At 35.4% G+C, this 72,089-nt stretch overlaps 3 protein-coding genes and 1 long non-coding RNA gene across 5 annotated transcripts; 2 read left to right on the top strand and 2 right to left on the bottom strand.

Moving 5' to 3' along the window:
- Positions 1-12,504: 12,504 nt before the first annotated feature.
- On the bottom strand, positions 12,505-13,038 carry LOC128128376 (uncharacterized). Its single transcript, XR_008226218.1, has 3 exons — positions 12,861-13,038; positions 12,703-12,767; positions 12,505-12,583 (listed from the first exon to the last, which is right to left on the bottom strand). It is a non-coding gene; the product is annotated as an uncharacterized LOC128128376 (long non-coding RNA).
- A 3,030-nt stretch (positions 13,039-16,068) lies between these two features.
- LOC111903043 (endoribonuclease Dicer homolog 2-like) lies at positions 16,069-23,390 on the top strand. The gene is made up of 22 exons (XM_023898839.3): positions 16,069-16,444; positions 16,832-17,009; positions 17,097-17,210; positions 17,290-17,424; positions 17,539-17,623; positions 17,720-17,784; positions 17,873-18,013; positions 18,089-18,217; positions 18,291-18,420; positions 18,523-18,616; positions 18,841-19,036; positions 19,134-19,294; positions 19,385-19,603; positions 19,707-19,936; positions 20,014-20,279; positions 20,377-20,813; positions 20,889-20,989; positions 21,240-21,439; positions 21,516-21,725; positions 21,800-22,210; positions 22,302-22,580; positions 22,659-23,390. The coding sequence occupies exons 1-22, from the start codon at positions 16,380-16,382 to the stop codon at positions 23,013-23,015; spliced, it is 4,203 nt and encodes a 1,400-aa protein (XP_023754607.2). The 5' UTR covers positions 16,069-16,379; the 3' UTR covers positions 23,016-23,390.
- Positions 23,391-41,687: 18,297 nt separating this feature from the next.
- LOC111903044 (uncharacterized) lies at positions 41,688-43,189 on the top strand. The gene is made up of 5 exons (XM_023898840.3): positions 41,688-41,877; positions 41,970-42,196; positions 42,294-42,374; positions 42,463-42,813; positions 42,922-43,189. Exons 1-5 carry the CDS (start codon positions 41,742-41,744, stop codon positions 43,021-43,023), a joined length of 897 nt encoding a protein of 298 aa, XP_023754608.1. The 5' UTR covers positions 41,688-41,741; the 3' UTR covers positions 43,024-43,189.
- A 22,140-nt stretch (positions 43,190-65,329) lies between these two features.
- LOC111903045 (aspartic proteinase 36) lies at positions 65,330-68,466 on the bottom strand. 2 transcript variants are annotated; one of them, XM_023898843.3, is made up of 11 exons: positions 68,171-68,466; positions 67,798-68,105; positions 67,569-67,698; positions 67,231-67,478; positions 66,903-67,127; positions 66,274-66,436; positions 66,107-66,180; positions 65,951-66,041; positions 65,803-65,878; positions 65,647-65,718; positions 65,330-65,554 (listed from the first exon to the last, which is right to left on the bottom strand). In XM_023898843.3, exons 2-11 carry the CDS (start codon positions 68,007-68,009, stop codon positions 65,406-65,408), a joined length of 1,440 nt encoding a protein of 479 aa, XP_023754611.1. In that variant the 5' UTR covers positions 68,010-68,105; positions 68,171-68,466; the 3' UTR covers positions 65,330-65,405. The 2 variants fall into 2 exon arrangements, with proteins under 2 accessions (XP_023754611.1, XP_023754610.1); XM_023898842.3 differs by having other exon boundaries at positions 67,798-68,466.
- Positions 68,467-72,089: the final 3,623 nt, after the last annotated feature.

The following is a 72,089-nucleotide window of genomic DNA, read 5'->3' as shown; positions in this document are numbered from 1 at the left end:
AACTATCACATAATTGACAGTTCTAGTCCCCTTTATTTAATTAATGTCTTTTAGCCACAAAATTAATTCTTATTAATTCTTGACTAATATTAATTAAACAATATGATTTCTCCGTTAATATATTATTCACATAATATATTAATAAATCATAATTAATCCTCTCTCTCCATAATTCATCCTATCAAGTTGCTTTGGTGAAGGCAACCCAAAATGACCATGCACCATCGGGTCAAGTACATACCAAAATAGTTATGGACTTAGACACTAATCCAACAAATCCAACATGCCCGAAGACTCAGGGAACTTCTTGCTAAGCGCAGGAGAGACAAATGATCGGGTAGCACCCGAATCAAACGATACCTGAACTGGGATACCGTTCACATGGAACGATCCTAAACAGAGCACATACATAACATATCAAAATCACAGCAGCATAACATAAAAGCATAAATAAGGAGTCATACCCGTCACCACATCGGGTGCAGCGCGTGCCTCCTCGGTAGTCAACTGGAAAGCCCGACTCCTCACCATTGGAGCCTCAGCCTTGGCCTGTCGGCCATCAGTAAGCCGCAGGGTCGCTAGAGTTGGCACCTTCACTGGCACTGCTGCTGCTGTCAACTAGGGGCGGTTGGCCTTCTTGTGGCCCCTCTGGTTACAGTGGAAACACAACAACTCATATGTCTGAATAACCAGTGCAGGGGCGGTACAATCCCTACTGAAGTGCCCCGTCTTACCGCACTTGTAGCAACCCGACGATCACAATCTACATGCCCCCTCATGTGGCCTGCCGCATTTCCTACAGCGGCCTGGTCCTGACTGGCCTTTCAGCCTACCATCTGATTCCTTGGGCTTCTTTCCCCGAAGCCCCAGTCGTCTGCCCCTCCTCTACCTTCCTCTTCCGGACATGCTCTAGATCGATCTCCCTATCCCTTGCCCTGGCAATCATGGACTCCAGGGTAGAGCAAGCTGAAAAACTAACATGCTCCCGAATGTCGGCTCACAGCATGTCATGATAGCGGGTCCTTCTCATATCCTCATCTCCCGCATACTGGGGCACCAACAACGCCCTCTCCCGGAACTTGGCGGTGATCTCCACCACAGTCTCCGTAGTATGTCTCATGTCCAAAAACTCTTTGGCCAGCTGCTGAAGCTCTATAGCTGGCGCAACTCCTCCATGAATCTGGTCACGAAGTCGGACCAGGTCATAGCCTCAACAACCGAGGCTCCCAATGAGTCACCAACAGACTCCCACCAGTCTCTAGCTCTGTCTCTCAAACACCCTGTTGCATATCTCACCTTCAACCCCTCTGGGCAGAAGCTAGTCAACTGTGCAGACTCAATGTCTGCAATCCATCGTCTGGCAGCAATGGGGTCCTTCGCCCCATGGAAATCCGGCGCACCACTTCTCCTGAAGTCCTTAAAGTACAGTGTGAGGGATCCTGACTGGCTGGTCGCCATGTCACTCCTGAACGCCCTAAGGCGATCCTCCATCAGCTCAACAATCCCTTCCTTGATCGACCCAAAAATGACCGGGGTCGCATCAAGGATGCCTCTAGTGATCTCAGACGCGATGAACTCGCGTAGCCTCTCATCCACTGGTTCGGAGCCTGAACCCGAACCCGATCCCTCTCCTGATCTGCCAATTGCTGGCCTCGAGCATAGTACCACCATTCTGCAATACATAATGCCAACCGTCAGTGATACTAGTATATCTAGAAGGATCACACCCATCACAAGTTCCTTGGTCTTGCCTCAGCCTTCCTTAATTCGAGTACGGATCCTCCGCTTTCAGTAGTACGGGCCCATACTACCTTCCACATCTATTCGTACTTTCCTCAAGGACTGCCTTGACTCCACCAAGTCCCTTTTACCACTGCTGATCTCTGCTACTCTCATCCTAGGCTTACCCTAGGGAACCTCTGACTCCACCCAAACCGGTCCTCAGCTGCTAAAGGCTTCCTTCTGATGCCAATTAGCCATCACCTGAATACCATCACATGTAACGAGGCTTAGATTGTAACGCCTGTGTTTCCGGGCTTGCCATTTTTAGCAATGTAATAGTCTAGGTTAACCTTTGTAACCCATTTTGAAATAATAAGGATGTATTATTTGAGTATTATGTGTTTTGTGCTTAATTGCTTAATTATGTGGTCTGATTAATTAAGAATAAAAATAAGCGTCAAAATTGAAGTGTAAAATAAACTTAATATCGTTGGTTAATGTTGTAGTAGTTGAAACGAGGTTTTCGAATATATATAGAACGCCCAAATCTGACTTCGTATGAGGAAGTTATGATTTATCAAAGTTTCGACTTAGCGGTGTGCAGCCTGAAATACTCGAATTGAGATCGAGCGGTTTTTAGCCGAAGCAATCTAAATGAGAATCGAAGATCTCATTGTTGATATCGAAGCGATAAAAAGTTAGGCGAGAACGGACGTCAAATGAAGAAGTTATGAATTTATAACGAAGTTTTTCTGTCACGGCCTATTAAAAATAAATAATAAAAATAAATTCAAAATTAGCCGACGGAGTCTAAACGAAAGTTGTAGAGCATAGTCTCACCTTTCCATGGATATTAAGAACGTCGAAAACGGAGTTCGTATGAAGAAGATATGAATTTCCGAAGTTTATTAATTAATTTGTATTTATTTTTAAATCAAAATTCGGAAGCCTTATCCGAAGGCGAGTCATCGATCTGATCCGAGGTACGCGCCGCGTACTCGAGTATGCCCCGCGTACTCCGAAGGTGTCGACATCGCAGCAAGTGGCTTCGGATACGTAAGCGATGACGTTTCTCGGACCAGTACGCCCCGCGTACGTGCGAGGCTCAACCCCTATAAAAGGCTTGCGAGGGCAGCCGAGAGTTTTGTTCATTTCTTCTCTTCTCTCTCCCGTTTTGCATCGTTTTGCATGCCAGAAATACCCCGAAGCCCCGGTATCATACTCTAGCCCCGAGGCAAGTCCCGAGATCCCGAAGATCCCGAGAAGTGCGGTTCCCGAGCCTAAGCTCTGCCCGCGAGAAGTTCGATTTTTGTGGAGATCTTCCAGATCTGCTATGGATTACTACTTCTGCAAGTCGTAATGCTGTCCGATCATCTTCTGATCAAGTGAGTGTATACTACCTTTCATAAACACGATAATAATACAAGTGCGGTTTGAGTGTATTAAGTAAATTGTGGTTTATATGTGTGAGGGTGCAGTTACTTTCTTCTAACAAGTAACTATGAAGTATTTTATGCGATATACTTGTTATGTGTATATTTTGTGATTGTATGCGTGAATGGATATTCACTTTATTCCATCTCATAGATCTGAATTGCTTTCTATGAAATACGTGCTATGTGGTATGCCTCATCTGTATGTGGAATATATATATTGAATGAAAATGATATACAGGTTATTAACTATGTATGAAAATATATATTCTTATCTACTAATATGTCGGGTAGAACATGGGTAGATAGTTGGTGTGTAATAAACAGATGAGAGGCCTCGATGTTGTTGTTGTTGTTGATCTAGTTATTCAACGGAGTATGGATAACGACCACGGACTCTTTCTAGACAGTCCAGTGGAACGCTAGCAGGTTCATAACCTGTAGGTGTTGTGAACGATGTGTTCACCGGTGTACTCTATCCCCCTCATGGTTGCCTTTAGGATATCTATTGTTGAGGAAACCCCTTTGCAGTGATGTCCGTCCCGATGAAAATCCTAGATTAGGTCCCTTGAGATAGTTGTTGTTTTAGGGACGTAAAGTGAGGATAACGGGAATGGGTAATCGGGATAGTGATTGGTTGGTGAAATTAAATATAACTTATTTATTGTGGGTTGAAAACCCTATATGCTCACCAGGCTCCCAAGCCTGACCCACTCAGTTTTATTTGTATTACAGGAAGTGGCACAAGGGCGTAAGATGGATGGATCATCTTATTGTTTTGTTTACAAGTCTGTATATGTATATATTTGTTGAATGACTTGTAATGTTATCGTTTATGCTTTATGGTCTGTATCGGAACATGACATCCCGAGTTTTGATTATAATGAAAATGCATCTCTTGATGAAATGCTTTGATAAATATTATTTTATCATGTTTTGTTTTGGGAACAAATTCCGCAACTCTTTCAAATCAAAAGGATTTACTCTTAAATTATTTAAAAGCATAAATGAAAATTGGTCTTTTCTGGCCGAGATTTTGGGGATGTCACATAGATGATCCTTCAAGTAAGAGACTCGTCCCTACAACGGTTAGACTCAAACGAGAGCTGCGCAATAGGGCCAAATCCAGCACTATGAGATTATTCAATCCTAATCACATGTGACGCAACGTACTCACACAATAGCTAACTCTCATCATTTAGAGCCCTACAAGCACGAAGCAAGCAACATTCGGACACAGGAAACTACTCAAGCAACTCTATTCTCCTAATGAGAAACTGTACCAGCATACAATGCTGAGCTCATACTACCAAGCATAACCTAAATAGGCTATCCTATTACTATCTACTCAATACTAGCATGAAATTCTCATAAGCTGGAGCACATAAAGCAGACACATAAAGCATCATTCCTAGATCCTTAGTCCTATTCTAGCATGTTGTTCTACTGAAACTGATAAACATAATATAAACTTGTATGGGTACTTTGGGGAATACTTACTTGAGCTCGGCCGGTCGCGCACATCACACACTTTGTTCTTTCCCAAAACTCTTTTATCTTAGATTTTAAGAAACCATTTTTCTTGTAAAAATCTTTTAATCCCTCGATTTGAGTCCAGACACCCCCAAGGGTGTGTCCGAATCCCTCAAATCGGGGTTATGATACCAACTTGTAACGACCCAATTTTCAAGTACAAAAATTTCATTTTTATTTAGCTGACTCATAGAACATTCATAAGAAATACTGTGAAATCACATCATTTCATAAAACAATGTATCATGTCTGAAAACCCAAGTCACAAAAGTAGTAACATGTCAGAGTACAATCCCAAAATATCCATAGTGTGGAAAACAGCGAGTGTGTGTATGATGTGCCGCTACCGCGCCAGCTCCTTCCCCTTCGTTGAACAGGTACCTGAAACCAAAACTGTAAACTGTAAGCACGAAGCTTAGTGAGTTCACCTCGTACGAGTAGCTGCTGATAATCTGTGCGGGAAACCTCTGTCTGCTGCTGCTTCAAAAATCCTCTGACTATAATCCCCACAAAACACTCAGTCAGAAACTAATATATACTCTTGGGGTAAAATGACTGTTTTACCCCCAACCAAGTCCAAGTCAAAGTCAACTGCTAGTTGACCCGACTCGCCGAGTTGGGCCGTCAACTCGTCGAGTCCCTAACCCTTTACCCGTCCTTATCCACGACCCGACTCGTCGAGTTTGGCAACGACTCGACGAGTTCCTCTTCGATATGAACATCGAATGAACCTTCATCCGACTCGCCGAGTTGTACGAACAACTCGTCGAGTTCACCTTCATCTGATGAACAAGTTCTGACCTTGACTCGCCGAGTTGTATGAACAAATCGTCGAGTTCATCTTCATCCATAAGGAGATTGCCTTGGACTCGCCGAGTCTGTTCTAGCACTCGTCAAGTCCCATGAACTCTAGGTCTAAGGCTACGTCCAACACGTTGGATCACTCCTTCGGACCTTCTACAACCCTTCTAACACCCAAATGAGTTCTTTTGACCCTCAACAGATAAGGGACTCTATGCCTTGGACTCGTCGAGTCCCAAGAACGGACTCGCCGAGTCGATAACGTCCATGCCCTAAATTCTCGATTTCTGATGTACAACCTTTGACCAAAAGATAGATCCAAGCCCCTAAGCTCGATCTAGCACGTAAAGTTTCAAACTTTACGTGCATGAATGGGACTTTTGAGCCTATAGGGCTCTAAAATGGCTCTTATGTTGCATGGGGCCTTCCTTGGGTGCAAAAGCAACCCAAATCTGCCTTGTGATTCCTTCCAAGACTTAGATCCGACGTCTTAACCCCCAACCATGTTTGCAATCATGGTTGGCTACCTCATATGGCTTAAAAAGCCCTAAATCTTCCCCAAAAAGGGATCTAACAAACAAGCAAGCAAGGTACAGACTTTATACCTTTCAAAGACTACAAATGATGAATCAGACTCGAATCCTTCAGTCTCCTCTTGATCCTTCTATGCTCTTCCTTCTTCCTTGAGGTCAAAACCCACAAAAATCACTCAAAAGCCTTAGATCTTTCACCAATACACTTAGGGGTTACTATGGAGGGTTTCTGGGAGCATTAGGGACGAGTGGTGGCTTAATGAGATAATTAACTAGGGTGCAAACCCTCATATTAGGGTTTTTGTCCAGTCAGAGCCTACTCGTCGAGTCTGGGACCCAACTCGACGAGTCCATCACTTAAATCCCGCGCCCCGTCCCACTTCTACTCGGCAAGTCGGTCATTCAACTCGCCGAGTCCAAGGCCAAAAATGCAAATACTTAAAAAAATACATAGCAAGAACCAGGTGCTACACAAAAAGGGAAAATACCTAAAATGCAAATGTTACATTTTATGTTTTTTTGTATGTGGCTTATAGAGACTATCCACATTAAAGACATTTATGTGTAAATCACCATTTACTAAGACATCTAATGAAAGCTATTGTAAACTCGTAATTTTAATCCCCATTTGTGATTAGAAGTAACTATTTGTTCTATTTGCTTTGTCTAACTGCAATGCTATTGTTTTTGTGTGCAATGTCCATGAACCTTGCACGTTTTGGACCAGTGCAAATAGCCAATGTCATTCTCTTGACAATGGAGGTTGAAAGTCTTTGAAAGATGCCTTTGGGGGAAAATCCATGAAGTGTCACTGATGATAAATGCCTTTTTTATGTCAAGGTTTTGTGTTTATATGCTTATTGGCCAACAAATCCCAATTGGCCCTTTCTATATAGTGTAAAAAGGTTTTGAATTTGGATAATGCACAAGTTATGGTATGTGAAATGGTTAATGGGGCAGTGTGTGCTACTATTTTTGTGGGTTTTCTTATCTTTGTAATTGAGATTATGGAAAGTAGGTTAGATTGATATATTATGTGTAGATTGTGTTGAAGAGTAATTTGAGAAATTTAACAAAATTATATACTTATAATGTGAAATGATTGAACCAAATTTCTTTTAAAGTTGAAACATACCCATATAAATTATTTGATGTTTAGCATTATATTCCTAACTAGTAATATTTTGAACAAAGTTTCTTTTATTTGTATGCCATTTTGTTTTTTTTTTTTATAATTATTTAGTAATTTTATTCATATATTTTGATATTTTATCAATCGAAAACACAAAACATAATAGAATAGTAAAATGGTCATATTAAACATTTAGCACGCTCAGTCAGAGACGTAATCAAACAATATGATTTCAGCCAAACGCAAATTCAATCAGATCTTCAAACCTAATAAGGTCTCTAACTCAATCAGATATAACTCGGTCAACTACTATTAAACAACCCCTAGGTTATTTATAAACATCACACATATGGTGTTCCTCTTATACATCATTGTGGTTATTCCTCTTATGTTCTTTACCCTAACTACCACCCAATTTTCACAACATATTTGGTAACAAACATTGGCTAACACACACATAAACACATCGAGAGTAGAAAGTGGACCTTGAATTATAGTTTAAATAGAAGACGAGTGATTATATATTTCACATTTTTATATCATGACATAATATAAATGAATGTCTAGACTAATACATTATTATATTTTATTTTCAAATGTGCATCGTTTTATTATTATAGAAAAATCATAATTTTTTTGACCAAATTAACAAAAAAGTTCTTACTCCAAAAAAATACAAGATAATAGATAAAATATGTGAAAACGATCAAAAATGTTTTTTTTTCTAATTTTTACCTGGTATCTTGTCTTTTTTCTATTAAAAAAAGTTTAGAATTTTCCCTTAATTAGGTCAAAATATTAGATTTTTTTAATAGGTCAAAATATTAGATTTTTTAAAAAAATAACCTAAAAAAATAATATCTTTTGAATAATAAGCAAATTCATCCGGAACAAAATATAAGTAAAACTATGCCCTATTTGATTATAACTAGAGTAGGGTCCATGCTCCGCATGGGTCGAAATGATTTTTATTTTTTTTACTAAATGTGTGTGCATAAGGTAGTAAGAAGATGATTGTTTATATTACGAAAGTTGGTACATAGTCAATAGTCAGTTACATAACAAAAGCATAAGCTTCTTGTTGATCGTAGGGAGTTGTGGTTGGTTTTGCTGGATGCTGACAGAAGAAGTTGCGTTATTGTTTGGAGTCTATATTATCAAACCAATTGTTACTTGGATTAGATAACATAACAGATCCACCTGGAAAAGAATTTTCAGCGTTAAGTAATCAAATCAACAGTTAAGTGTTGGGGTACAAAGTTTTCCATGAATGACTTTGTAATGTTTGACTTTTGTAAAACCCACTTGCATGTGGTGCATTAGCCTTTTGACACATGAGAGATAGAGAGTAAGAGAGAGACATGTAAACACCTCTATATAAGGTGGGTTTGTCCACTTGTAGAGGTGTGCTTGAGAGATGTAAAAGTGAGTGTGTAAGTGTGTGTTATTTATGTAGTCTAGATCTAGATCCTTTTTGTAACACCATATACAATCAATACATCTCTTAAACACCCAAATCACCATGTTCAATTGTGCAAGCTTTAATTTTGCATGCCAAACCATGTTCTTATGTCACTATAATTGGTATCAGAGCGGGTCTTCAAGATCAAAGTGATTTTTGAAGAACGATTCTCGGTTTGGCAACATTTGTCGCAATTTGAACAATTTTTGGTGAGTCTCTCTCTATGATCTCTTGTCATATTTGATTCGTGCGTTGCGTTCTTGATTCATGATCGTTTGACTCGTTGGATCAAGTGTTTCTTAAAAAAAACCCATTTGTTGTGATCCAATAATTTTTTTTTGATCAAAGCCATATCAAATCTCATATTTGTTGTTCGATTTGATTTTCAAATTGCTAGTGTTCCTTTGAATTGAGTGCTATGCCCAAAATTATTTCGATATGTTCATACTTGAGCCCAAATATGTTGATTTGACTCTAATTCATTCAGTAACCCATAACTTTGAGCCCAAAATTTATGATCGATTAATGTTCATTTAAATTGATTGAACCCAACCATTTAATTTGCTTACTGTTCATGACCACGCTTTGAGCCCATGTTTGGATATCATATTTGGTTCGCATCTGATTCATCTCTCATCCATAAGATTCGTGAATATCGACACTGATTTGGGACTCATGTCAGTTTTATTTTCCAAATCATCGGTTGATAGATTGAACATCGTAATTGGTTTCTTGATCTTGAGCCTTGATCATTGTCATCATACTGTTTGGTTCTTTATCACGATTCAATTTACGAATCGGAAGTATTACTTGTTAAAGTGAATCGATTTTCTTATGCTTGTTCATCTGATCGATTTCTTGATCTTCTGTGCTCTCGAATCTTTTTTTTTGGAAATTAATCATCGATTTGAAGATGTTATGAAATTTATTCGATGAATTGATGATTCTTGGTTTGGAGATTTTGATTGAACTCGGAAATTGTTGATTTGGATTGAAATTGATAAACTAATGAAGAACATTCAAGAACAGATGAAGAACGGTTGAAATTTTGGTTGAAAATGGCTATTTGATCTGAAATTTGACATTGAGAAGATAACTTTGGTGTTTATCGATTTTTCATTGTCGATGGGTTAATAAAAAGTCAAAATTTGATATTTCAATTATGAAGGATTTGATTTGGGGATGAACGGCCTTGAGTTGTGAATGAAGAGATAACGAACAGATGATGAAAAAATTAATTTTGATTTCGAAGGGTTGGTGATGTGAAATCGATGATAATGCGAAGTCAAGAAAGAGAGGAATCGATGTTGGCTAATGGAATTTGATGTCGATGCGATGAAAAGCGAAGGGATGCTAACGGATTGTGGTTATTGGAGTCGATATCTCACAGTCGATGGTTGAATGTTTGATAACGAAGGATTGTAAGCTAATTTCGCAAGCTTGGAGTCTGGATTTGTTATTGGGAAGTCGTATGTTGGTTTAGATATCGACTGGTATCTTGATTTTAATATTGCGAAGGGTCTCAACATTTTGGAGTCGACACTGGTATCAGATGATTGAGTTTGGATTTTCGCATATGAGTGAATATCAAAATCGTTTCGCATCCATGTTTCAGTATGTGAAAGTTGTTCATTTGCATCTGTTGAAGTCGATGTGCGAAAGATTATTATGCGAAGCGTTTGTAAGGAACGTGCGAAGCGATCGACTTGTATAACGCGAATTGGGGAAGAAAACAGAAGTTTCGAAAAGAGTCCCTGCAGTTTCGTAATATTGGCAGTTTATACCCAACTTCGCAAATGGGTAATAAAAGCTGAGAAATTGCAGAATTTTCAGTTCTGGTCCCTGCAGTTTGTGCGAATTTACACATTTTACCCAGTTTCACAAATGGGGGAGAATTTTGCATATTTGGCTGTTTTTGGCGCAACGGGTCACTGCAGAATTTTGAAATTGACAATTTCTACCCATTTTTTAGAAATTTTGTCAAAGGCAATCCGTGAACGAAGCTAAAAATTGATTATTTTTTGGATTTTCCGGATTGAAGCACAAAGTTTATGCCACATGTTAAGGGGGAGTTTTGATATGAAAAATTCCAAATAGAGCACGTTCTTTTTCCTTGGAGTTTTATAATAAAATTTCGATTATAAAAAGGGGGAGAAGTTTTATATGGAAATTCGAACTTGAATTTTTCATATTACGCGGATTTGAAGACTGAAGTGATCTTGATGTTTTGAAGCCACGAGATGATGCAATTGGAAGTTCAGAAGTGATGTATTTGAAATGGGATTGGAATTATTGAAGATTTTTGGGGTGTGTTTTTATGCGCAACTTTAAGGTGATTATTTGGAGTTTGGAATACTCTTGATCATTCGTTGTTGCTCGGATTGTATGGTCTCACATCCTAGAGCCTAAATTGAAGAATCATGGAAGAATTGAAGATTGAAGTTCGTTTCAACATGTGTTACCTTTGAGGCTCGAACCGTGTAGTGCTTGACTTTGGAAGATTTGAAGTGGGTCATTCATTCCTAACTTTGAGGGAGAGAATGTTGGGGTACAAAGTTTTCCATGAATGACTTTGTTATGTTTGACTTTTGTAAAACCCACTTGCATGTGGTGCATTAGCCTTTTGACACATGAGAGATAGAGAGTGAGAGAGAGACATGTAAAGACCTCTATATAAGGTGGATTTGTCCACTTGTAGAGGTGTGCTTGAGAGATGTAAAAGTGAGTGTGTAAGTGTGTGTTATTTATGTAGTCTAGATCTAGATCCTTTTTGTAACACCATATACAATCAATACATTTCTTAAACACCCAAATCACCATGTTCAATTGTGCAAGCTTTAATTCGGCATGCCAAACCATGCTCTTATGTCACTACATTAAGATTGACTTATTGTGAAGTTGAGGAAAGATGTAAGTACCTAAAATAGATGTTGGGAAGGTGTCAGTCTCTCTTTGCCCCTTACGTCTGTCTACATGAATACAAACAACAACTCAAGTATTTACAAATAATAATAATAATAATAATAATAATAATAATAATAATAATAATAATGATAATAATAATAATAATAATACCATGTAATTAAGGATAGACAACATACAATAATAACAAATGAAATCACTTACCCTAACTTTTTTCAATAAGATAAAAATGTAATGAGTGTAACTTAAGTTGTTACCATAAACCAAATGTTTTTTTTAATGATGCTACCATCCCCACTGATCTCATATTAGACTTGATGCTTTTTTTTTAATGTTGAACGACAGGTCACTTGCTTTTGAGGCATATGATTCATTGGGAGTTTGGACCACATCAACAAACACACATTAATTAGTATTCATTTTAACTGTTGCATGCCCGCAAGATATTTTTTATCTACTGTACAATCTCATTTTCAATATTGACATGAATAGATGAACTAAATTTGACTTTTTCTTTATGGTGAAGTTCATGCAGATGCATAAAAAATACATGAAGCTTACCATATAAGCAGGAGATGACATCCCATTTTATTGTTCTAATTACAGAAGTTCGTTTTGAGACATCAAAGGGGAAGAAGCCAAGCCACAATCTTTAAGTTTTAGTGAAATCCTTTTCTAAATTCTCAAATACTGTATAATAAGTTACACATAGCATTTTAGGAAACCAAATTAAGCATAAAACCAGCCAGAGGAAGATAAGAACCTATGAGAGGTGAAGTGATACATGTAATTGAATGAAGGGTTGAAATAGAAATTGGTCGTTCCATTGCATGACCACCTGGTGGTATAAATGAAAACATATTAAAGTAAGTCTTCCATTTGTCATGAAAGCTGGTATTATGTCTATTTTTTCACACACCGAGGATAGTTGATAACTAAATAACCATGGAATGAAAAACAAAAATTACCCAAAACGGTACAAATTATTAACATCCCTGGTTTCCATCTGTTTTAGCAGCCGAAGAGGAAGACATACATCGATGACCTTTCATAAAAAAAATCAACATTGTAAGCTTCCACATTAATTCATTAATTTACATACAGATATAACAATTCAAGTGAATACTTCTCACAAAAAATGAAGTACTAGAACTGAAATCTTACATTTTGCTCTGGAAATATAGTGATCTATGTATAAACTTCATCCATTTCTTGTTCAGCTGTCTAAACTACAAATATATTAAAACAACGAATTCAAATTAGATATCAATTTTAAGAAATTTTAGAGATTGAAGAACATAGTACCAAAATTGAAATCTTACATTTTGTTCTGGAAATAGAGTGACTAGTATATAAACCTCATCTATTTTTTGTAGCTGCCTAACATACAAAGATATTAAAATAACCAATTCAATTTATATATCAACTCAAAGAAATTTTTAGAGATTGAAGAACATAGTAACATTTTTTATCAAAAAAATAATAATAACATTTTTTTTCTTTAACTTCGACCTCCGGAGCAGCTCCATCTTTCCACAGCTGAAAACCCTACAATCGTTGAACAATAGAAGCACAATCTGGTAGCAATTGAGAATCAGAAGATAGTGATAGGACCACCGCTGGTGATATAATTATTCAACATAAATTATACCACAATTTGTAGCTGAAAGGATCAACAAACCTCATAAGTTGCAGGCCTTTTGAAGAGCTGGTATTTGGGTGTTTACAAATTTGGAGTATATGGATTAAACAAAAAAGAAACAAACACATAATCTTTGGGAAACGAAAACCAAAATAGATATGAGGAAGATAGAGCAAAAGAACTTAAGACGGAAGATAAGCGAAACCAAATGAAACGAACAGAGGGTGAAATTGGGGGAATTAAACCCTAATCGAAATACTTCCTGTCATGACGGTAGCGAGAATTTGAGCGAACGTCTGTAAGAAAAGATAGCGGGTGTGCACCTGTCATTCAATAACAGTTCCGTCCGGTTGAACCACCCCTACCATCGGCCTCGCTACCTCCCCTCCCTATCAATTTGAGTCTGTGATGTCCCGATTTTTTCCAATAATGAATCCAATTTCGGAGGAAATAGAGTAAAGGGAAGTCGGTGGACCAAACATCGGGCTAATCGGTGGTGGTGAGGTGGAGTAATTTAATTGGGGAATAAAACGTGTGGAGGACACCATTTTGAATAAGAAGAAGACAACGCATCAACTGCTTTAATGACCCTGTTGACAACCAAAAAGGGGTTAGGGACCAAACTGCAAATATTAAAACTTATGTGGCCAAAATCTGAAAACCCATAGTATACTGTAGGTAAGCCTCCCCAAATTAAGTATATATATATATATATATATATATATATATATATATATATATATATAATTAAATAGACCACAATTGTAAAAACAGATATAAATGAATGACGATTTCTGCCAAAAAAACCACATACTTCACTGGTAGGATAATTTTAATATATATATATATATATATATATATATATATATATATATATATATATATATATATATATATATATATATATATATATAATCTAATTCCAACACTTATTGCAGTTTTTTTTACTATGTTACACCGATTATATTTGAGTTTATAAATTTCATATATCCTTAATCTTTCTAATTCTATATATTGCACAACAACAAAACCGTAAATAATCAATGTCATATGAGTTTGTTTTTAGGGTCATTCTAAACATATTTTGGACCCCGAGAGAAAAAAAGACATTTAAAATACATAAATTTTATCAACTATTTTATAATAGCTCAAATAATTGAAAGAAGTTCCTTATATTAGTTTCTAAAAATAACATTTTCGACTACAAAAATCCATATATTTATTGAAAAATATTTTTTCTAACTTTTTGAGATGCATAATTATTAATGATATCTTCAAGATCAATCTTGTATAATATATTTATAATAAAGTCCATAAAGTTTTTGGTAACTTTTAATAGATGGGTCGCCGTAGACGATTGCCTATATCATCCACCATCTGGGGTGGTTTGTTTGTTTTCTTTATATTTTATTGGAAATTCCACCAATCACATTAATGAACTTCCATAAGTGAGATTTTTTCTGTGCATGTGAACTTTCAACATTCGAAACTACCACAAATTTTCAATACATACATCTCCACTCAAATACCTGACACATGACGAAACTTCCATAGGTGATATTTTTTCTTAATTACTAACAACTCAAACTTCTAAATTTTGTCTTAAATAAAACAATGATCAAGTAAGAGAAAATGAACCTGCTACCAAAAATGGTCATTTAAAGTGTGGAAAATAACTATTTCGTAAAAAGGTACTCCAAAGTGGTAAGTTTCCACACCAAAAGATGGCCACTATGAAAAATGGATCCATTTGTTCACTGAGAAATGGTCATCGTGAAATAACGTTTAGATATGGAAAATGACAATTTCCCGCACTAAAAAAATGCTACTGAGAAAATATAAAAACAATTAAAAATACAAAATTAAAATCATCACCTATAGGATATGAATTTTCAATCCGGAATTTAATTCAAAACCATTTTTGTTTTAAATTATTAATAGAATAAATAAATTATTTGTTTTTATACCGATGAATTATCATAGGACCACATAATTCCACAGACATACTGGTAAATGGTCAATGATGATGTTTCGACCATTTCGCAGACTAACTAGCAATGCAAAATTTATGGCTATGTGAGAAAAAAATTAAATATGTTTGATTAAATTTATCATCTTTTTCATTTCATTTAAACATGTAGATATTAACTATAATCATGTTTGCAGAAATCGGGATTAATCGGCGATTAATCGCTTGACATTCTCCAATCGTCGAGGATTAAGACATTAATCGGAAATTTAGGATTGATCGGCTTTAATGGGATTAATAGGTCAACAAAAGTCAAAAAAGGTAAAAAAGTCTAAAAAAAGGTCAAAAAATTTTTAAAAAATTTAAAAAACCAACTTTCTTTTTTTACTCCAAAATTTTTAAATTTTCAAAATTTCAAATATTATACCAAAATGTTCATATTTTGGTATTTTCAAATTTCCAAATTTCAATTTTTTTTATTTTCTAATTTGAAGTACTTGTTTTTCTTAAGATATATTAATATTTAATTAATGTTAAAATTTTATTAATAATCTATGGTCCCCGATTAATCCCCGCCAAGACCGATTAATCCCCTAATATCAGTCGACCGTCGAGCTATCGTCAAACGATTTTTACAACATTGACTATAATAAAATTTTGAAAATAAAAGTACGATATGATCGAATACGGTAGGAATGTCCTCTAGGAAAAGGGTCAAAATAAAATATTTTTGATTAAATTTATCATCTTTTTCATTTAAATCTAGATTTCAATTTCAACTATAATAAATTTTTGAAAATAAAAGTTACGATATGATCAAATACCGTAGGAATGTCCTCCAGGAAGAGGGTCAGCGCTTTACGCTGACGCAAGCAAAAAAGTCCAAAACTTTCATTCAAAAATACAAACTTCACTGTATCATCAACAACACCAGACCTCACACTCCATACTCTAAATTCGAATAACTTCCACAGAAAGAATCGCTGTGACAAATGCGCTTAAGAACAACAGTAACCACTTCAAGACACGAGTTTTAAAGACGCATCATTTTCTTTTAAATGCCATTCCAAGTTTGCGAAACCCACTCATCTTCCCCCTCTCTTTCTCTCTCTCACAACCGTCTAAAACCCTGATTCTATTCTACTTCAATTCGTGCGTTCTTTACGTTATCTCCCACGCCTTTCATCATTCCCCCCTGTTTTTTGTTGAAGATTCACAGTGAGAAAGAGGATGGCCGCCAATGACGATGGAAGCGGTGGTGAAACATCTGCCGATCAATTCCCGTTTGCTAGAAGGTAAACCGTTTAGTATTTGATCATCCCTTTGATTTATGCGTCATTCAAGTTTGGGGCTAACCATATACTTACATCAATCTGCAACAAGATACAAACTTGAAAAAGTAAAGTTGTTTTGCAGGAATCGATGAGTTAATATTTTGTAGGACCTACAATGATCATCGATAATTTTATTTTTTTGGGTTTATTGACATAGATGTGGTTGCAAAACACAAAACTTAGGTTAATCAAAACGGAGAATGCAGGTTAGAGAGAACATCGGAGGGAAATTGTATTAATGAAAGTTCTTGTCGATCTTTTACGAATTTAACTTTTATACGATGCTTTACTCAAAGTTTTGATAAGTTCTAAGCGTTCTTGATGCGAAATTTTGTGTATTTTGATCAGTTATCAAATAGAAGCACTGGAGCAAGCGATAAAGCAGAACACAATAGTGTTCTTGGAAACTGGATCAGGCAAAACATTGATTGCCATCATGCTTCTACGCCACTATGCCTATCTGTTGAGAAAACCATCACGTTTTTTTGCAGTTTTTTTGGTTCCCACTGTTGTCTTAGTACAACAGGTATGTGTATATATCTCTTGATATGTCTATTAATTTCTTCACTGAAGCACAATCATGAGAATTTGTATATCCTTCTTTGATGTTTAGCAAGCTGAGAATGTGAGAAAACATGTCGATCTGAAAGTGGAAGAATACTGGGGCCAAAAAGGCGTTGATTTTTGGAAGGCTGCTGACTGGAAGAAACAACAAGATGAAAACCAGGTATAAAAAAGTAATCCTTTTTTTTTTAATCTATGTATATAATCATACGTTGTTTCACCCTTCATTAATCATGCTGCAGATAATGGTAATGACACCTCAAATTTTGCTTAATGCCTTGAGCCATAGCTTTTTAAGCTTGGATGACATTAAGCTCTTGATATTTGATGAATGTCATCATGCCAAGAAAAAACATGCAATGGCTCTCATTATGAAGGTGTGTTATATGTTTTACACCCTTTTGTTTTCTTTGTTTTTTTTATTGTTAATATTATCATTACTAATACTCTATTAAATGTTCTTGAAAATTTGAAAAAATCTATCTTTGTAGGAGTTTTATCACAGGCGTTTATGTGATGGTGGTTCTGAGCTTCCTAGGGTACTAGGGATGACAGCTTCACCTGTGGAAGCTAAAGGTATTAATTTTTTTTTTTTTTTTTTTTTTTTTACTTTATTAATTTTCCAATTAGACTTTATTAGTGATCCTGATTAGCTTGTTTGTTGTATTCTAGTGTCAAACTCTGGCAAGGATTACTGGGAGCAGATTAACAACCTTGAGACTGTGATGAATTCAAAGGTTTCTAAACAGAATTTCACATTTTCTTTAATCATTTAAACTTGTTATTTGATTATAATAGCTTACATAGATTTCTTTCTTAATGAAGATATATACATGTGCAAGTGAATCTGTTTTATCTGGCTACATTCCCTTTTCAACTGTTAAGCTTAAGTTCTATGAGGACAGAGAACTTCCTTATCATGTTCTCGAGGCTTTAAAAAGCAATCTGTCAATCTTAAGAAAAAAGGTAATCTTGACTTGTTTTGACTTTTGAATATTTATCAAAATTGTATTATTAAGAAATACCAATATTACTTCACAGCATGAAGATAAAGTCAGTACTACAACTCTTTCAACATCTTCAATGCAAAATGCCATGAACAGATTGTCCAAGTTGCATTCAACTTTTGTACATTGCTTAACCGAATTGGGCATTTTCTTGGCTTTAAAGGTGTGTTTTTAAACTCTTAATCCTTTCCTCCAAACATAGAAACAGAAAATGACCTTTTAACCCCTTGTAACAGGCAGCCGAAGCATATTCATGCGAAAAAACCGATCTCTTTTCATGGGGGCAGCTAGATGTACGTGGTGAGAGCATTGCCAGAGATTTTTGTAAAGATGCTACCAAAGTTTTTTGCTCTTACATACCTAAGGGTAATGAAGACATCTATTTAATCTTTCTTTATACTAATTAAATATTGCCAATACTTTTCACAATCTTATTATTCAAACTATTTTATTTTTGGCAATTTCTAGAATGGTCCATCACTCAGGTGAATGAAGCAACTGTAAGCATTGGCTTGCTCTCAACAAAAGTTGTCTGTTTAATCGAATCTCTTGCTGAATACAGGTTTATACTTCTGTTCATTGTACTTTGTTTGTTATTATGAGTAAATATTTCTAAATATACTGCTATTATGTGTCAATAAAATCTAACTAGGAAGCTTATATGTGTGAAGAACAAAATACATTGTCTATATTTCTAAAAAAGTAAACTATGTTGCTATTTTATCATTTTATGCAATTTGCTATATCCTGAACAATCTGTAATTATTTTTTATAAATTTCTTGCAGGCATGTGAAGGATATGAGATGTATAATATTTGTTGAAAGGGTGATAACAGCAAGGGTGCTCAAAAGCTTACTTTGTGAATTGCACCCTAAACTTTTTGATTGGACAACAAAATATATAGCTGGAAATCATTCAGCAATGCAATCACAAAGCCGAGGATTACAAAATAAAATAGTGGAAGAGTTCCATAAAGGAATGGTATGTCTATTTTCTTCTTCTTCTTCTTCTTCTTTTTTAAAGAATAGTCAAATTGCATTTCTTAAAACATAATTTGGGCACTTTGTGATGTGTACAGGTAAACATCATTGTTGCAACATCAATTCTTGAAGAAGGCTTGGATGTGCAGAAATGCAATCTTGTAATAAGATTTGATTCTGCATCAACTGTTTGCAGTTTTATTCAGTCTAGAGGTCGTGCTCGAATGCAGGATTCTGATTTTCTTTTACTGGTTAAAAGGTGGAAACTTTATCGACTTTTCTTATATGTGATTTACGTGGAGATATGTTATTTAATATTTGAGTAATATCTTGTTTTGATGGTTTTTAGTGGGGATGAAAAGACGTTGAATAAGGTGAATAATTACCTTCTGAGTGGAAAGAGGATGCGGGATGAGTCTTTAAGCCATGCTTCTGAACCATGTGGGCCCCTTGAAAAAGACTTGTATGATGCTGTGGTGTATCATGTTGAATCTACAGGGGCGACATTGAGCTTGAGTTCCAGTATTTCCATGGTGTACTTTTATTGTTCAAGGCTACCTTCTGATGGGTTTGCTCTTTTACTCTTTTAGATGCTTTTATTTTTTTTTTCAATAAGATGACCAAAATTGGAATTGTTATATATTTATATTTTACTATTCTATCACTTTTAGGTACTTTAAGCCTTACCCAAGATTCGTGATTGATAAAGAAACAGGAACTTGTGATATTTATTTTCCTAAAAGCTCCCCACTTCCACACGTGCAAGTTGTGGGCCCCACGAAGATGCTGAAGCAACTTGCGTGTCTTGAAGCATGTAAGAAACTGCATAGTATGGGTGCATTAACGGACAATCTTGTCCCTGATACATTGGAAAAAGAAGCCGATGATGAACAAGAAGCTGGTAAAATAGTGTAAATTATTTCATTCACAATCTCTATTTACTTGATTCGTTTTTTAATTTAATATCTTTTTTAACAGGATTTGAGTATGTCGAAGAACAAGTTCAGTACATACCACCAGAGCTTGTTGGATTTGGAAATAATTCAACTAACGTATATTATTTTTACACAATCAAGTTAGAAAAACACTATGAATATGAGATTCCACTACAAGATATTGTTCTTGCAGTAAGCACAGAGTTAGAGTTTGACAATGAAGGGTTGACCTTTGATCTTGAATCCGATAGAGGAAACATTTCTGTTTCTTTGACTTATATTGGAACGTGTGAGCTTACTTCTGAACAGGTAATACAAAGTTCTTTAAGATCTTATCATAAAGTAGCTATTATGGGTATTAAATAATGAACATTCCACTTCAATATGTTTTATCTTTTTTTTTCAGATAATTCTGACAAAGCAATTTCAATTGATTGTGTTGAGAGTACTTATTGATCGCAACATCACAAAGTTGCAAAAGCCTGTTGATTTTTTAAAAATAAAAAATGATGATGACGTGGCATATGATTATTTGCTACTCCCATCAGCTGGCCCAGATAAAGCCCGAATGGTTGTGGAGTGGAAGGCTGTTCAGGCTGCTATGTTTGCATATGAAAGAGAAGTGAATGAACGCATGTGTTGTTTAAAGGGAAATGAACATCAAAAAGTGCATACAAAAAACGGTTTAGTTTGCAGTTGTTTTATGGAAAAATCTTTAGTGTGTACCCCTCATAATGGACGTGTGTATTGCACCACTGGAAGATTACCTGGATTAAATGGTAATTCCCCTTTGGAAATAACAGAAGGGGGAGTTGTTTCCTATAAAAGTTACTACAAAAAACGGTATGAATTCGTTTTTATTGATTTATTATTTTGGGGAAGGGTAAAACCGTAAAAGCAGTTTGTTTGAAATTGCAGACATGGCATTGACTTGAGACATGAAGAAGAAACGCTTTTTGCTGCTAGACAACTTTTTACGGTTAGAAATGCTCTTCAGAAAAGCAGACACAAGGACAAAGGTTCTGTTACTTTTTTGTTGTTATGATTAATGTTTGAGTATATTACATGTTTGGTCCCTGAGTAGCACTAATTTATTATCAGTTAAGGTCACTGAAAGTTTTCTTTTACATTTTTGGTTCTTGTTTGAGGGTTTGCAACAAATGTGGTCCCTGTTGCAAGTAAAATAACGATGTTTTTGCTTAAAATTGCCAAAGCACCAAAATTATTTCCTCTAAGAATTGTTAAGAGATTATTATTGTTGTTTTTCAGAAACCAGTAGTAGTGCAGGAGTTGAGCTGCCATCCGAACTGTGTTTCATCATCATGTCTCCCGTTTCTATAAGCACATTTTATTCCTTTTCATTTGTTCCATCAATAATGCATCGAATTGAATCATGGAATATTGCTCTGAATTTGAAAAAGATGCATCTATGTCATAGCATGCCAAATGGAAATGTTCCTGCTATGAAGGTATATTACTTTTCACTTATTTCACTACCCTTCTTTTATTTTTTTCTCTTTTCACCGTTTTGTTGGCTCTTTATAGGTTTTGGAAGCTATCACAACAAAGAAATGTGTAGAAAAGTTTCATCTGGAATCCTTTGAGACTCTAGGTGATTCTTTTCTCAAGTATGCTGCTACTCAACAGTTATTCAAAACACTTCAAGATCAACACGAGGGAATTTTGAGTCCAAAAAGGGAGAAAATTATATCCAACGACTCGTTATGCAGATTAGGATGTAACTGTAATCTTCCGGTAATGTCCTTTTTATACATCTTATTCAACTCATCTAAGAAAAGGGTATTTTGGTAATTAGTTATTGTATTCAGGGGTTTATCCGTAATGAGCCATTCGAGCCAAAAACATGGATTGTCCCCGGAGATCGTTCGAGCAGCTTTAAATTGGAAGAAGAGGTTCTATTGGATGAAAGAAAAATGTATATCAGGGGCAAAAGGGTAATAAAAAAGAAAGTAGTGGCGGATGTTGTGGAAGCATTAATTGGTGTTTTTCTAAGCGAAGGAGGTGAGCTGGCAGCGTTATCTTTTATGAGATGGATCGGTATATCGGTTGACTTTGTCAACACGCCATATACACGAGCTTTGACTTTGCATCCAGAAAAATATGTAAACATTCAGTACTTTGAGTCGTTGCTAAATTACTCATTTAGAGACGTATCTTTACTTGTTGAAGCAATAACTCATGGGTCCTACATGCTACCCGAAATTCCAAAATGTTACCAGGTTTGCTTCCCAAAATAACATCCCACTTTCATTTCTTATTATTTAGGCTTTTAGCACTCTACTTACAAATTTTTTTAAACAATTTTTGCAGAGATTAGAATTTCTTGGGGATGCAGTGTTGGATTATATGATCACAGTGCATTTGTATAATAAATATCCAGGAATGTCTCCTGGAATGTTGACTGATTTGAGGTCAGCTTCTGTGAATAATGATTGTTATGCACAATCTGCTGTAAAATGTGATCTACACAAACATATTCTTCATGGATCTCATGATCTTCACCGAGCTATTGTCACTACTGTTCATGAATTTGACCAGTTGTCCTTGAAAACTACTTTCGGGTGGGAGTCCGAGACCAGTTTTCCTAAGGTCAGCGAGTGTTCTTTTTGTAACTTTATTCTACTTGCATGTAGTTTACTTTTTGTTTGGGGGTATTATTGTAAATAGGTACTTGGAGATGTGATAGAGTCTCTAGCTGGGGCGATTCTTGTGGATTCTGGATACGATAAAGATAGAGTTTTTCAGAGTATTCGGCCTCTTCTTGAACCCTTGGTAACACCCGAGACACTGAAACTGCATCCAGTGAAAGAGTTGCATGATATTTGTCAGAAGAATCACTGTGAAATTAAAAAATCAGCCAAGCGTACTGAAACTGATGATGGTAGATTCTCTTTCACTATAGAGGTGGTAAAAGACGATATTGTCCTTAAAGATTCTTGCATGGCTGCTGACAAGAAAATGGCTGAAAGACTCGCTTCAAAGTCTGTTTTGAAGTTGCTTAAAGAGTATTTGTCGGCTGCATGACAACAGTTTCTTTGTTTAATCTGTTTCCCACTAGTTCTTGATTTTAGATTGGCATGGGTTTGAATCTGAAAGGTTGGTTTTTTGTTTTTCAGAGAGCAATATACCATTGAACTTGTTGGAGTTTTCACAAAGTACCAATATGACCGGATATAGTGAGTTTTGTTGGTTTCAAATGTCTTTTCTAGCCAAATATGGGTGTCCAAAATATGAGTTTCCGGCCAACTTTCAAATTTTTCGGTCATCTTTCCCAACCAACTAGGTCTGTTCTTGGTGTTTGTGTGTGCAAATATGGGTGGCCGAAATCCTCAAGAAGATATGAACATTAACCTATAAACTCGTTTTCAGATTCAGTAAGAAAAGACCCTTTTGTATAAATTAATTTCTAGAATTGTCAAGAAATATGCACATATACCATCTTGTTCAATCAAATTCAGATTTCAACAAGAACATACATTTATTTTTCATCTTGCAGCAAGAAAAGACCTCTGATGCATAAATTCATTTTCAGAGTTGCAAAATCGTCAAGAAGATACAAACTCACACCATCTTGTTGCTAAAATCTGAATTTGATTAAACACCTTTTATGAGCAGTAAATAATTTCTTTTTCTTTGGGTCAGTGTTTGCACCAAATCTTGGAAAGTGACCATGGGCCTAGAAGCATAAGCTAAATCTGTAAACCACTCCATTTAAAAACTCATAGCCATATCGTTCTTGTGAAGGAACACTTCAAAAAAAAAAAAACATGTTCAACATCTTCACTCTCGTGGGAACAGAACCTGTAGTTCACATAATTAAATTGTACACATCGCAAGATTAAATTAAGAGCAAAAGGAATTTCTGTATGCAATAATCTCCAAGCAAAACTGTTCACTTTAATCAGAGCTCACCTAACCCATTCTATTAGCAGATGACTTGAACCCACTTTAGCATCATCGATTATTGTCCTTAAGGATTTGATTTAATATTTGTTTGTGGGATCACCCATCCAATCCTAGGTATCATCTTAGTTTGTGAAGCCCCTTTGTCTCTCCAATAGATTTTTCAACTCAACCCATTGTCTTTGTTTGGTCCTTCTCCTTAGACCTTGCTTCAAAGTCTGCTTTGACGATAGACTTGTGATACTAATGTCATAAATCCTTTGTGAACTTAGATAAGGCGGTTCTTCCAAAACCGAGTACCATTCCCATTCCCATTCTCATTCCCACTCCTAACTTTTTTTTTTCTTTTAAATCTGTTCCCAGTTCCATCAAATCATACTCAATCTTTGTAATGTTAAACCAAATTGACTTCTTCGCCATTTTCCTATTATCAAACCCTTTTTAACTATGTATATAAATATTCCAAGCAACCCAATTAATCTTTCTTTTATTCTCCACTTCCATTAAAGAAACTTTCATGCTTTTCTTAAGTCTTAATTATTTTTTAGTGCTTTAAAGTTAGAAAATGGTATGATGACGACATACTAATTGATCAACCTTCGAGTGGTAGATTGATGAGAATGGATACTAGTCTAAGGGTTAAGTTTCTATTGCAATATTCGATCGAGAGCAAAGTTATAAAGAGAGAGGTAGGTGAAGCCTCAAGAGTGAGGTTTCGAAAACGAAGTGGTAGATAAGGTTTAAAGTGTGACTTCAATCAATACATCTGGAGCATAGTCTCGGTCAATAGATCCGGAGCATAGTCTCAGTTAGTTGATTCAGATTGTAGCAAAAAAGAAAGTCTCGTAGAAGCAACGGTACGCATTGATGCTCAATATCGATGTTTGTCAGTGCTCGTGTTAATTTGGTCTAGTAACCTAGGGACTAAGTTTGCAATCATAGGTGTAATTATGTCAGTGACGTCATTGATGGGTTTTTTTCGATTACTTCTATGTACTTTGGAAATTTCCCATAACTAATTTATGGGCACATGCAACCTATAAAATTCTATGGCTTTTCTCATAATAGCAACATACTTTGAAACTTCTAAATAACCTAGCTAAAATCTAAAATCACAAAGGTTTAAACCACATACCTTACTGCTATTATCATAGATAACAATGTACTTTCAAGAACCCTTTTGGAATGCTAGCCCCAATAGTGTGGAAGCCTCTAATGAATCACACCCATACCCTAGGATCTAAATAGAGAGATGGATAGTAGAATTTCGAAATTCCTTATGATTGTGCAGGGTTCTTAGGTCTTATGAAGGTCCCTATTTATTGTTGTAGGAAACCTAATTTGAATTCAAAATAATAATATTATTTTGTAATTTAATTCACTTTCCTTATCAATCAAGTAGGCTTCTAAAAACCCTAGAGAGGGCCTCCAAAATTGTCCCCTACAAGGAAGGTTCTAGAATGCTTCCGTGTTCAACTTTTGAAAAATTGAATTCTAACCCTTAAACCTATTAATTAATTCTAATTAATCAAGAACAATTAACTAAATTAAATTCTTAATTATTTATTTTCGTTTCTAATCAATATATTAATCATATAATATATTAATAAATTATATATATATATATATATATATATATATATATATATATATATATATATCAGAATCAATCATATCATTTCCTGGTTATGAAGACAACCCAAAAAGAACTTTACTATTATTCACTCAATATACCAATTTGTTAAGACCTTAGGCACCTTAATCCAACAGTCCCCCACTTGGATAAGTTATCAAATATAATTGCAAGTATAACTCTATGAATAACTAGTAAAGAGTGCATTCCAAGCCACTGCCAAACTCTAATTAAATCAGACGTTAGCCCTAAGATAACTAATCATATATTCCTCCATTCTTCCTGATATCGTATAAACATGAGACATGGAATAGAATCAATCTCATGGTCTGTTTCTCGATTTCCCGATTTGTGATGACGTCATTAGACTACTAATTGAACACATCAATTTAGTCCCAGCTGTGCCCAACACTATATTGTTAACATCAAATCACCGAGGGGCCCAAAGATATCACTTTCCTTAAATAAGAAAAAGGAACGAATAAACTTCGACTATATATATAATTCTACATTTTACTTGTCATGTCATACATGGAAATACATTCATGACATCCAGTTACTGATGCGTTGATGCAAACCAATGTACAATAGATTCATAAATTATGACTTATATATCTATGTTTTAAGAATAAAATATATTATCGTCTTAGAATTAATCGTGATTAAAATCCATGAAGTAATCTCTAAGCGTGAGTTTAACCAATACTCAAAATCTCTATTTTCTAAGTACTCATGAATATTGCAGTAATCCCCATGCAATTTCTAATCCATATGAACAATCTACAAATGATTCATGACAACCTTAAATCAATACCAACTCCCCAGAAGTGTATTACTGACTGTGATATTTCGAATAAATTAATATTCAGGAAGTAAAACATGCAAAGTGAAACAAATAATAAATTAATTGACAAATGGTATCACACACTTTGAATACAAATAAATCCCCATTAATTAATCACCATTCAATTACAATTTATTATTGTTACATTGTTTAAAAAAATATCAACTAACTACCAAAATCTAGAACTAACATCATATCTTAGCCCAATTCTCTTAGCATGCTCGAAGTACTTAATCTTGCTCAACCCCTTTATGAGAGGATCATCAAGATTATCATTTGATGATACTCGATTCATCATAATTTTTCCTTATTTTACTGGATGTCGAATGTAATGATATTTTCGTCGATGTGCCTTGATCTACCATGATCTTTTGGTTCTTTGGTCAAAGCAACTACACCTTCGTTGTTGCAGAAAATGTCTATTGATTCTTGGATTGGAGGAATAACTCCAAGATCTCCAATAAAGTTTGTCAACCATTCTGATTCCTTCATTTCCTCGCTTGCTGCAATGTTGTCATACCCCCGAACCGGGACGACGGAAACGTCCGGGGGCGGATGACGTCATTGTATAGTATCATCACAAGTGAATATCAATGAAACATAGCATTTCAAGCGACATACATTGAAAATACACACTTACATAGTTTACATATTGCACTTGTTCATCGGTTACACAAAAGTGACAAAAAAAAATTCATCAGGTTGCACCACTTGATCTTATAGCAGAGCTGATTACCTGTTACTGGTTCCCTGAGAATACAAGTCATTTTGAAAAGCGTCAACTAAAAAGTTGGTGAGTTCATTAGTGTTTTTGTATAAAATGGTTTTATACTTGTTTAGATTAGTTCTCGTAGTCCTTTCAGAAAATCCGATATTTTCTATGAAAATGGTTTGTAAGTCTCGTTCCAAAACCGTGAATATATGCATGCATGTCCTTTGTTTTCTTTTGTTTGTAAGTGTAAAGAGTGTGTTCCCAGAAAATCCAATATTTTCTGATGTATGAAAAACTATAGTTTTAAACCCTAAGACCAAAAATGTATGAGAGTTGTTGTACTGAACAATAGTATGTAGTTATATCTTTTAGAAAAACTAATGGAGTGTAAGCTTCCCGTAAACCGAAATAGTATGTTAATCCCTATGTGAGTTCTTATAACCATGTTAATATGACCGATATGCCTAAACACGACGTTCTTCAGGTGTCGGAGCTGGGGGGACCCTTGTCACCCTAGACTTGCTGGTCTAACTGTAACGAACAACTGAGGTGTGGGGTTGTCAATTCCATATAGATTTATACACAATGGTCTCGCTCTCCTTCCAGAAGACTCTGGTTATAATGCAAGACTTACAATGTACACTAGGTAGGTACGGTGAAGAAAACGTCTCACAAGAGCATTAACTAATTTACACGAACTTTGACTCCACTTATTGAATAATGAAAACGACACTACTAGTGTAAATTTATGACTGAAGCTTTATGACACACATTTTACAGCTTTATGACTTACAGTTTATTACTCATGCTTTAAAAGTCCTATGATAGGCAGGTTATGACTCGCAAAATTTTCTGTCAGAAATTCTGTTTTGTATACCATTTTGGTTAAATTATTTATAATATTTTTCTATAAATAATCATTAATGATCATGTCTAATTGTAATATATGTTGTGAAAATAGCACAATATCTTGGGTTTTAAGTCGTCAAAATAGTGACAAGGTAGTTACGACTATTTTACTAGTAAAATTTATTTTTAGTAAATTAATCAAGTTATGAAATTTGTTTAACACACCATGTGACATCCCTATTTCACAATCAGAAAATACCAATTTTATTTATGCTTTATAAAAATCAGAGTACCTCTTAATAAAAATGTTGTGAAATTTATTCCCAATAAAACATGATAAATACGTTATCAAAGCATTTCCGTAGAAAAATATTTTTATTCATTTTAAAACATTTGGGATGTCATCGTCAATACAGAAACATTAGCATAAACAAAACTTACATTCATTATCACTAGTGATTTATATCTCCTTAATCTCTCAGTGTAATGCGACTCCATATCAACACCTGTGATATAAATAAACTGAGTGGGTTAGGTTGGGAAACTTGTGAGTACATAGGGTTTTCAACCCACAATAATATAATTATTATGTTTAATCTTCAAACAATTAATCAACCCAATTACCCATCCCCATTATCTTATTTACTCCTAAGAATCAACTATTTTTCGTTCATTTATTCCTAAGGAATTGACACGAAGTCCATCGTTACCAATATTTATAGATTACAACTGGTGAACACGTAGTCCAAAACATATGGTGAACACTTAGTTCAAAAATAACTAGTGAACACACTTAGTTCAAAAATACCTAGTGAACACACTCAGTTCAAAATACCTAATGAGCACCTAGTTCAAAAACACCTACAAGTTACGAGCCTGCTAGCGTTCCACTGGACTATCTAGTATAGTCTGTGGTTGTCATTTATACTCCACTAGACGACTGGATCACTGCCAACATTGATGTTTTTTTCATCGTGTTATCACACAACAACTATTTCATTTACCAATGTTTTACCCAACACATTTTGTAGATATAAAACATATATACAGTTTAAATCATTTAAAACATGTATAAAAATCTTTCACCCAGCATAGACAGCAAGTATTCAGACAAGATGAAAGAGACTATGAACTCACTTGAAAAGGTGGCGACTCGGTACTCGGACGACACTTTGTTTACTTTAAACAACTCCTTTGACATAACCTAGTATCATTACCACAAGAGTTTAATCTAATGCTCGACGAGACTAATTAACAGTCTAACTATTATTACTATTATATAAGTGTTAACACAATACTTTTTACCCACTATGTACAGACAGGGGCCAGACTTGGAACACCGGAGAGCATGATCATTTTGGCATATATCACTTCTGAAATCCAGCAAACCAAGCGGCCCTACAAACCAGATTCCCCGTACCGTGAGTGGTTAAAATATATTATAACGACACTTATATAACTCATAATAATAGCCCAAATATTTATTATAAGGTCCTAATAACATTACTATATTTAAATAAAAACTATATTTAAAATAACGTAGGCGTATCTTACCTATGAGGGGGTTTGGATAGAAGCCGTGCTCTGCAGGGGTAGAACTTCCGAGCCGGAAGCTCTTCTTCTCGGAGCCGTCGAGCGCTCCGGGGCTTTCTTCTAGCGCTAGGGGAGTTTTGGGAGGTTTAGAGAGAATAAAGAATGAGAAATGTGTGAAGAAAATGAGGGTGTGAGATGTTCTATTTATAGGGTGAAATATGGCTGAACTTGGTGCCACATGTCACCGTCTGGTGGCAAGATTTGGGGAGAAAGCAATGGCCAAGATTGTGCCACGCCACCCATTTTCGCACAACACACTTCCGACTTCTAAAATTCGTAACTTTCGCATACGAGCTCCGTTTTTAACGTTCTTTATATCCAAGAGTAGGTAAAAATAAGATCTAAAACTTTCATTTTGACTCCGTCGGCTAATTCTCGACCGATCTTAAATTTAACAGTATGAGGAGATTATATTGTTAAATGTCCGCGTAAAATTCATAACTTCTACATACGAACTCCGTTTTCGTCTGTCTTTTTATCTTTGAATTCTTATTAATGAGATCTTCAACTCTCATTTAGGTCATGTAGTCCAAAAACCTATCGGACTAAAATTCGAGTTTCGGGTCGTGCCCTGCTACGCCAAATCTTAGAAAATTCATAACTTCCTCATACGAAGTTAGATTTGGGCGTTATTTTTTTGTATGTTCTCGGCTTAACGTACACTAAAACATTTTTTAGATCACTAAGGCTAAAAAGTCATCTATCGTAATTTCACTATTTACGTCTCCCGGTGCCGTGCCGGTTTTGCCATAAAACTCCGACGAGCCATAACTTCTTCGTTATAACTCGGATTTCAGTGTTCTTTATATGTACGGAACCCTTGTAACATATACTACAACTTGGTTAATATTAATCCTTCTAAATAATCTTTCATTAAAAACTCATTTTTGACGCTCATTGTCTCTAAATTGACTAGCCCGGATCAGCGGGCGTTACACACCACATCCAGTTTGAAATTTTTGTAACTCAAAACATTTTATTTTTTTGTGACTCAAATAAGTCACAATTATTACAAGAATACATATAATAGCCTTGAAATTTATTATATTAAAAAATTTGTATAAGTATAATAGTTAAAAATACATGCGTCCAAGGGTTAAACCTGATTGAGCATATCACTCATATTTTCGCCATTTTTGAGGGTACAACATGACCACAAAAACTTTTATAACACAAGGATATTATCAACCTTTAGTTTAATATTTTTAGCATATGTTAAGGTCCTTTTTACAAGATCTTGTTCGATTTTCATCCCATAACTAAGATGTAAGCAATTACCCAAAGGCTAAACACATAACACAAAGGTACATGGAATTATACAATGGTTAAATACATAAACACAAAGGTACATGTAATTATCCAATGGTTAAACGAAACTTGATTTGTATTCTCCCCTCGAAAACATGAAAATACGAAAGCATGGGGTATGAATCTCACATTGATTTCGTGTGGTAGGAAGAAGAAGAAGGAAGTTTTCGAGCCTCGCTTGGTCTTGGAGAGATTCTCGAAAAGTTAATGTTCTAAGGGTCATACACACGAAAAATGAGTGTGTAAATGGAATGATCTTAATGTTGGAATAGTGTCTAAGGCTACAACTATATTAGGCAAGTATTTGACCCGATTGTGCATGGTCCTTTTGGGTTGCCTTCACCATAGCAACTTGACAGGATGATTTATTATGAGAGAATAATTATTGTTAATATATTATGAGAATAATATAAGGAATAATAATATTGTTATTTGATTAATATATAAGTCATAAATTAATTAGAATTAATTTGGTGACTTAAAGAGATTAATTAAATAAGATGGTATAAACTGTCAATTGTTTGATAGTTACACTTTGGGCTGTAAATCCTTCTTGGATAGGGTTGGACGATTTCTAGGGCTTGGGATAAGCCATAAATCGTCCAAGGGCTTATCATGGGAAGGATTTGGATTGCTTTGAGTAAAGATTATCTAACTAGGGTTTAAGGGTGAAACCCTAGGAGCCTTACAAGTATAAATAGACCCTTAGGGCAAGGGAAATCGGCACCTCTGCTAAAGAAAAGAAACCCTGGCCGATTTCTTCCCTCTCCTCTCTCTCAAATCATCCTCTTGCTATTTGGTGTTTGTAAGCCATTAGAGGAGTGACATTTGTGACTCTAAAGCTCCAAGAACAAGAAGATCAAACAAGTGTTTCAAGGTAAGCTTCTAACTCTGATTTTGTATTGTTCCTATGCTCTATTAGCTATTAGAAGTCTTGGATCCAATGCATGTTTAATTAGAGAAACCTAGATCCAAGCATTAGGGTTTCTATATGCACATAGGAATGTTCATATGGCCAAAACCCATCAGTGGTATCAGAGCCTAGATTGGTTTCTATTAAATTGATGCTTGATTATTTGTTTCTTGTTTGCAAAATTCGAATTTTGTGGTTCTGTGTCATGAACTCGACGAGTCCCATGGTGGACTCGGCGAGTCCAGTTGGGAACTCGGCGAGTCCAAGCGTTAGGAAGGGCCAATATCGGGATTTCTTGATATTTATCTTATGGAAACTTGCCTTTATCATATTAGATCAACCCTAATCCGATTTTTTGATATATATGAATATGATCTTGATCTAATTAAAGATATTTATCAATTAATAAAATATTTAATTTCCTTATGTGATAATTAATTAATTATTTAATTAAATTGGTAAATTATTTTGCAAGAAATCATTAAATAAATCAAATATGGATAATTATGGAATTAATTGTTAATTAAGATTATTTGTTATTTGATCCTCCTTGCTTTAAATGTTTAAAACTTGCCCTCAAGTTTTGAAATTTATGTTTTGTGATTAAAAGTTTAATTTAGACAATTTAAATTTCGAACTCTAGAATTTTACAAGTTTAAAAATTCAACCCTATACTAATATAACATTACAAGATTAATATGTATATATATGTATAACTAAAATGCTAGTCTTACCGTTAGTAGGCCTCATTCACGAAGCCGATCTATAAGGTGGGTATAAGGTTGCGGCCTATAAAATGGCGCTTAATGGGTGTACACTCACACCCACCGCTTGCTTGATCGGTGGAAGGTCGTTAGTCGAACAGGTAGGATAGAGCAACCTCATCCTCTCATTAAAAGTATAATATGAAATACAAAGTAAATACATGTTTTTCAAAAAATTTTCCAATCTTAGTTACTTTAGGAAAAGTGAATTGATGCAATCCCAAGAAATTACACTTTGCACCCTTGCTAAGAAGTTAGTGGAGCGTGTGTGGTTTACCGGCACACTAATTGGTTCTAAGCAAAGGTGGAAAAGGGTGATTCATTGTTAATCAGAGTTCGATGGAGCGTGTGTGGTTTACCGGCACATCGAATAGGTGATCGTTACAATGAAGGCACCATGTGAATTTGCATGGTAATTCACACCCGCTTTGTGATCCTCGGTATCCCAGTCACAAACAAGACGGGAATATTGAGATTTAAACATGCCATTGAAAAGTTTCAATGAATCTCATCTAAACCTAGGAATTCTCAAATTCATTTAGAACTTAAAGTTAGGTTTTCATGGCGGAGAATTAGTGAATCGTCATTCACTTACCTTCAAATTGTTTGCATGTTAGATTACGACATCCCTTTTCTAATATGTAAATATTGTTGTTGAATCCTAGCCCTAATTTTCTTATTGGGTGATAATTAGGGATTAATATTCTAATCTATATTTGTCCTTTCTATTTGTAGATGTCGAACGCAAACAACGCTGCTGCTAGTTCATTCACATTGATGAGCCTTTGTCAAAAGGTCACTTTCGATGGGACGAACTTCAGCGAATGGATAAGATACATTCACACTATTGCTCGCTATGAGGACAAGGAGTATGTCCTCGATGAGAAGCTCGAGAAAATCAACCCTGAAATCGCTACTCCGGCTGAAATGACCGCTTTTGAAACTCACGAGCGTGATGCAACGAAGGTACATTGCATCATGATAGCCACTATGAACTCCGAATTCCAAAAGTCCTACGAGGACATGTACCCGTATGAGATGCACCAAGACTTGTTGGAGAGATACCACCAAAATGCGAGACAAGAGCATTATGAGATTTTCACTAACATGATTTCCGCTAAAATGGGTCATGGAGAGTCTCTTACCGTGCACCTGCAAAAGATGCAAAGGTATGTCGACCGTCTTCGTAAGTTGAATGTTGACTTTGGGGAAGACCTGGCGATCGACATGGTGCTTCACTCTTTGCCTCCAAGTTACAATCAATTTAGTATGACCTACCACATGAAAAAAGAAGAGGTCACCCTAAGCAAGCTCCAAGGTCTCTTGAGGGTCGCTAAAAGCAACTTCAAGGACAAGTCTGTTGCACCAACTCCCAATCCACCTGCTGCTCCTGTTTTGGCTATTGGACAAGGAAGGGGAAAGAAGAGGAAGACTTCGTCTAAGAACTATCGCAAGGTTAATCCCCAAGATGGTGCCTCTTCTATTGGGACCAAAGTTGATCTTGCTAAACCCTGCCCTAACCCAAAGGAGGCAGAGTGCCACCACTGCCACAAGATAGGACATTGGAAGAGAAGCTGCCCAGAGTACCTGCAAGCCATCAAGGAAGGAAAGATCAAGCCGTCTTTCGTAGGTATATACACAATTAAATCTAACAATTCACCTCATGCTATTTCTTGGGTTCTTGATACCGGTTGTGGTTACCACATTTGTTCTAATGTGCAGGGACTAAGAAGAAATAGGGATGTGGAGCATGGAAGAATAAATCTAATCATGGGGAACAGAAGATCGTCGCCTGTGACCAAGATTGGAGTGTATTCTTTAGTGCTTAGGAATGGTTTATCTTTAGATTTGAACAATTGTTGCTATTCGCCAGAAATGGCTAAAAACATCATTTCATTTCATGGTTTGTTTAGACAAGGTTTTAGATTTTCTTTTAATAATGAGAATGGTTCTATTTTGGCTTATCTAAATGGTGTCTTTTATTTTGAAGCTATACCATGTAATGGAATTTATGAAACTGTTATGATTGTTGATAACTTAGGAAATGATGTTTTGAACATAAATTCTTCCAATAGTATGGATAAAGCATCCTTGTGGAGTGTACCTGGTGAACATAAATTCTAACACAAAGGACTTAGTCAAAGGACTATCATTGGGATGGAGTGTACCTGGTGAGCACACAGTTCACACAGTTCGAATGAACACACAGTTCGAATAAACACACAGTTCAAATAAACACACAGTTCAAATAAACACCTACAGGTTGCGAGCCTGCTAGTGTTCCACGGGACTGTCTAGAATAGTCCGTGGTCGTCATCTATACTCTGCTAGATGACTAGATCGTCAAGAACAGCTATAACGAGCCCTTTCATTATTTTATTTTGTCACACAACAACTATTACATCTACCTATGTTTTACCCAACACATTTTGTAGATATAAAATACATATACAGTTTAAATCATTGAAAACATGTATAAAACGTTCATCGAGCATAAATAGCAAGTATTTAGATAATATGCACACATAGCACGTAATTTATATAAAATACTTCATATCTATGTGTAAGCTGAAAGTAACTATGCACTCACCTGAAAGGTGGTGACTCAGCACTCGGACAGCGCTTCGATACTCTCAAAACGATTTTCCTTCGATAAAACCTAGTACCAATACCATTAAGGTTTAGTCTAACGATAACCGCGACAAATTAATTAGTCTGACTATTATTAAGCGTTAATAACACTCAATAATAGCCCAAATAATTATTTTAAGGACCTAATAACATTCCTATAATTATTTGAAAGCTATATAAAAAATTGCGTAAGCGTAGCACACTTACAACGAATTTTATCGAAAACCGGAACTTAATTGGAGCAGCGTTTCGAAACCGAAAAACTCCTTTTTCTCGGGACTCCGGGAGCCTCGGGGCTTCCCTAGGGTGCTAGGGGTTTTATCTAGGGCTTAGGGGTGGTTTGGGGTTGTAGAGAGAGAAAGAAGTTAGAGAGAGAAGTGAAAAAGGTGTGAAAATGAGGGCTGCCTTCGCTGCCTTTTATAGCCTGCGAGGCCTCGGTACGTTGGGCATACCTCGGACCTACGCGGGGCGTAAGGGCTCGGATAAGGCTGCCAGATCGACTCCAGCTGTCTCGCATTCGGAAGGGATAAGACCGAGGTTACGCAGGGTGTTCCAGATCTCGTACGTGGGGTGTAGGGCCAGGCTTCGTGGCATGATCTGAAGCGAGATCTGAGACCATCATCGGACGGCCCACAACACGCCACGTCATCAGTCTCGCACCAGGTTTCGCATTTTCATACTTCAACTTTAAAAACTCGTAACTTCCGCGTACGACCTCTGTTTTCGACGTTCTTTATATCCACGGGAAGGTGGGAACGTACTCTACAACTTTCATTTAGGCTCCGTCGGCTAATTTTGGCTCGATTTTAAATTTTATATTATTAACGGGCCGGGACAGGATTGGTCCATTAAATCCTCATAACTTCTTCATCCAACGTCCGTTTTCGCTCATCTTTTTCTCGTTACGCTAATATTAATGAGATCTTCGATTCTCGTTTAGGTCGTGTCGGCTAAAAATCACTCAATCTAATATTCGAATTTCGGGATGTACACTGCTATTCCGAAACTTCGAAAAATCATAACTTCTTCATACGAAGTCAGATTTGGGCGTTCTTTTTATCGATGTTCTTAGTTTAACATATTCTATGAATTTCGTTTAGATCGCTAAGGCTAAATCTCGCTCTATCGTAAATTCACTATTTACGCTTCCCGGTATCGTGTCGGTTCTGTCGCGAAACTTCGACGGGTCATAACTTCTTCGTTATAACTCGGATTTCGGCGTTCCTTATATGTACGGAAACCTTGTGACATAATCTACAACTTGGTTAAGATTATTTATTCTAAATAATCTTTTCTCGAAAAGTCGTTTTCGACCCCTATTGCCTCTAATTTGACTAGCCCGGATTTGCAGGCGTTACAGTGATGACTTGAAGGTGCGAGGGTATAGTGACGCCAACTTTCAAACCGACAGGGACAACTACCATTCGCAGTCGGGCTGGGTCTTTACCCTAAATGGAGGAGCAGTAACTTGGAAAAGTTCCAAGCAGGAAACAGTAGCTGATTCAACGTGCGAATCAGAGTACATTGCAGCGAGCGAAGCGTCGAAGGAGGCAATATGGTTGAAGAACTTCATCGGTGATCTTGGAGTTGTAACTGCCATAAAGGAGCCCATGGAGATTTTCTGTGATAATGAAGGAGCGGTTGCCTTGACCAAGGAACCGAGAGATCATGGTAGATCTCGATATATCGACAAAAAATATCACTTTATTTGACATCGTGTAGAAGAAGGACAACTCGTAGTGAAGAGGATATCATCAGAAGATAACCTAGCAGATCCGCTTACGAAGGGACTGAGTAGGGTTAAGCACTTGCAGCATGCTAGGAGTATTGGGCTGAAGGATGATATTAGCATAGATTAGATAGTAGTAGAAACGTGTAATAGATAAATGTAATTGACATTTGATGATTAAATAAAAGAGTATTATTTATAAGTAATGTTACTGTCTTATGTTAATTATTTAACTATTGTTTCATTTTGCATGTTTTGACTTCCAGAATAATTGAATTTATTAAGAATAATCGAATTATTCAAATTGTCCACAATCGTTCATATGTTGGAAGTAGATATGAATGAAGATTGTCATGAATTGGTGTGTAGATTGTCTAAATGGTATTAGACATAGCAAAGGGTTGCTACAACGTTCATGAGTGCTTATGAACTGGTTGTGAGCATTGGAACAAACCCGCGCTTGCTGGAATCACCTTATGGAATATGATATAAAAGGGTGATCGCAAGACGATAATATCATATAGTCTTAAAACCTATATATATGGTTTGTTATTTGTTAATTGGTTGTACATTGATAATGCGAAAACGCATCAGTAACTCGGTGTTATAAAACACATTGTTGTGTATAATTGATTGATGAACAAGTAAATGCATATAAGTTGAAGTTTATCTGTTACTTTTATCCCAAGATGGTAAAAGCGATATCTCGGCCGCTCGATGCTTTGATTTGACTTATGTGCCGGGCCCGGTCAGAACTGAATTGATGTGTTCGATTAAGTTCTATGTCAAATGAATCGGAGATCGAGAAACCAAATGCTAGACAACGTCTTTGAGAGCTACGATTGCAAATCGAATTGTACTTGTGCATATAGTTACTAGACTTATCCAAGTGGGAGACTGTTGGAATAGGGTCTAAGGCTACAACTATATTAGGCAAGTATTTGACCCGATTGTGCATGGTCCTTTTGGGTTGCCTTCACCATAGCAACTTGACATGATGATTTATTATGAGAGAATAATTATTATTAATATATTATGAGAATAATATAAGGAATAATAATATTGTTATTTGATTAATATATAAGTCATAAATTAATTAGAATTAATTTGGTGACTTAAAGAGATTAATTAAATAAGAGGGTATAAACTGTCAATTGTTTGATAGTTACACTTTGGGCTGTAAATCCTTCTTGGATAAGGTTAGATGATTTCTAGGGCTTGGGATAAGCCATAAATCGTCCAAGGGCTTATCATGGGAAGGATTTGGATTGCTTTGAGTAAAGATTATCCAACTAGGGTTTAAGGGTGAAACCCTAGTAGCCTTACAAGTATAAATAGACCCTTAGGGCAAGGGAAATCGGCACCTCTGCTAAAGAAAAGAAACCCTGGCCGATTTCTTCCCTCTCCTCTCTCTCAAATCATCCTCTTGCTATTTGGTGTTTGTAAGCCATTAAAGGAGTGACATTTGTGACTCTAAAGCTCCAAGAACAAGTAGATCAAACAAGTGCTACAAGGTAAGCTTCTAACTCTGATTTTGTATTGTTCCTATGCTCTATTAGCTATTAGAAGTCTTGGATCCAATGCATGTTTAATTAGAGAAACCTAGATCCAAGCATTAGGGTTTGTATGTGCACATAGGAATGTTCATATGGCCAAAACCCATCACTTAACACAAACATGAAATAAAACACTTTGAGTTTCACAAGGAACTTACCAAGATGCCTAGGACCGATTTTGGTGGTGATGAAGCTCGAGTTTTTGAAAGAAAGGATGGGAGGAAGTCCTTGAGAGCAAAGTGGGGGAAAATGAAATTGTGAGGTGTGTGTGTGTGTTTGGCCGCAGATAAAGAGGGAAGAAAGAAGTAATAACTCATTAATACATGGTGGGTAATACTTAGATATTTTGTGGATAATTACTTAGAAATATGTTGGTTAATAGTACATGTGCATGGGAAAAGGATGAAACTTCATATCTTAAGGTCAACTACTCTTGTCTTTTTCCTTCCTGTGACCGTAATCTCCTTGGGAACACCTTAGTGTGACCGAAATCACCCCATCCCTTGGGGGATTTCGGTCCTAATGGCTCTAGGATGGGGTTCACGGCCAACTATGCTCCACTAGGGGTGTTTACCGCCAAACCATTCCCCATTAAAAGTGTTTACGGCCAAACATTGATTCACTAGGGTAGTTTTCAGTCCTAGGTACTTTGTTTTGGTTTTGTTTTCGGTTTGGATCCCTCATGAAAAGGGTTTTTGGCCCTAACTTGTCCTCATAAGGATCTAACTATTATTATTGTGTTATGTTGTTTATGTGTGATTGAGACTTCAGGTAGTTTCCAAGGTTGCTGATAACTCAGAGGGTGTGTTGTTTGCCCACTGAGACTTCGTGTAGTCTTTAGGGTTGGTGATAACCTGTAACTGTTTATGTGTTCTGCCGTATGAGATATATTGGGAAACTTACTAAGCTTTGTGCTTACATGTGTTGATTATATGTTTTTCATGTACTTTTGAGGATCGCGGGATAGCGAATGTATGATTGTACACACTCGCTGGGAGATTTTGTTACTGGGCATTTTGTAGCACTTTGATATTTGTGACGATGATTCGTATTTGATACTTGTGATTTTCCAATGATTTGGTTTATGAACAATATTTTGGGTAATTTAAAAATGAAAATTTGGTTTTGAAATTGGAGGTGTTACACATCAATATTAAATATATGTAGTTGATTATAATTAATCATCTAATTCCAACACTTATTCCTTTTTTTTTCTTTCTAAAAACTATTTTACACTAACAATATTTGAGTTTATAAATTACATATATTCTTAATCTTTCTAATTCTATATATTGCACAACAACAAAACCGTCAATAATCAATGCCATATGAGTTTGTTTTCAGGGTTATTCCAAACATATTTTGGAAATTCTAGTAGGGACATTAATGAATTGAATTGCTCATGTTTGTTTGCTTTATGTGCATTTGAACTTTCCACATTCGAAACTACCACAAATTTTCAATACATACATCTCCACTCAAACACCTGACACACGACGAAACTTCTATAAGTGAGATTTTTTCTTAATTACTAACAACTCAAACGTCTAAAATTTGTCATACATAAAATACTGATCAAGTAAAAGAAAATGAACCCACTACACGAAATAGTCAAATGTGAAAAATAACTATTTCGCAAAAGGGTACTTTAAAGTGGTCAGTTTCCACACCAAAAGATGACCACTACGAAAAATAGATCCATTTGCTTACTGAGAAATGGTCATCGCAAAATAACGTTATTTTCTAGATATGGAAAATGACGATTTCCAACACTAAAAAATGTTTCTGAGAAAATATTAAAACAATAAAAAAATACAAACTTAAAATCATCACCTACATGATATGAATTTTCAATCCGGAATTTAATTCAAAACTTTTGTTTTAATTTATTAATAAAATAAAATATTTATTTTTATACCAATAAATTATCATAGAACCATTTAATTCCACAAAGGGTTTTTCTATAAGTACCACCCATCATTTTCCTATCCCACCCCTATTGATGTGACTTTTTTGTCTTTTGTGGTTTTTTTTGTTTTATCCATATTTTTTTAGTTTTTAATTTGTTTTTAATTTTTTTATTTTAATCTTATTATTATTATTATTATTATTATTATTATTATTATTATTATTATAATTTTCGATAACCATATAAAATTCGAACAACGTTTTAAAATTCAGATGATATTTTAGAATTTGGACGACATTATAAATTTGGACGACATAATAAAATTCAAACGACTATATAAAACGGAACTAAAATAAAGTTTGTCTTTATTTATTACAGATATATTAATGGGTTCAATATTACATTTGCGTGATGCATTAAGCGGATTGAAAGCAAACTTTACTTTTGTTCCATTTTATATAGTCGTTTGAATTTTATAATGTCGTCCGAATTTATAATGTTGTCGGAATTTTAAAATGTTGTCCGAATTTATATGGTTATCGAAATTTATAATAATAATAGTAATAATAATAATAATATAAATTAACAGAAAAAACAACAAAAAAAGAAAAAGATAAAAATGAAAAAAAAAAGGAAAAAGATAAAGAATAATGTCAAATCAAAAGTAAAAATGTTGATTAGATTGATATTAAGAGGGTAAAACTGACTAAGAGGATATTTATAGTACAACCCAACAACTTAGATGTTTGTGGTGTGACATGTGAAATTACTGATTATATATGAAAATTGTGGTTCTCTTTATATTAAAAATCTTCAAAGACCATTTTTTTTAATAAACTTAAACTTTATATTACTAAAATGAAATGTTAAATTGAGAAATATTTTACCAAACATATGAAGTAAAAAATGAAGATTTTTAATGGATGAGTAGACGACTGAAGTATTTAGGCGAACACTTTTACTTTTTTTCAGATAATGGGCTGAGAAATGGTTATATGGGTTGTGAAATGGGCATGATGCCCCGTGAGTAGTTAACGGACTGATTTAATTTATCTTTATTTATATTTATGCTATATATAATTGATGAATAACTCAAATCGATAGCTAAGTGTCAAATAAATATTATAGTAATACGATAATCAAAATAACCGAAACTCAAAAACAAAATCCATATCAAGATAATTTGGTAGGAAATGAATAATGGTGACCCCTTAATTGGACCTGAAATTTAAACCCGAATAGGCGATCCATAACATGAACCCGTAGCCACTCCAAGTGGCAAAAAGTTAGTTAGGCCTGATGACGTGGCATTTCCATATCCCAGCATACAAAATACACATTATCCACAGCAAAAGAAAAAAGAAAAATCAAAATCCAAATGACAAGCAGAATGCGAAGTTACAGAGATGACAACTGCGACTGCTTCCGCTCTACCATCCGTTTCCCTTAATCTCTCCATCACCACCGCCACCGCCACTCTCCGCTCCGGCACCAACCATGTCTCACTCTCCACCCTCCGCCGCCGTCTTTACCCAGTACGAGGTTTAATTTTTGATTACTTTTCCTAATTTTACGTCCTTATCTATCTGCATTCCGATCGTAATAGAAATCAAACCCTAAATTATCTACTGCAGTAGCAAATGACTCGAAAATAACCGAGGTATCTCCCGATCTTATAATCGGAAAGTCAGAAGCTGATAAGATCGTGGACGGAATTGACTTCGGTGAGCTCTGTAATGAATTCGAATGCATTAGCAGTCCGGCTGTTGAAGCCACCGCTAGACAACTCGTACGTGACATCTTAGAGCTCCGGGATGGCAATCGTGCTCTAGGAACGTATGCTGTTTCAGTCAAATACAAGGTCCGAATCTGATCATCAAATTTTCATCTGTTCATATAATCTCCAACCAAAATTTTTTTTTCATTGTAAATTAATATCACTTTTACATGAACTACAGGATCCAGTCAGAAGTTTTACTGGTCGTGAGAAGTACAAGAGACCACTATGGTCGATCAATGCACTAGATAACCCTACTGTGGTGAGGATCATCATATACTATTGTTATCTTATCATTTCTGTTCAAAATTTCAAATGCGAAATCGTTTCCAAAATCTGTTGAATTGCAGAGTGTGCAGGAGATGTCGATGTTGTCTACAAGTGTATTGAGCATAAAATGGACACTGAAAGGAAACCCTAAAAATGTTGTAGCTGGTGTAGGAGGACCTGTGATTCTAAAAGTCAACTCTCGGTTTACATTGAATCAGATTAGTGGTCAAGTTATTGAACATGAAGAGATTTGGGATTTATCTTCATCATCAACAATTGTTCAAGCATATTTCTGGGCTTCACGTCGTTTATTTTCTGTAGTTGAATCTACAAAAGATTTTTCTGATTCTGTCAAGAACTTGTCAAGCCGCTTTTCATCAAAGAAAGAAAATTTGGAGATTTATCCAGATCCCTCTGGTGATCCATTGAAGGTACTTTTTTTTTTCTTCAATAATGTTATGAATAAATAAAGATGTTTATAAAATTTTGATTATTCGTTGGATAATTAATATGACTTTCTATCTTCATGTGTGTTGTAGTTTTTCCAAAGTGAAGATGAGTTTCAAAGAGACGCATACCAACTGGCATTGTTTCTTGCACTTCTGTACTTCCTCGTGCAGTTTTTGAGGACAACTTTGTAAAATCACTGTAAGTGAGATATAAACTGTGTAAATGTGGTTACATATACGTTATATTTTCCATATATATATATAGAAATTTTCTGCAAGAATCCCTTTACGTTGTATCAAACTTTGATTGTTGATCAATAAATTCCGTCTGTATAAAAAAGTTCAACTTCTAACGTCATATTCACATATATGTAACATATAAAAATCAAGACATGAAGAATAATGATGTCATAAAATTACAATACAAAAATCATATCATATACTTTTGAATAAATGTTAAGGCTTATGGTATAAGTTCATAACTAAATAAGAGTCCCGACTCTCATATATGTGAGAGCTATCGGTGAGTCAATTTATATATTAGGTAAATGTGTTTTTTATTTAATTAAAAGCTTATAATATAAACATTTACCTCAAGGGTGTAGCTAAGTTGGTTCTATGGCGACATGTTTGGCGTTTGAGATAAAATAAATGATCCGAGTTTGAAGCTTGTCCATGGCATTGTTGGGACGCGGGAGCTTCCCCCTACTTGTAGTTGCTTGGAGCCTTGCAAAACATGTTCATTTCCTTATCAGAGATATGCATGTCGACACAACAAGTTAATGACACTATTAATAAGTACACAGGCACTTACACATAAGACTAAATCCAAAAACATGAAATAAAAAGAGTAAATTATACGAATAGTCCCTTGTGCAGGTGTCAAAATGCACGTTCGATCCCTATTTTTAAAAATTAACTCGGACTATCAATCGTTTGTTTAAAACTTGCACGCTTTGTCTATAATATGCGGTTTTGTTGCGAATTTAGTCCATGCAGGATCTGAGACGCCCATAATGCTCTTTGTGTATTTCTTTTCCAATTAATTTAGAGTTATTATTATTATTTTTAATTTTAAAAAAAAGATATATAGCCCCACCCACCCAACCTTATTAAACTCTTAACCTAGTATCCGTTTCTCTATATCTCTCTCTTTTCTCTAGATACCATCACCAGAATTATTCACCACCACCGCCGGGTTTTTGAGCCACCACCGTATTCACTTCCTCTAGTGAGACGCCGTCACCTACCACCATCTTACATCTTTGTCTAAAACCCTAAAAAACCCACATGAATTCTCTGATACAATACAAAGCTTCATTGTTCACAAAAGCCTCACCTTCTTTGGATCTGTCACGTGGGTTGTGACTACCTCCTTGCAGGAGAAGGTACCGAAGTAAAGAAACAGTAAACTCACACACCTTGTGCGCCGCCATCTCTATTGTTCGCATCAAACCTTATAGTCGTCATCACCGCATGTTCGCTTGAAAACCTTTGCCTTCTGGATCAACTGATTGAGGAGAACAAAGAACCACAAAAAACCAAGATTGTAAAAATCGTTCGATGTTAGCTAGTCGGTGGACTGGGGTTAAAAGATTAATCAACTAGACGGGGATTAATCGAGAGATTAAAGGGGACCAGAATTTGCTAATTCGTTGAATTTAAAAAAATTAAATATGACTAAAATCATAGCAAAGTTCGTAAATACCACTAATATCATAACAAAATAGGTTAATATGATTAAATGAACATTAGTCATTCGTTAAATAGTTACTATTGATATAGAAAATTTTCAAAGTGTTCAAATTTCATCGCTACTACTGCTTCGCTCGTTTTGTAGGCAAAGATTAATCGCTAGACACATTCAAGTCGGTCGGGTAGCGCCTAGGGATTAATCGGGACCTAATCAAGATTTTTACTATACCATAAAAACACACATACATATGTGTGTGCATATACGAGAGAGAGAGAGGGAGATGGCGGAGTAGCGGTCGTCATCCCCTTCAAACCAACGTCAATGTCCCTAATAGACCTCCGATGTCATCCCCTGCAAGCTTCAAGAAACCCCTTTCCCAGGTACTACACCTCATCGCCTTCTGGTTCTGTAACACCCCAACTGGAATCCCGAAGAAATCTGCTCCGCCGGTGGGTAGTGATTGCTAGGGTTATGGAACAAAAAGAATAGAGATCAAAGGGTTTTCTGGGAGGTGGTCAGTGGTGGTTTTGGCTGGGTTGGCTTGTGATCAAAGTATCGGAGTGGGTCACATATGTCGTTGGAGTCGCTGGTGATGGTAGATATAAGATGTACCGAAGAAGAAGAAGAAGGGTAGGGGGTGGGGGATGAGTTATCAATGTGCTTAGGGCCCATTTATTTTTTTAAAGGCAATAATAATTATTTTTGATAAAAAAAATAATAAATAACAAATAAATATAAAACAAATCAAAAAATAAATAAATAAGGGCAAAAGGGTCTTTTTTGTCCGGAGGGATGAAGCATGTAAGTTTTAAACTAATGAAGGATGATCCGAGTTAATTTTGAAAATAAGAACATAACGCGCCTTTTGGCACCTACACGAGGGACGTGTCTTCTAATTTACTCAAATAAATAAATACACAATCTAGTTTATTATTCATAAATAGTTAATGGTTTAATTAGAAGCTAAAAGAGATTGACTTATTTTGTAACAAGTCAAGGTTTGAATTTTGGAAGGTAGTTATATTAAGATGATTATCTTAATTAGATAATTACCGAAATTAAACCTAGCTAGGAGAGGAAGTAAATATCTAGTTGTATATAAGCATCCAAATCCCTTGAAAGTCGGGTGAATTTCATTCACCATCTCTCTTCCTCCCCCTTGACCTTTGAAGACACACCAACCTTTAGGGTTTCGACACGTGCTTGTTCTTTGAGAAACAAATAAATACTTGTTTACTTTTCTGGATTACTAATAAAGGAATTCTACATTGGACCTCTTTGTGGTTTCTTTTTGGCCATCAAAAGGTAAACACATTCTCATCTGTTAAAAAATATCAAAACGTAAACATATAAATACACAACTTTTTTATAGTTTAACATATGCTGCATGAATAATATGAACATTGATCCAAGGCTTGATCATGATATCTTTGATTATATGTTTCTATTGCTTTTTTTTTTGTTTATTAAATTCATATAAGCATCAAGATTTGACACCTCTAAACTTAGGTTTTCAGTGTTAGGGGTTTAAAAGATCATATAACCGACATATTTAATTCTTGGGGACTTAACTATGATGAACATAAGTTAGTAGTGTCTTAATACTTAAAATAACAGCTTATGGAAGGTTTTAGTGAGTTTGGGTGACCATTTGACTAGAAACTTGAGTGGAAGGGAAATAGTTGCCAAATGACCAAAGATTGAAATATTTGAACCCCTTTTCTCTTTTCTCCTCTCTCTCTCTTCCTCTCTCTCTCTCTCTCTCTCTCTCTCTCTCTCTCTCTCTCTCTCTCTCTTCTTTTTATCTTGAATGAAATATTTAGCCATGGGAGCCACAGGGGATATTTTCCTCTCAATCTCCAGATGTTTGAAGATCCTAAGTTGATTTATTGAAGCCTTGGTCAAATTTGTTCATATCCTTGTTTGTAAGGTAGCCTTTCTTCTCAATTTCGATTATGTGATTTTGTGTGGATTATCAAGTTTGAATTCCATATCATCCTTGTGAGTTTATGTCAAGTTATAGTTACTATTTAAATTCTACTTCATAATTCAACCAACAACTTTCATTTTAGTTGTTATATTTGATATTCAAGGAGGGTTAGGAAAGAACCCTGACCCAGATTCATGGATTTCAAATATAATGGTTTGACCTGTGAATCCAAGATGTTTTTATTCTTATTTCATTTGTTTATGTCATCATTCATGGTTTCAATCTTATATCTAACTATGTATATATGTGTTTTAATGGAGTTTTGGGGTTTTCCCCCTAACCTTAGCTTCTTAATTTCGGGATTCAATGCTCATATGATGTTATTAGCTTAATTTCAAACCTAGTTCATATAATCTATTCCACATCTAAGGTCATAAAAATACATCATTTGAATATATGGATTTATTGTTGAGATTCAAGCTTATAAGTTGACTTTTGAGTTTGAATTTGACCAAAACAGCACATTATGAGTTGACTATGATTTTAAGTATGCTAAAATGGTTCTAATATGTTTTTATGTTAGTTAGTACCATCATGGATGCCAATTAGGGTGAAAAATATAAACTAATGACAATTTTGGAGTTTTAAAGCATAAAAATGGAGAAACCAAAAAGGTCGGTTTAACCTATGATCCAATGATGTTTGGGATGAAATGAGGGTGTTAAAACATGTGTAATAAAAATTTAAAACTATATCATTCATTGAAAATGGTTTAGAATGGTGTTGGAAGAGTTAAAACTTAATTTAGCAAAGTATGTTGCTATTTTCGACAATACTTTGTGATGTCAGCAAACACACGGCCTATGTCATATTCTAAATCACTTCTACAAGTATGTAATAAATTAATATTAGGGCTTGGGGAAAACATTGGGGCGCCTCCAATGATAACATATAACCACAATATAAAGATTTAAGGGTTTGGATGCTAGTCCATGCTTCGTGATGCTTCTTACTCATGATTACACTTGGAGAGGTTTGGTGGAGTTTAGGTAACCTTTTGGCCAAAGTGAATTTACCGGTAGTATAAGTCCCTTATACTTACTTTAATGGTTGACTTTTATTTGATTTATTATATAAGAGTTTTGATTTGATGTTATATCTTATTATCTTGCTTACTATGTGTGTACCAATAGTACTGGTATGGATTCATGAAATTCTTATATATATATATATATATATATATATATATATATATATATATATATATATATATATATATATATATATATATATATATATATATATATATATATTCAAATGAGAACAACTATTAGATTGGAGAATGTGAGAATAAATTTGAGCCATATACTTGATTCATTGAAGTTTAGAGTCAGTGTCTTTCTATCGAATCTGAGTTACCGGCCCTCATTTGAAAGACTTTTTTTTTTAATTTAAAAACATAAAATAATATTATATAAATAAAACACAATTAAAAAAATCACCCAACTTATCCCCCACCCACCTACATATCTTACAAATATATATATATATATATATATATATATATATATATATATATATATATATATATATATATATATATATATATATATTTCTCTCTCTATAACTTTCTCAGTAGTTGCTTCACCATGATCATCGGAGCACTACCGGCTGTTTGACCATCGCCAAATTGATTGGACAACCCTGGATAACTGCTAGAACCGGACCACCCCGGAATGTATAGATCTGTTTGCACCTCTTTGCTTCGCCTCGACCCATTCGCTCGTCGGAAACCTCCATCCTCCGCCTCTCCTCTTCGTAGACGACATTTTCTTGAACCACCTCTTTCTGCTAGATCTGAAGCAAAAAGTATCATATTTGAAGCAAAAGTACTAGATCTGAAGTAAAAAGTATCAGATCTGAAGCAAAAAATAACTGAATCGATTAAATGCTTTTAAAAGGTTTCCTACATAGATTTATTTAAATTTTTCCTAAATACTTCTAATAATTAGATTATACTTTGCGTTATTGTTTTCACTCCATATGTTTGATGAAATGCGTGTAAAGGTTTTACCTATTATGTTTTAGGGTTTCGAAGTGAAGAATATTATAATAGTGTTTAATCACATGTGATTAAATACACGGGACCAAATATTGAATAGAAAACACGAAAATGAATATTGTCTACATAAATCATATGTGATTAAATACATATAATCACATGTGTTATTGGTTGCACTTCATATGTTTGATTAAATGTTTGTAAATGTTTTACATATTGTGTTTATGGTTTTTAGGTGAAGAACATGATAACAAGGTTTAGCTACAAGTGATTAAATACATATAATCACATGTGATTAAATAAATGAGACCAATTATTGAATCGAAAACATGAAAATTAATCTCGTCCACATAAATCATATGTGATTAAATACATATAATCACATGTGATTAAATACATGAGAACACTTATTGAATCAAGAATATGAAAACGAATCTTGTTACATAATCGTATGTGATTAAATACATATAATCATATGTGATTAAATAAATGATAAAAACTATTGAATAAAAAAGAAGAAAATGAATATTGTCCATATAAATCATATGTGATTAGATACATATAATCACATGTGATTAAATACATGAGAACAACTATTGAATAAAAAAGAAGAAAATGAATATTGTCCATATAAATCATATGTGATTAGATACATATAATCACATGTGATTAAATACATGAGAACAACTATTGAATCGAGAATGCGAAACGAATCGTGTCCATATAAATCCTATGTAATTGGATACATATAATCACATGTGATTAAATACACGAGAATAACTATTGAATCGAGAATGCAAAAAAAATAAAATAAAAAATTGTCCATATAAAAGAAATTTGGATATCTGGTTTTTTGTATTCGGATGCGGATATCAATTTTAGAAAATTTTGGATATTTCAGATATCTGAATATTCAAAAAAGCATAACAAAAATATCTTTTTATATTTTTTATAATGTATTTTATTTGTCTACTTATTATGAAACTTGAAATTAAAATACATAAAACAAAAATTTGGCTTTCCCACCCATAACACTTTTCTTTCCCACTTTCATATCCATTAAAGGTCATGATTGTTAGTGTTACAACCTGGAAAATACGTCATCGAACACCGTTCGTATTTAGCGATAAAATATGAAAATGTAAAAAGGACAATATTGTAACCACCCAATATGTTCAAAATTTTCGTCCTTAATTACGTCAACCTTTAGGCTCAAAAATAGGTGCATGAAAAATCGCGTCACTTTGAGAACAAGTTAACATTTTTAGATAATATTAATTATTAGCTACCGCGATCTCAGAAATATAAATTTTGCAAAAATCCAACTCAGTATGGGTAATATATGACTTTTGTAGTAAATAAACATCTACCATATGAGACGAAGAACACCTAAAACAGAAATCGTATGAGAGAGTTATGATTAAAACTAGTCGAAAAACAAAAGTCAAAACTAGCCAAAACGACGAAAAAAGAAAGTTGTAGAGTACGTCGAGACCTACATGGATATATTAGAGTCGTTGGAAATTGAGTTCATATGCGAGAGTTATGCTTTTTACCATCACGTGAGCGACGTGCAATTTGACACTCGATCTATCTGGATACGAGGTGACTTGACACAAGGAAAGAGCGACACATTGCAGCTCCATGTGGCTCGCTAAACTTGCTATAAATATCAGGCTTCAACAATCCCTTTCCTTCACACCTTACAGACTCTCTCTCACCCTCTCAATCCGTGTGGCATTGCCCCCGAGCACCTCTCGATTTTTGAACTTTCGGCTTCTTCCCTACAACAACGGTATCATAACTCACAGGTGAGTTCACGGCCCCATTTTCCCAACCTTTTTTTAGGGGAGGGGGGGTACATATTGAAATACAACTATTACTTAGTTATTACCAATTGTAGAAGATTGGTTAGATAACTATGCTCATAACTTTAGGATGATATTATGCTGTTATATACTTTTCCCAACTTTTAAAGTAAATATTTTTCCTAGTTGTTATACCGATTCGCACTGATAGAAAATATCAAATCTAGTCGTTACGCTTGCCAGTTGCCAGGAAATGCCGATGCTCTAGTCGTTATTATAGCCAACCTTTGGATAAGCTTAGTACCTAGTGGTTACTCTGCCCAAATACTCGACAACACAAATCACGCTAACTTGCTTATATATATATATATATATATATATATATATATATATATATATATATATATATATATATATATATAATATGAATAATTTATATAATAAGTAAGTAACATAAATATAACAAGGAATAACAACATGGCCGACCAGGGGAGGCCCCTACAACAAGAGTTAGATGAGACACGATTCATCAACATGGGTTTGGGCGCAATGCTTATGCAGTGTGGGATAGTTATTGCTTATGCTTCTCGGCAGTTGAAGCCACATGAGGTCTGTTATCCGACTCATGATTTGGAGTTGGGGGCAGTAGTGTTTGCTCTCAAGATTTGGTAGCATTACTTGTGTGGGGTTCGGTGTACTATCTACATGGATCACAAGAGTTTGAGGTATCTTATGGACCATCCGAACCTGACTATGAGACAACATAGGTGGCTTGACGTGGTCAAGGATTATAACTGCGAAATTTTGTATCACCCCGTGAAAGCGAATGTGGTTGCTGATGCTTTGAGCCATAAGACGGCTAGTTTTGATCTTGGGAGTCTATGTATGAGGATATTGATTGACTATCCTCTTCTTGATCTGATTAGGTAGGCTTAAGCCGAGGGAGTCAAGAAGGAAAACTAGAAATAGGAGACTCAGGGGTGAGGTTAACAGGTTTGCTACTGATAGTCATGGGTTATTGACCCAGTATGGACAAGTTTGGGTGCCAGATTTTGATGGGGTCAGACAGACTGTTTTGGAGGAGACACATAAGTCTAGGTTTTCGGTACACCCTGGATCCACCAAGATATATTGGGATTTGAGGATTAGTTATTGGTGGCCTTGCATGAAGAGAGAGATAGCCTGGTATGCCGAGAGGTGTTTGACCTGTCAGATGGTCAAGGCTGAGCACCAAAGGCTGCATGGCAAGTTGTAGCTGTTAGAGGTTCCCATGTGGAAATGGTTACATATTACTATGGATTTCATCACCAAGTTACCTTGGACGGCTAAGGGGCACGATGCAATTTGGGTGATAGTAGATCGGCTGACCAAGAGTGCCAATTTCTTATTTATCCGTGAGAGCTCATCGGCCGCGAAATTAGCCGACTTGTACAAGTACGAGATCATTATTCGACATGGTATTCCAGTCTCCATTCTATCTGATCGAGGTGTTAGGTTCACATCTCGTTTCTAGCAGAAGTTCCACGAGGAACTAGGTATGAGGTTACATCTTAACACTGCCTACCATCCACAAACTGACGGTCAGAGTGAGCGGACCATTCGGACACTTGAGGAGATGTTGAGAGCTCATGTCATTGATTTTGTTGGGAGTTGGGACTTGTACCTTCCCTTAGCGGAGTTTTCATACAGCAACAACTATCACTCCAATATCGGTGCGCCACCTTTCGAGCTCCTTTGTGGGAGGAAGTGTCACACCCCAGTGTGTTGGGGAAAGGTTGGTCAAAGAGTCATGGGAAGAACCAAGGTAGTGTTGGGTTTTGAGCATTCTAACACTCCTATGGTGTACATGCAACCCTATAAACCTTGGATCTATGTTTTCTCTATTATACATGCAAATAAGAACTTTCCAAGGCTTTAATCCTAACTAGCATATTATGATGTTCTTATACTACAAAGTACTAGTTAGATGACATACATTTTGATGTAGCTTGATGTCTTCAAGCTTTAAGAGCTTAGCCCCAATAGTGTGGAAGCCTCAAATGGAATCACAAATCACCAAAACACCTTGGAAGACTTTAGAGAATATGGATACTTGGTTCTCTCTAGTGAAATCGGCTAGCCCTATTAGTGTATCCACACTAGTGCCAATTTCACCAACCAAGGACATCTTTATATAGTATGGAGACTAGGGTTAAACCCATGACCTTTCATTTCATATGATCCATGGGTTAAACACTCCATGGACTATCCATGAAAGCTTAGCCCAACCTAAATGAAGTTGGCCCATTCCATATATATAAGAGTCCATATTTAATTAGTTCATTTTGATCACTTAATTAATTATAAATTAATTATTGATCAATACTAATTAAATAATATGATTCCATATTAATATATTAGAACTTATAATATATTAATATTAATCATAAATATACTATTCTCAAAAGACTATCCATATAAATTGTGTCGGTGAAGTGCAACCCAAATGGATCATGCCGGGTCGGGTCAAGTACATACCAAATATAGTTATGGACTTAGACATTAATCCAACAGGTAGTTCTTCAGACGACAAAGCTCATCCAAAAAATCAGACGAAGACTTCAGACAACTCAGAGTTGGCAGAAGAGTTATGCCAACAAAAGACGATTCGAGTTGGATTTCTAGGTCGGAGATATGGTTTTACTGAAGGTATCACCATGTAAGGGTGTAATATGCTCAAAGAAGAGGGGCAAGTTGGGGACCCGATATATTGGTCCATTTCGGGTGATAGCCACGGTTGGGAAGGTAGCGTACAAATTGGATTTTCCTAGGGAGCTTAGCCATATCCACAACACCTCCCATGTGTCTCAGCTTCAGAAGTGTGTGACTGATGATTCAACGGTCGTTCTTTTGTAGGATGTTTTGATTGATGATCGTCTAATTACATTGAGAGGCTAGTGACGATCTTGGATTGGAAGACGAAGGCTCTGCGCAACAAGGTGGTGACTTTGGTCAAGGTTCAGTGGCAACATCAGAAGGGTTCTGAATGGACATAGGAACCCAATTCTGATATGCGGGAGCATTACCTAGAGTTGTTCACAATAGCGGACTTCGAGGACGCAGTCTAGTTCAAGTGGAGGAGAATTGTAACATTCCGATGATGAGGTAATTTCAATTTTAACCCTAAGTGTGAAGGTTAATTGCATTTTAGCCCTATTGTATGGAAAACGTTGCAAAATTGCCCATAGTGGCAATTTTGTAATTCTTGGGGTGTGAGCACGTACGTTACGCGTACGTGGTGAAGTACCAAACCCTAAATTTTAGGTTGTGGACCCTATTTAATTATCTTTATGGCCTACAAACCTCTTCTCTTATCAGCCTTCATCACCCCCATTCGACCTTAGCAAACCATAGTTCCTTGTTTAGGCATTCTTGACCTTTGGTGTGCATTTTTGTGGCTTTGAAGAAGAAGGAAGGAAGTGAAACCATCTTGGAAGCTTAAAGAAGCTTTGGATCTGGAATCTTCATTTATATAGAAACATCAAAGAGGTATAAAGTTCTGAACTTGGCTTGTATTTCTTTAGATCTTGTTAGTCTTGATATATGAAGTATTTTGGTCTTGGATTTTAGTTCTTCCCCATGCATGTGTTATTGGCTTTTAGTTCTCCCCCATGCATGTGTTAGGATGTCCTAATGAATTAAGGAGTTAGGGTTTGTTGGTATTAAGCACTTCTAGCCATGTAAAGTCATAAAGTTTGAAACTTTATGACTTATAATGTTATTTTTGGTTTAGATCTGGTTTTGGACGTAAGGACTTGATGTATTAAGCTGTTAATGAGAGATGGGGTTGACTAGGTGCGTATGTTGGGCGTACTAAATGGTACGTTGTGCGTACACGGTCAAAGTCCAGACTTCTGGGTCAAGCGGAGTACACCCCGCGTACAGATGAGTACACCCAACATACTCGGTTGGATTGACTCGGCTGGTTTGTTAAATTTGACCTTTGACCATGTTTGACCTATGGGTATTTTAGGTAATTTGAGATCGGTCATTATTTGGTGTTTCGGTGATCGGATGAGCTATTATTCGGAGCTATGTCCTGCCAGATATCTTTTGAGACTAAGAGGTGACTTTTCCTCACTGTACCTGTAGGTCGAAGACACCAATGCCGGCCCACTAGATTATGTATCTTGGGCATAGGATAGTACTATGCTAGTATATGACTGATTAGTAGATCTGCATGATTATTTGTATTTGTTGCTTATGTTTTTATGTTTATCTGTTACAAATGTGGATATATTATGGTTGGGTTGAGGTGGTACTGCTTTGTGCTGAAGGCCAAGACATACGAGGCGGTACGGATAGGTTGTAGGCCCTGCGAGGCGGTCCAATCATGCCGAAGGCCTGGAGAGCTGTCCGGATAGGCTGTAAGCCCTGCGAGGCGGTCCAATCATGCCAAAGGCTCGTAAAGTGGTCCAGATAGGTTATAAGCCCTGTGAGGCGGTCCATTGCAAAATAATATTTGCATGTTTTGTTTGTTATGTAGTGTGCTGGTACTTTGGGGGAACTCACTAAGCTTTGGATTACAGTTTTAGTTTATTTTTTAGGTACTTCAGAGGATCGTGGGAAAGCGAAGGTCTAATCATGCACATCCTCCTATTTTTTTTATGATATTGACTTTTGGGACACTCTGACATGACTTTTACTTTTGAAACAATGGTCTTTTGTAAACAATTATGCTTAATGGTTGTTTTTGAAAAGTTTTAAATTTTTATGATTTTGGTGTGTTACATATATCATCCACAATGGTTATCCAAGCCTCAACGAGCGTAATCTCTTATTCTCTGGTCCACGGATGGGGTTGATTTTCTGTCATTCCGGAGGTCTAAAGGTTCTTCAAAATCATTCTCTTATTGGGGTGTTACATATAAAACATTGTCATTTTAGATAGCCTTACCGTTCCTTTTACATATTTAAGTTTCAAAAGACATTACAATATTTAAAATTAGATTACATTTCCATGATAACCGAGAACTTGCATCCGATGCAAAGTAGCCGTTTCTACTTGATTGTAGGTCTCAATTAGGTTGAACCTATTATTAGTCATTTCGACTCGATCTTCTATTGTTGGAGTCATCCCACGTGCTTCTTCAATGATGTCTATTGTGTTAACAAACTATCGTATATCTTTATACATCGTAATGGGGAGCATTTGCATATTATACAATGCTAATTTTTCCTCTCCTCCGCCGCAAAAGGTGGCAATGAGATTTCAAGTATTACCATTCTTTTTTTATCACGTTGATAATATCACAAATCATTTCTAATGCAGCCGTATTAACAAGACATCGTTGCTTGTCTTCAAGACGAAATATTTAATATTCTAATGGCAACTCATCCTTTGATTGAGTCACTGGATGTTGGAGACTAAAAATAAAATATATCAACATACGCATTAAAACCCAACTTGCATAAACTTATCCAAAAATAAAGCCAACTTGTTGAAACATCTCCATAACAATTTGTTTTATTGGCAAGTAGTGTATAATAACAGGTTTGACTGAACTTGCTCTGGTCGCCGCCTTCACTGGTCGCCGCCTTCAGACTTCTATCTATTTCAATTTAAGCTTTAATACCCTTTCCGATTTCTTTCTTAATTTTATAGGTGCCTTTGGTGGATTATTATTATTATTATTATTATTATTATTATTATTATTATTTTCTAACTCAACATCTTGATTTTTTATCTACAAAAACAAAATTCCTACAACATTTTAATACACTACCAAAAAATGAGGGAAATAAAATAAAAAATCTATTACAAGTTTTTGTAATTTGAATATACCGAGTTATTAAACAATATTGTAAACTATAAAAGCAATAATAAATATATTCCGAAGTGTCATTGTGAAGCATCATTCCAGAATTGATGATCATGTTCTGGATCACGTTCTTCGTGTTTCGGACCACATTCTTCGTGTTCCGAATGGACAATAGCATCCTAGATTCTCTAGAAAACTTATTTCCAGACTAAAAACCGGTCGTCAACGCAAAATAAGATATTTACATGCGTCTCATATGTATAAAACGAAAAAAAAAATACAAAAATAAGATATTCCAGACTCGTTCTTCATATTCCAGATTTGTTCTACTTATTTTGGAATACATATACTTGTTTCTGGAATACATATACTTGTTTGTAAACTCAAATGGAAGTAACTTAAAGAGTAGAACTCACGTGGTTTGACGAATCAATGCTAAAAAATCGGTCTAAAATAAGGGTATAACGACCTTCGAAATTGTAAAATACGGAACGCTTATTCCAAATTTTTGTGTGAGGCCCATATATGTAGCATTGGATATATATAGCAGTGGGTTACAGTATTAAGCTTGGACTGTTTTGTTCTCGCCTGAATAGCTATTTCGAACCGAGTGATTAGTTTTCAAAAAAATAAAACTTTAGTTTTGTTAACTATACGCTAAAATTTGGTTCTCAATTTCCACTTATGAAGTTATGTGTGTATTAGAGATTGGAATTTTAGGTGATATATCCGTCCATTCATTTTTACTAATAAAAAAATCCCATCTTCATTTTAGGCCATACTGATTTAGTCAACTACATTGTCTATTTGAAATTTTGAGAGTTGAGTTGTTAACTTTTTTGGTTTACTATATTCAGATTTACGTTAATTCAATGCAAAATAAGATTGTTTTTGAACGATTTGTAAATCATAAATTGAATAAAATTTGCATATGTGAATTTGATATCTGAATAGTATCAATAAATTTGGATATCCAAAATTTCGGATAAGGATTCGAATATCAAAAATTCATTATCTAAAATTTCAGATATCTGAAATCTGGATATCTAAATTGTGACATCCTCAAATTTACGGCTATTTTAAAATTTTTATTTATGTTTATTTTAAAATCAGAGTATCCTTTTTGAAGAATATTATTGCGGAATTTATCCCAAAAAATATGATAAATATATTATCGAAGCATTTCCGAAGAAATGTATTTTATTTATATTAAAACATTGGGATGTCATCGTTAATACATAAACATAACCATAAACAGACCTTACATTCATTTACAGTAATGCATTACATCTCCTTTAATCTCTCGGTGTAATGTATATTCGCATCGATACATGTGATACAAATAAACTGAGTGTGCCAAGTTGGGAAACCTGGTGAGTACATAGGGTTTTCAACCCACAAGAATATAGTTAATTTGTTTATTCACATACTTCATGTCAAACAATTAACTCGATTACTCATCCCCATTATCTTCTTTAATCTTAAGGATCTACCTTAAGGATCATCCATTCTTCAATATTTATTCCTAAAGATTTTCCTAAGTAAGGAATAGGCATGAAGTCCATCGCTGTCAGGGTTTATCTAACAGGCACTAAGTCTATAGCTGTCGATTTTGTCTGTTAGGCACAACTGCCAATGCTATCCATTAGGCACCAAGTCCATAACTGCCAATGTTCATTCATAAGACATTAAGTCCATAACTACCAGGGTTTTTAGAGTACATCTGGTGAACATGTCGTTCACAAACACCAACAGGTTGCAAGCCTGCTAGCGTTCCACTGGACTGTCTAGAATAGTCTGTGGTCGTCATCTATACTCTACTAGATGACTGGATCAACTTTAAAGTCAAGGCTTCTCATCATCTTATGCCTCTCAACATCTATATCATCTTTCATCTCTCATCATCAATATCATTTTTCATCTACCCATCTTTACCCAATATATTTATAGGTATAAAAATACATATACAGTTTAAATCAAGTAAAACATGTATAAATTGTTCATCTAACATAGATATCAGGAACACAGATAATAAGCACGTGTAACATGTATTAATATTAAATACTTCATATCTATGTGTAAGATGAAAGTAACTATGCACTTACTTGTTAAGTGATGACTTGAAATTTGGGCAACGCTTCGCTTCTAGCAACTGTCTTTTCCTTTGACGTAACCTAACATTGTTATCGCTAAGTTTTAGTCTAATATTTATCGCGACTAATTATTAGTCTAGATTCATCATTAACTCAAAGTCTATTTCAAGATCTATCATGTAAGGAACAACCAGGTAGGATCATATTGGATGTAGGTTCTGTTTGGTATACGAAGTATACTGTTTGGAAATCCTACTTTAAACACCTCACTAAATCACAGCCTAGACATCATCCCCGTAAGTAGATCAATCAGTATAACGACTTGGAATCACTGATAAATCTTGTTTATAGGTTCAAAATAACGATAATGAACTTAACCATAAGTTATACTTAAAGTATGGTAAACGTAACTCACTTAAAAGGGGGGTTTAGCGAGGAACCTGACTTTGCACGGGCAAAACTTCTGAGCCGGAAGCTCTTCTTCTCGGGGCCTTCTGGCGCTCCGGGACTCGCTACTAACACCTAAGAGGTGCTAGATAAAATCTTAGAGGGTTTGGGGGTGTTTGGGAGAGAAATGGGTGAAGAGGTGGAGAAATGAGTGAAAAACGAGCTCTGTTTATAGGTTTCCCAGTGCCCAATATGTTGGGCGTACTCAACATTACACGGGGCGTAACGGGTAAAACAACAGTACGCTGGGAGTACGTAAGAGTTACGCGGGGCGTACTCATGCCAGGTGTCGCAATCTCGTTCCAAGCTGTGGGGAGGAAGTAGTGGCCCAGATCTTGTTACGTGGCACTTCGAAGTTTAATTCAAAAATTAATTATCTTCTAAAATCCGTAACTTTCGCATAGGAGCTCCGTTTTGAGGTTCTTTATATCCACGCATAGGTAGCGACGTGATCTGCAACTTTCATTTAGACCCCAACGGCTAATTTTGACTTTATTTTTCAAGTTATATTATAACATGCTTAGACAGTTAAAGTCCGTTAAAAATTCATAACTTTGTCACCCGACGTCCGTTTTCGACTGTCTTTATATTGTTGAGCTTCTATTAACGAGATCTTCAATTCTCGTTTAGGTTGTGTTCGCTAAAAATAGATCGATCTAAAATTCAATTTTCGGGCTGTATACTGTTATACTAAATCTTAGAAAAATCATAACTTCTTCTAACGAAGTCAAATTTGGACGTTATCTATATGCACACTCTCGGTTTGATGTGTACTATGACTGTAGTTTAGATAGCTAAGGCTAAAAGGTATCTTGTCAAAAATTTACTTTTTACGATACGTGGAGTCGTGTTGTTTTAATCACAAAACTTCAACTGGTCATAACTTCTTCGTTATAAGTCGGATTTTAGCGTTCTTTATATGTACAAAATCCTTGTGACATATACTATAACTTTGTTTAAGATTATTTATCCAAAATAATCATCTAACAAAAAGTCTGTAATGACGTGAAAGTTTAAAACATATTTTTCACTTTTAAAATGCATACTCTTCATAACACTTGTAAAACAATCTCATTTGTTTAATTTTCAAAACCTAACTCCACATTTGAATAGTTAAAAATCCAGGATCCTCAAGATATAACTCTTCCCCTGGTATGTACAATCAAGCCGGTGCCGACCCGCTAACCTGAAACCTAAAACACATAACACATAACACTGTAAGCAAGAAGCTTAGTGAGTTCCTCAACATACCACATACAACACATATTAGCCACTCGAGGCTATAACTCTGTTTGACCCTCTGGTCAAGGTGTCTCAGTGGGACCCTCCAGTCCCATAACTCTATGGACCCTCTGGTCGTAACTCTGTGGACCTTCCAGTCCTAACTCTGTAAACTCTGAAACATACATAGCATAAATCACATAGAAATAATGCAGTGTATCACATCATATAAATAGCATACAAAATACTTTGTCACATAACTCCAATTACCACTCTAGGTAAAGTATAGTGAGAAGACTCACCTCGGATGAAGAACATCTCCTATAATCACTGTTGCTACGCACCGGACTCTATCTCTATGCCAAACCCACAATAATCTCAATTAGGAGCTAAGTACAACCTCTCACTTATTAGGTCTAAGGATAGACCATCTATCAGCCCGTTAATGCCCTAAGCCCATTGGGCCCACCAAGGCCCAATTCCCAACCAAAAAGGCAAGTCCAAACCAAAGGCCCAAAGCACGTACATACACTTCTCTAGTCCAAGACTCTATTACATGAGGTCCAAACTCCCGGCCCAACACTCAAGGCCCAACACAATGCTTAGCCCAAAAACCCCCAGAAGGAGTTACACGGGGCATACCCCCTGGTACGCTCAGCGTACCCAAACACTCAAGAAACTGATTGGGGACCTCAACCCAGTACGCGAGGTGTACTGGAATTACGCGGCGCGTACCTTCATACTTGCTTAATCCATTTCCTGGGTCTTAACCCGTTAAGACCTTAGCTCAACTCTTGGATCTGGACTTCCTAACATTTCTTACTCTATAAAGTTAACAACTTTAAGCCTTTGCATGGCTGATAAGGTCACAACACATAAAAACTCTTACTTTCTTAACCCATAATGCTCATAACTCATGCATGGGTAGATTCACACGATCAAGGCCTTATTTTTATGGTTCTCCACCACTAGAAACACTTAAAAGGACAAGTTATTAAGCTCTGGAGTGCATCAACTCATAAAGCCTCAAGCTTGGGACCAAAAACCCTAAAATGGACCCTAATATGCACAAAACAAAAAGAGAGGGAAAGCTTGGAGCTTTATACCTTCAAATGGTGCTCTAACCCCAAGAAAGCTCAGGTCCACAACCTGTTCTTCAACTTCACTCCCTTCCATGCTCCTTCTTAACTCCCCAAAGCCCACAAGAACACACACAAGCTCACCATGGCCACTCACAAGCTCAAGAACGGATATTAGGGTTTGAGAGGGTCTATTAACTGATGAAGGTGGCCAGAAATGAGACCATCTCATTCTTTTTATAGGGACACTTCACTTAATTAGGGTTTCCTTATGTTCCTAGTACGCCCAGCGTACCCCCCTGGTACACCCAACGTACTAGGTGGCTCTTGCTTAAGAAACACGTGCATTTGTATGCTAAGCGTACGCATACATACGCTCAACGTACTTCGCTGCCAAAATCCTCACTTAGGGACTTATCTTGCCAACTCTCCCAAACTTCCATAGCATCTTCGAAATGACTCGAATTCCAAAAATCCTCATACCTACGGAAAGGTAATGAGATGTCCTACGTTTCTAGCAACTCGCCTCAACCTGAGACCTCCTAGACCCCGACTCGTGGCCCATGAACCTTAATCATGGATAATCCGAAATCGGATGTTACAAAGTCATTTTTAATGCTTATTAACTCTAAATTGACTAGTCCGAATCGACGTGCGTTACATAAATTTTTGGATATCCAGTTTTGAACATCCTTAATGGTGGGTGATTTGTAGGTGGTAGGTAGTGGTGCTGATGGTGGTGTTGGGTAGTAGGTGGTGGGTGGTGGTGAGTAATGGTGGTCGTGGGTGGTGGGTGATGGATGGGTGGTGTTGGTTAGTAGGTTTTTTTAATTGTTTTTTGATTTATATAATTATTATTTTATGATTTTAATTAAAAAAAATAAGTGACCCAAATTTTTTATCACGTTTCTCAACTCTGGTAATTGTTTCAATTTGAACCTCTTCCCCCATTCTCTCTCTCTCTCTCTCTCTCTCTCTCTCTCTCTCCCTATATATATATATATATATATATATATATATATATATATATATATATATATATATATATAGACACACACACACACACAATTTTAGGAAAAATCTATACATAGTCTTGGAAAAAGGTTTTGGAGCGTCCTTACGTGCATATATGTAGGATGAGAGACTATAGATGTCACTCATCATACACGATGGGGTTTGACAATTTGGTGTTGTTTTGTCGGTATGTGTGTAGATTTTTAGATAATTCCTACATTGCACATGTAGGGCTAACTACCCCTTATGTGGCCCAATATGATGGTTCACTAGTGCCTAGTTTATAGATGAGAAAAATGGAGGTTTATCTCATGAGCACGAATGTCAACCATATATTTTTGATGAGTTTGGACTTTATGAGGCAAATAATGGTTGGTATAGATACATGTTTATTGATACTGCTAATCTTTGCTATCCTACATTTAGGTTTGATTATGTGTTTAAAGTTATGGGTCATAAAACCCTTTAGGTTTTAGTTGTCATATCAGTTATTACTCTTTATGCTTAGGTTTAACAGAAGATTAAATTTTTATTAGGAATTATGGGTTAATTAATTCATTGCTTTTGATTATGGGATACTAATTCCCTTGTTATAAATATTGGATTATTAAGCCTTTCATATTGGATTTGGCTATCACATTCTTTGGATAAAATTTATGAGTTATTAAACATTTGGGGTATTGGTTTCAGAATATTATATATTTTCTTTGCATATGGTTCATATATATTTTGCTTTTAGTTATTCGAGTATTTATTACTCTATTATTTGGTTTAACAATGATTATGTATTGGTTTTATATTGATTTTTTGGGGGTTGGTCTCGAGTACACAATTATCATTATCATTACTTTAAATGAGTCAACCTCGAGTATTTTCACTAGACAATTTTGTTGCCTAACTTATTTTGACTCGTGCTCAGATTAAATGTTAAAGGCCAAGGGATTTCTTAGAAGACAACAAGAATATTTTGAAGGCAGCAAATTGTGTTGTTATCTTGAACTATATTTTGATATTGTATTGTCTTATCCTCACTATTTTGAACTTTTAAACTGATTTTGAACTATGAGATCGTATGATTTTCAACAATTAAACCTCTGAATTTGTTTTCTTAAAATTTATAAGATTTTAAAAGGTATTTTAAATTTACCTAACAAGATACATAAACCGAGTCCTAAAATGCTTTTACGGGTGCTACCCCCTTACTCGCCCCTTCTTTTTTTGGAATTAGACCCAATGATAAGTTTCAGGTCAAGGAGCAATCAAAGTTCACAACCCTACAATAGATATAAGTCAATTTGAGTGGCTGAATATCAAACTTTTAGCGTTTCGAGTAATATAGTTTTTTCAATGTAGATATTGAAAATACATTTTCTACGATAACAGTTAACTACTAATATATTTTTTTTTCTACAGATATATCAAAGATGCATAAATGGAGTTGGTGATGACTTAATGGGAAACATATAAAGTATAAACTTCATTTCTTACCGATCAAAATAATTTGACATCCTCATGACGTACCAAATAAATCAATGACGCATATCATGTGTGTGAATTCTGACTAATCAAATCAAACGTTATTCGTTACCAATCAAATCAATCTAACATTCTGATGACTTACCAAATAAATGAATGTCGTATATCACGTGTGTGAAATCCAACTAATCAAATCAAACGTCATTCATTACCAATCAAATCAATCTAACATCTTGATGACTTACCAAATAAATCAATGACGTATAGTACATGTTTGGAGTCCGACAAATCCAATCAAACATCATTCCTTACCAATCAAATCAATATGACATCCCGATGACTTACCAAATAAATCATTCACGTATAGCACGTGTGGGGAATCTAACTACACACCAACAAAACTGATAGAATAAAGTTTCCCATAACCTTCATTCCTAAAGTGATACATTTCATAGCCATCAAAAGAGGAGGGGTCTACAATCCGTAGTTGTCAGTATACAAAGCAACTGTAGCCGCCTTCATCTGAACCACTACTATCTTTGGAATCCAACTACAGACTAAGCTATTTGTATAATAAAACAAATGTAGTTGTCACAGACAAAACAAGAAAACATACCGACAAAACACATAAGACGTATCTATGATTCATGCATCGATAACATAATAAAACAAATGTAGTCGTCACAGACAAAACAAGAAAACATACCTAACACAAAACACATAAGACGTATCTACGATTCATGCATCGATAACATAGATATGACAGTACTACTGACTGTACTATCATACATTTAGGGTAAACCTAAAAAATATAATGACAAACCATATATAGTTGTTTGGGTTGCGTATGTAACAATTTAAATGATAATTAAAGTAAACAAGCTAATTTAGATTTATTTTTGGAAGATGATATATAAATTTTAATTAAAAGAAAACAGGTCAAACAGATCGAATATATGTATTACATATAACCTTATAAATTAGGAAAAATGACTTAATATGACAACCAGTAACAAAAAAATTGTTTTTAGGTCACTAAACTTTTATTTGTATCGAATAAGGAAACTAATTTTTTATTTTGGTTTTAAAATACCAATTATTATGATTTTTATCGATTAAAATAACAACAAATCCTGTCAACCTTGCCACATCTAACTAGAAAGCCTCATGTAATCATTTTTCTCAAACCACAACCGATAACCATTAGCAACGTCATATTGCTTTGTGACCTTGCCATTTTAATCAATAAAAATTTATTTAGTTGAACTTATGGTTTGATAAAAACGACTAAAATAGGCTATTAGTTCGATATGGCAAAGGGTAATGTTGATGTTTATTGTCATTTTAATAAAAAAAAATCGTAATCGTTGGTATTTTAAAACTAAAATAAAAAATTGGTTAGTAATCTAAAAAGCAAATTCAAGATTATTGTTTGCCATTTTAAATCATTTTCCCTATAAATTTCTCTAACAAAAAAAACTATCATTGTAATATTATGATTTCCACATCATATTTAATAAATTGCTTATTCATAAAAACTACCAATCATTTGGAGTTTGTTTGATTTACCAGTTTACCTTTTACTCTTATTCACTCCAATAAAAACATTTGATTCCAACACTTTTACCCTCTTACCCAGTCCTACACCTCTTCATGAGGTCAATAGAACACAACCCTACCTATTTCCATCCGGTTAACAATATCATCTTAACATTACTAGTTCCACCCTTTAATTCTTATGTTTGAAACTTAAAAATCTTTTATACTGTTTTTACATGGTAATTTCATTAATACCACCAATATTCCTTCCCAAATTTACCAACTTTTCCTCAAAATTCAAAATATCATCATGAGCAATAGGGGAAGGCATGTACTCTTAAAACATACTTTATACTTTATTTATTAAACACAACCATTGACCATGGTTACAACTATGGTCAATGGTTTCTAATACACAACTATTTTAGTAGCTATTATAAACACCAACCACACAATAAACCACTCATGTTTACAACCAGACGATGATGTAATATCATGGGACCCAACCTGGTACACCCTCCCCGTCTCTTCATCTTTCACTTTAATGCTCGATGAGCCTGAAACACCCAAAAAAAAGCCAAATTACAATAATACCCCTGAACAAGCTTAAATCTGAATTAAAAAAAAAGAGAGAGCAACGTATACATACAATCATATTCAATCCATCCGATAGTTTGATCTTCCATGTTATACGTAACCAACCTGTCTGTTAATACAAGATCTGCCCAAAAAAAAAAATATTAAAAACGATTAATTAAAAAGTTTAAAAGATTTGTCATAATTTTATAAAATTTTATAGTCTAACCTCCCAACAAGATCAAATCTTTACCCTCCTTAGGCTGCAACCCGTTGCTCAAAAAACCAATGCACCAATCTTTCGACTGAAAATAAATACAATAAATTTAATTATAAAACAACGATAGTTACTAGAATTAAACACTAGATTTTTATACCTGAATTTGGAAAAGATATTGATGGGGATAAACTTTCAATGGAAGTGAATTTGCAAAGTGAAACGTGACCATTGGAAACACATCATCAACACTATCAAAAAAAAAAAGCGTTACATATTTCATAACTCGAATAATTTTTTATAAAAGAAACCTTACTTTCCGGGGTTTCTGTAACACTTGAATTGATGATCAAGTGTATGAGGTACTCTATTTGTTTGTGTGGCCATAATCTATATTAAAAAAAAGAAACAATAAGTTATGATTGATTTTATAAAAAGAAAAAAGTAAAAATGGAAGGAGTAAAGTTGAACTATTTGAGAAACCTTTTGCATAAGTTGGGTGTAAATGACATGAGGAAAATAAGCCAAGGTTGTTCCACTATCAATTATTGTTCCACGTTTGGAAGGTGTGTTGAATATATTTGTTGGAAGTTGGATGAAATCATCACCCACCTCAATTGCCTTCAATTCAATATTATAATGTATCCTAAAATGTAAAAATAAAATATGTTGAGTAATAATAAATATAGGTTTGAATGTGATGTAAGGAATCTTTTTGGAAAGACTCAAATTCGTCAAAGGATAAATTGTTACATGTTTGGTTGGCAATAAATGGAGTGGAATTCAATATTAAATTGAATAGCTTTTAGATTTTTTACGGTTTTTATTTTAATTTATTTAAATATATATAATGAAGTTATTTTGGTCTTTTACATAAAAAGGAATTGAATTCCTTACATCCACCCCTAGGATCGGTGAAATCAATCAAACATGAGAATTTGAAGGAATCTGACGGAATTGCATTCCATCCATGGAATGGAATCTTGAATTCCAGATCCGTCAGATTCCGCCGTAATAGTGTATAAATTTTTGACTGTCTATAAAAAAGAGACGAAGCTACGTTAGCAAATAAAAAGGTAACAAAAAACTATAACGCAAAAATTATTTCTTACTCGTTGGGTAAAATCGGTGTTGTTTTCACTTTCGGATACACCACTTCTCCAATAGCAAAAATCCCACCTCCTTTAGAACTAGCCAAGCAATGCGAAAACGTCTTTTTTACCTTTTTAGCCAAAGCAAGCTGCGAAATTATCGAAGAATTCGCTTGACCAAACCCTAGAATCCCATCTAGTGCTTGTTGGGATAAACCTAGTCCCCCAAAATGCCGGGCCCCACACCTATTTTCAATAAAAAAAAAGAATTGTTAATTTTTCCATTTATAAAAGTTTACAACACGTTGTGAGACTAATGTCAATGGGACAAAAATCGCAGATAACTCACCCAAAAGTAATGCTTCCATTCATGGATGCGGTTTGAAGGTTCCCCGAAACCCTATCGAGCTTGACATTATCTCTAACAAAATACCCTTTTGTTGAGCTCCCATCACCATATCTAACAAGATATGAACATTGCATTCCAATAATACAAGCTTTGTTAGAGGCATCGAGGGTGGTTGTGCAAAAATCTTGATCGCAAGTAATCATTTGGGAGCTTGTGGAGGACATTGGATCATAAAATGTAAGTTCAATCTGTATACAAAACACAAAAATAAATTTTTAACGAATGAAATAGATAAAATTTCAATGGTTTTTGCCAAGATTTTGAAGAAAGTAACATACTCCAAGGTCACTTTTTTGGGGACAATTTTGACATCCGATACAGTTTATCCATAAGAGGTCGCTTCCAGTATCGACTTGCACATGATATTTCTTTGGTGGAGTTCCGATTTGAATTTCCGTGAAATATAGCCTATAAAAATCGTACAAATATTTAATAGTTAGGAAAAAAAAACTGTCTTTAAAATAATGCTTAATTCCATATAAATGTAGAGATAGATAGAGGAATTACGCGGCGGCGGAGGGGCTGCCGTTGCCACCCAGAGGGAGGTCAGTGGCGGAGAGGATTCTCCGGTGACGGTAGGTATCATGAGCTTTGTAAGCAGTTATAGACCTTCTGTTGCCGGTAAACTTGTGCTGGACCTGAAAAACGACATTTGCTGATACCCAAACCCCCAAATGTATGACAAGAACAAGAACCCTAATTACGAAATTTCGATCCATCGGAAAATTCAAGCAGACTGATTTGTGTAAGTTTCAAAAGGGTTTCTTGCAATTGAAAAACTATACGGACCGATTACAATCGTATGTATTTATAGCCTGTAATTATAGGAAAGCAATAGTAGTTGGATTGAAGCAAAGAATTAAAGAACGAAGAAACCCACCTCGGTTGTGATGAAGTAAAAAGCCAAAAATAGAGCAATGGATGAAAGAGATGAAGACTTTTTCACTAGGAGTTACGATGGATTACATAAGAAAAACTTTATTCACGTTTGTTGCGATATAGGGTGGTGCTAAGTGGCGTGGAGTCGTCCTCTTCGCCTCCTCCACCTCTTCCTTTTTCTCCATTTTTGCTATATTTAGTCGCTCGAGGTATCAAGTTATCTTGAACACTCCTACCTCGTGAAGTTTATTTAAGGAGGATGTTTGGATCCTAACTTAATTAGGAGAGAGAGAATGTGTAATATGCTATTTTGAGCTCTTTATAATTATGATGAAAACAATCACATTTGAAAGGTGATCTTATATATAATAAAAATAAAAATCAAATGATTTTCTATCAATTTTGTACGATCATGTCTTGATTTGCTATAAAGCTTTTATAAATATTTTTAGTACGCTTTTATCTCCATTTTTATTGTATAAATTGATAACAAAAACAAAGTGAAAAAATCAGTACATAAAAGAAATCCACTTCATTAATATAAATGGGTAAGAAATCTACATTAATGCATAACATGAAGTTGTTCATAGAAAACTAACTTTTAAAATAAATGTATTCCCTTTCCTATTTTGATTCGAATTATTCAATCATATATATATGAATCACTTAGACGCAAATGAGTTTCTCTCTTCGTGGATTTTCTTACTGTCAACTAGGGTTATTGGAATTCAAGATGGGGTGTGAGGGTGTTCATCGAGAGTGATCAATATGGAGTGCTTGGATTTCTTGGTAATTGCGGTAGGTGGGATCATTGCTTTTATCTAAACGTTGTTGTCAACAGTTTTGTCTGCGAGTAATTTGAGTTCAAATTTTGCTATTATGACGTTACTGTTACAATGGTTCATTATGATTTGCGATGATCGAGGGATGGTCCGTGAGACATTATGTTGATCGAAGAAAAGTAAACAATGGAAAAGGGAGAGGACTAAGGGAGAGCTCCTTTGATCATTTGAGACCTCATATACTTTTTACGTCATAAAATTTTCTTGTGATTATGTGAAAAGTTTGGCACAATTTCAGATGTTCAAGAGACCTAAACACTTGAAGATGTTTAGATTTGTCTAATTTCTTAAGATCTATGATCGAGAAGGTGGACATGCTTATCCAAAACTTGTATTCTTTGTGGTCATGGAACTATAATTTTTTCTTTGCTAGCAATGTTTAACTGACACATGAAGCAATAATCCAAGCCGGAAGGAGAGGCAAATAATGGTAATCAATATACTATTATAATAAGGACGTAAGATACTAATATATGTCCAAACTTTCATGCTAATATAGTGTCGGGGATCATGGGAAAGATGAAAACCTTCACTTAATAATTGATGGGAATCAAATAGGGTTGAATTGAGAATTTGTGGTTATTGGAAAAAGTGTACAAGGTCATTAACTATTGGTAATATTTTAAATAATAATATGGTTCTTTTGGGTTTCCTTCATGACCCATTTAAGTAATTAAAAGAAAAAGAATTAAGGAGAAAAATAGTTTATTAATTTATTATGTTTAATAAATTAATTAGAAACTACTTTAGAATTAATTGGAAATTAATTAATTCAAAATGTTAAATATTAATTAGTTAAAATATTGACTAATTGGAATGTTCTAGCACTCTTAAGGATAAAGGAAAATTCGAAATTCACTCCATTCTACTTGGGATGGAAGGTGAATTTCAAAATTCCTCCATCCCATATAGGATGGGAGATGAAACTTGGATGAGGATCTAAGGCTATAAATAGGGTGCTAAGGATTTCATTCTTCCTTGCTTCGTAACTTGATTTTTCGCTAATTCCATTCTTCCTCTTTTTTGAACGAAATTCTTAACCCTCATTAGGGTTTGTAGAATTTTGATCCTCTTCCTAGTTATCTTTTGATTCTCTTTTTGGTGTCTTGGGTGTGATACCATTGGAGGGATCCTGGTTAGGGTCCTTTCATCCAAGCAACATTGATAAGGACAAGATTTCAAGAATGGAGATCAATGACATCAAAATAGGTATGTAATTCTTCCTTATTTATGTTTTAGTAAGGTAGTAGTAATAACATTAAAATTAGAGCATTAGGGTGCATGAACATATATGATTATTGTTTTGTTTTTGTTGCACATAATCTTGTGTTTAAATGCATAGAAAACCCAACAATGGTGTTATTTCATATGCCACCTTCTTTATGTGGTCTCTAAAAATGCCAAGGAACTATCTTTTATGTCTAATTTGTGTGCAGATTATAGAAATGAAGGATTTAATAAGGTGTCAATTAATTACGCTGGAGGGATGCAAATTTTAATGGTTTTTGGTTTAACTACTATATGTAAGAAATTCCATGAAAACAATGGTGTCCAATCATTCTTTCTTCAATTGTTTATGTGGTCACGAACCTTTGTTCCTAAGGAGACACATGTATAACTTGGTATATATGGTATCCCATTAAGGGTGTGATCTAGGATTTATTTATGAAGGTTGTAAAGAAGATAATTTATAATTACAATGATTGATAGGATAATATTTATAATAAACATGTTTGTATCAACACATCATGCATTAATAACATTCTTGAATCCATTTCAATCATCGTGCATGAGAATATTTTTTGTTAGATTTAGGAGCTAAAGAGATGTGTTCATCTGATTAACAAAGAAGATACACAATCAGTGGACATTCATGTTCGCCTTCTCGGGTGATTAATCTGTAACATCCCGAATTTCAGGTGTGCCTCTTAAACCCTTTTCCTTTTCCAAGGTTGTCAAGTTAAGCCCTTAATTGAAATATTAAGGCAAATGAGTACACTGGGCGTACTAAAGAGTACGTTGTGCGTACTCATGCGCTTTAATTGGACGCGAAATCGCCTAGGTACGTTGGGCGTACCCAGGGTTACGCTGGGCATAGCGGGCCCATATACAAAACCTAATTTATGGCTTGTGCACTATAAAAGGAATGCTAAGGCCTTATCCTCAGCCACCATTTCAGAGAGTGAAACCCTAAGAGAGCATTTCCTTCGTCCTAAAGCTTGTGTGTGAGTGTTTTGAGCTAAAAGTGCCTTTGTATGTTAGTGAAGAAGAAGGAGGGGTGCTTGTGGAGGATAAGGTTTGGAGTTTAAGCTTGGATCTGAGTTCTTCAGAGGAAGTAGCTTCACTTTGAGGTAAAAAGCTCAGAACTTTCCTCTTTATTTTGGTTTGGTGTTTTATGGTCCATTTCTAGGGTTTAAGTCCCAAAGGTGGAGACTTTATGAGCAAGAGGGGCTCCATGGACCTAGATATCTCCCATTTCAGTGTTATGTGTGATGTTGATCCATAAAAATCCCAGCTTGGTCGTCGTTAGGAAGTTATGTTGGAGTTGTGGGCTTTAGAGTGTTGAAAGTGGAAAGATTTGGGTGTTGGTGACTCTCACAGCCATGCAAAGGCTTAAAGTCACCAACTTTATGGATTAAGAGGCTTAGGGGTGGTCAGATCTGAAAGTTGGACGTGTGTCTTAATCGTTTAAGACCCCAAAAACTAAGGAGCATGAAACTGGGACTTGCGCGGGGAGTAATCCCAGAACGCGCAGTGTAGGGGGTCGCGTTCCCCGTTTCTGTGAGGTTTCCGGGTACGCCCAACGTACAGGTTTGGTACGTGCAGCGTAACCCGGAGAGTTGACTTTTGTTGACTTTTAGGGTTTGGTCAATGTTAGGGTCTTTGAGCCATAAGAGGGGTAAAATGCTCTTTTACCCTTCTGAGAGTGCTAAGAGAGGGATTAGTCTAGCCTTGAGAGTTGTATTGGTTAGAGTGCTTATTCCATGTGATTAGGCGGAGGCTAGACCAGATTTTACCGAGTTCGAGATTACCGAGTTACCCGAGGTGAGTCTTCTCAATATTCGGGGAACTCACTAA

Source organism: Lactuca sativa, chromosome 9 (assembly GCF_002870075.4).
Source record: "Lactuca sativa cultivar Salinas chromosome 9, Lsat_Salinas_v11, whole genome shotgun sequence".
Classification (NCBI taxonomy): Eukaryota; Viridiplantae; Streptophyta; class Magnoliopsida; order Asterales; family Asteraceae; genus Lactuca; species Lactuca sativa.
The sequence above is the reverse complement of the archived record's forward strand: the minus strand, read 5'-3'. Positions and strand labels throughout refer to the sequence as shown.

Bases quoted from the DNA above. Each gene is read 5' to 3' on its own strand.
- LOC111903045 (XM_023898842.3), bottom strand. From the start codon at position 68,009: ATGGATCGAAATTTCGTAATTAGGGTTCTTGTTCTTGTCATACATTTG. The intron at 67,699-67,797 runs GTAATTCCTCTA...CGATTTTTATAG, and splicing joins GGCAGCCCCTCCGCCGCCGC to GCTATATTTCACGGAAATTC. The intron at 65,879-65,950 runs GTATAAAAATCT...ATTTATTTTCAG, and splicing joins AATATCTTTTCCAAATTCAG to TCGAAAGATTGGTGCATTGG.
- LOC111903044 (XM_023898840.3), top strand. From the start codon at position 41,742: ATGACAACTGCGACTGCTTCCGCTCTACCATCCGTTTCCCTTAATCTC. The intron at 41,878-41,969 runs GTTTAATTTTTG...TATCTACTGCAG, and splicing joins CCGTCTTTACCCAGTACGAG to TAGCAAATGACTCGAAAATA. The intron at 42,814-42,921 runs GTACTTTTTTTT...TGTGTGTTGTAG, and splicing joins CCTCTGGTGATCCATTGAAG to TTTTTCCAAAGTGAAGATGA.
- LOC111903043 (XM_023898839.3), top strand. From the start codon at position 16,380: ATGGCCGCCAATGACGATGGAAGCGGTGGTGAAACATCTGCCGATCAA. The intron at 18,014-18,088 runs GTAATCTTGACT...ATTACTTCACAG, and splicing joins TGTCAATCTTAAGAAAAAAG to CATGAAGATAAAGTCAGTAC. The intron at 20,280-20,376 runs GTAATACAAAGT...TTTTTTTTTCAG, and splicing joins GTGAGCTTACTTCTGAACAG to ATAATTCTGACAAAGCAATT.